This window comes from Carassius gibelio, chromosome A12, assembly GCF_023724105.1.
Source record: "Carassius gibelio isolate Cgi1373 ecotype wild population from Czech Republic chromosome A12, carGib1.2-hapl.c, whole genome shotgun sequence".
NCBI classification, from domain to species: domain Eukaryota; kingdom Metazoa; phylum Chordata; class Actinopteri; order Cypriniformes; family Cyprinidae; genus Carassius; species Carassius gibelio.
In genome coordinates, this window is record NC_068382.1 from 10,622,414 (window position 1) to 10,683,617 (window position 61,204).

Genomic DNA, 61,204 nt, shown 5'->3' on the forward strand with positions numbered 1-61,204 from the left:
ATGCTCTGGTCCCCTCCCTGCTTACCGTGGTGATGAGATGCATAGCAGATTGTCATCACTCAATGGCTGGATGTCTAAGTGGTTCCCACAGAATAACATGGGTTTCATAGACAATTGGACACACTTTTGGGGCAGACCTGACTTGTTTAAAAGAGATGGTCTTCATCCCTCCTGGGCCGCCGCGCCGCTCTTCTCTCTAGAAATATGGCAAATAGTCTTAGTGTTTATACTTGACTAACTGGGGCCCAGGTCAGGAAGCAGACAGACTGGCTAAACCGACCGTCTGCTAGCTGCCTCCCGTCACAGAGGTCAGCTAATTCTCAGCACATAGAGACTCTTTCACCTAGATATCACACTATAGAGACTGTGTCTGTTCCCCGAACTAGAAAATACAAAAAATGTCCAAACCAAGTTAAGGTTAACAATTTAATTGAGGTTCAACAAATAAAAAACAGATGCAATATGGATGAACAAATGATAACGCTTGGCTTATTGAATATCAGATCCATTTCTACGAAAACACTTTTTGTAAATAATATGATGACTGATCATAATATAGATGTGCTCTGTTTGACAGAAACCTGGCTAAAACCTGATGATTACATTATTTTAAATGAGTCCACCCCCCAAGATTACTGTTATAAACACGAGCCGCGTCTAAAAGGCAAAGGGGGAGGAGTTGCTTCAATTTATAACAACGTTTTCAGGATTTCTCAGAGGGCAGGCTTCAAGTATAACTCGATTGAAGTAATGGTGCTACATATAACTTTATCCAGAGAAACAAATGTTAACGATAAATTCCCTGTTATATTTGTACTGGCTATGTGATTTTACATCCGAGTTAGTTCTGGCTGCAGATAAAGTTTTAATAGTTGGTGATTTTAATATCCATGTTGATAATGAAAAAGATGCATTGGGATCAACATTTATAAACATTCTGAACTCTATTGGTGTTAGACAACATGTTTCAGGACCTACTCATTGTCGAAATCTTACTCTAGATTTAATACTGTCACATGGAATTGATGTTGATAGTGTTGAAATTATTCAGCCAGGTGATGATATCTCAGATCATTATTTAGTTTTGTGTAAACTTCATATAGCCAAAATTGTAAATTCTACTTCTTGTTACAAGTATCGAAGAACCATCACTTCTACCACAAAAGACTGCTTTTTAAGTTATCTTCCTGATGTATCCAAATTCCTTAGCATATCCAAAACCCCAGAACAAACTTGATGATGTATCAGAAACTATGGACTCGCTCTTTTCTAGCACTTTAAATACAGTTGCTCCTTTACGCTTAAGGAAGGTTAAGGAAAACAGTTTGACACCATGGTATAATGAGCATACTCACACCCTAAAGAGAGCAGCCCGAAAAATGGAGTGCAGCTGGAGGAAAACAAAACTAGAGGTATTTCATATTGCTTGGCGGAAAGTAACCTATCCTACAGAAAAGCATTAAAAACTGCTAGATCCGGGGGCGCTGCTGAGCTCTAATGGAGTAAGACGTGAGTTTGGAAGCTCCTGCGAAATTGATTAATATTGTAATTCTTTTGCACTTTTTCGACACATATTTAGCATAGTCTTGCTCCGCTGATTTTTTTTTTTGTTAGGAAGTCTAACTCTGGACTGCGTAAGATGGCTGGAAAGAACTCTAAAACTCGCAAAACTATTCAGACACAACTGCAGCCTAGTCCTCAAATCGCGACCACACTCTCGAGTGGGTCATCTGTTGCTTCAGAGGTCGAGATCACCTCGGTGCATGCTAACCTTGACATCGATGCACTTAAGCTCGAGTTGTTGGCTTCGGTGAGGAAAGAGATTGCTGATATTTTTAAAAAGGAACTCCAGGATACACTCGGGGATGCTCTGCCTACTATTAGGCTTGACCTGCAAGCGGTAAAGTCACAGCTGGCGAATGATAAAGCTGCTACCGAGGCTACCATGTCCAAGCTTAAAGGTACGGTTGGATAAATGGAGCACGCACTCACTGAGTGCTCCGATGACATCGCCGAGATGAAAACTACTATCGAGTGCCTCACAGCTAGCGTAGCCATGCTGGAAAATAAATTTTCAAATAAATTTGTTTCATCCAGCGCGACTTCACATCATGTACAACGGTGTTGAGAAGGATTTCGTTTCTGCGGAGGAAGCCAACAACTTTGTCAAAACTTTGGTTCCTGGGTGAGCTTCAATAGCTTTTCAGATCTGTTCTACTCCAGTCTTAAATCTCTATTTGTTCAGTATTAGATGGTTTTCTGGCTTGCTACACTTACTAAATTAGTGTAATTATGGTCTGTTTGTAGCAGGTACATTTTTATTTTATTTATATTATATTTATTTATTTTCCTCAACCTTACTGGATATTGTTAACAAGACTATACCATATTTTGTATTTTCTCATTTTATGGCTTCTGCATCTATTTACGTAAGACTGAGGACCTACTGTTATTTGTTTATTTCAGACATCCCAACCTGCAAAAAGTCATTTCAGGAAGGTATCCCGAAGAACCCCCCCACCCCACCCCCCCCAAAAAAGGAAGGAAATACAGAAATACATCTCAGCTGTAGTCACCTCCTCAGTGAGACTTTGCCTATCTGAATGGGAGAACTTCCCTGCGCTTAGCCTCCCTAACATGTTGTGGTCCCTAAAAGATATAGCATAAAATATTATTTATATAAGCTATAGGCCTATGTAATTATTCTTTACTTTACTTTACTTTACTTTATTGGTTTATAGTAATGTGGACAACCTCTTTTAATGAAAAGAGCAGCTTTAGCCTCTACGGCTAATTTCCAGCTGTAGTCCCCAGCCAGTTGTTAATTGGCATACATCAATAAATACATTACAGTTAATTAATTAAAATAATAATTCGTTAATTATGTTTAAATATGTAGATTACTTTTACTATTTATATAATCTGCTTATACAATTTATGTAAACTGCTTTTATTTATTTTCCATTGCAACTTTAAACAGGTCTAAAGAGTTTGTTGTTTTCATGTAGCCTTGGCAACTAGCCTGAATAATATGCAGATGAAATGAAACTTGTCAACTCACCTAAACATGCCTTTTGCAATCATTTAACCTGCCATGGGCAATGCTTGAGCAAGACTGTCATTATGTTTTACATCTATAAGACAGGGGTACACTTTCGTGTAGTCTGCCGTAAAATGTGTAATATACTTTTTTTTTTTTTTTTTTTTTGTGGCACTTTCCCTATGCTATGGTGCTCCTGTTTCTAGATAGACATAACTGATTAGTTTTGTTCGGGAGAAGAGATAAAAGCCCGCCCACACTGACTATTGATTGGTTGATTTGCAGAAACAGGCCAATCAGGATGCTCTCTGTCTGACATGCGCTTCGCACACACGCACATAAGCACACACACGCACGGTCTCTCGCTCCTTCTCCCTTTCTGCCGTGCGCGCGCTACACGGTTTGAAACATAGTATCTGTTTTGCATGCTCGCTTTTGCTCGCTCGGTCTAGATTCCGGTAGTTTTTAACTAATTTGCGGGTCTCAGGGAGCCGCTCTCAATATGCGGGAGACTCCCGGAACTTCCGGGAGACTTGGGATGTCTGTTATTTGTATCTTCACGTGCGTTACTGTATTCATGCACATTTGTTCAGTGTTGTGGGTAACGCGTTACAAAGTAACGCGTTAGAGTACTCTAATTACTTTTTTCCTGAAATTTGTAACTTAACGCGTTAGTTTCGTGCGTAAGTAATCAGTAACTTCGTTATTTTTTTTAAAAAAGTAATCCGTTATTTTAAGGAAAGGAAAATCCCGACTGCAGCCTGCTTTTTGTCAGACAGTAGTCCTAGGTCTACTGTGCCACCTGCGGATGTATCAGCGGAGCCGAAGCTCTGTGATCGTAAAGTCAATGGCTGTGATGCGTCTGTGCCCTGCGCCTGACCCTGTGTGTGTGTGGGGCTTTTTTTTTTTTTTCGAACTCCCGGCAAGATAGCAGAGAGGACAGCGTTTGGTTTATGGAAGTACGCACATTATTTTCAATTTGTCAACGAAAAAGAAAAGAAGATAACGGTAAAATGCACACTTTGCTTTGGTGAAAAGCTTCTGTCGACCGCCAAAAATTCTACCTCAAATTTAACGCTACGTTTTAATCACTACTTTGAAGAGTAAATGTAAGAGGACTGTGTTAAAGCGAATTTAGGCTTGTGACTGTGAGTGACACTTTAATAATAATTAGTTCGGCTATTAAGCGATTTGTCATTTGCCTGTGTGGCAGTGAAGGATTTAATTCGGTTTGTTATCATTTTTGTTTGACAGGCAGCTGTTAATTTCTGTTAGATCATTGGCTGGCTGATTGTTCATCATTTCTAAATGGATTTAAATCTGCAAGCCTGTTTAAGGTTGTGTTTACAAGTAAGCATACTTGTACTTTGATAACTGCATTATTTAAAGTTAAAGAAAAATCAGGAGTTATCTTGTGGTGCTCATAATATACAGTAGCCTAGGCTACCCGGGCTGGGTAACGTTAGGTGCGAATTTTGATTAATAATATGTTCTGTGATAATAAATAAATAAAACGCCATGTGTAATAGCCGATTGCTGACTGTCTTTCCTGTTATTGTTATCCTGCAGTGTTAATTTAGTCGGATGACTGACGTTATTCATTGTCGGGAGTCACGACTTCTAGGTGCATTTAAAGGGGCCGGGGGCTGTGTCTGTCATGTGTGAGCCGCTGCAAACTGCTTTTAATTTTTGGTAACGCATGAGTACTCTAACGCGTTACTTTTATGAATAGGTAACGCTGTATCATAACTAATTACTTTTAATTGATGGTAACGTTGTAACCTAACTAACTACTTTCCAAAGTAACTATACCCAACACTGCATTTGTTAATGTTGAGATCGGCGGGAGTTTTTTCTTTTCTCTCTCGCTTTTGTTTGTTCGGCATGGTCTCGGGGTTGTTCAACACTATTGTTTACAACTTGTGGTTATTGTGGGAAACACTGCTGTCTCCTTTGTTCTGTGGTTACATGGGGACTTTGGGTGTATTTGTGTTTTAGGGATTGTTGGGGTGGGGGGTTGGGGAGGGTGTTTCACCTCGGCTCTGTATGACCATTTTAATTTTTTTTATTCAGATGGTTAATGAAAATATATATCCCAGCATTGCTGGGTCAAGCACACCTCTCAGATTCATCAGTTGGAATATACGTGGTATAGGTAATCCTGTTAAGTGATCTAAGGTTTTTGCGAACTTGAAACGTTTAAACTCTGATTTAGTATTTTTGCAGGAGACTCATCACATTCGTGTTAAAGATCAGTGTAGGTTACATTGCCCCTGGGTAGGCCAAGTCTTCCACTCAAATTTTAATTCAAAAGCAAGGAGGGTCGCCATTTTAATTAACAAAAAAGTTCAGTTCTCATCCACTGATGTTATTGCTGATAAGAATGGCAGATATCTCGTAGTTGCTGGGACCCTGATGCAAAAAAAGGTTTTGTTGGTAAACGTATACGCCCCGAACTTCGATGATGTTGAATTCGCTAACAGATTTCTGAGTAACATCCCCTTCTTGAACACACACTTGCTGATCCTTGGTGGGGATCTAAATTGTGTTTTTGACCCAATCTTGGATCGGTCTAATCCTCGAAATATGACTCGATCTGCTATGTCTAAAGCATTCTCTGATTTTATGGAACAGAATAGTCTTATTGATCCATGGAGATCCCGTAACCCATCTATTAAAAAATTCTCTTTCTTTTCCCAGGTGCACCATTCGTACTCTAGAATTGATTACTTTTTTATTGATAGTACACTTAATTCATGTGTTAATTCTTCTGACTATTTAGGTATTGTAATATCTGACCATTCACCTTTATTATTAGATATTCAACTCTCTAATTATAAACCTAGCCCACCACTTTGGAGATTTAACTCTCTTCTTTTGGCAGACAAAGAATTCTGTGAACACATTTCAAACTCTATTGATGAGTTTTTGTCTTTTAATCACAATGACTCCTCTTCGTATTCATTGCTGTGGGAAACACTTAAATGTTACCTAAGAGGTCAAATTATTTCTTACTCTGCTCTTTCTAATAAAAAGATTAATGGTAAGCTTAATGCACTTACATCTGTGATTAGTAACCTTGATCAGAAATATGCATTGAAACCTTCTCCAGAACTACTTAAGCAGCGTCTTAATTTGCAAGCAGAATTTGATCTTATTTCAACTAAAGAGGCAGAGCGCTTGCTACTACGTAGCCGTGGCTCATACTATGAACATGGTGATAAGGCAAGTCGTTTACTGGCACATCAGATACGACGACAGGCCGCTTCCCGTTTGATACCTACTATTAAAAACACTTATGACACTATTACTGCAGACCCTTTAGAAATTAATGCTACTTTTAAATAATTTTACTCTTTATTATATAAATCTGAATTTCCTACTGATAACACTAAAATGAATACATTTCTACAGAATCTTTCGAACCCCGTCATTGATTCTATTACTGCCATGCAAATGGACTCTCGACTCACTCTTGAAGAAGTATTAAATGCAATTAATGGCATGCAATCTAATAAAGCTCCAGGCCCCGACGGGTTTCCGATTGAATTTTTTAAAAAATTTACTGGCAAATTGGCACCATTACTTTTATCCATATTCACTGAATCCCTGGAAAGTGGTTCTTTACCACCAACCATGATACAAGCCACTATTGCTCTTCTTCTCGAAAAGGACAAAGATTCAACCTCCTGTGGGTCTTACAGACCATTGTCTTTGCTTAATGCTGATGTCAAGGTATTGGCTAAGGTAATTGCATCCCGCTTAGAGAATGTGCTTCCTCATATTATATCCGAAGAGCAAAATGGTTTTATAAAGGGACGTCAATTGTTTTTTAATACCCGTACACTTTTCAATATAATTTACTCTAAACACTCTGCTGAACTTCCTGAGCTTGTGATTTCTTTGGATGAAAAGGGTGTCTCGCCAAGGGTGTCCCTTATCACCTTTGCTCTTTGCTATCGCTATCGAGCCTCTGTCAATTACATTAAGATCTTCCCCTTTATTCAAAGTAATCATCCGTAATAGAACTGAATATAAACTATCATTGTATGCGGATGATTTGCTATTGTATATATCTGATCCTTCACCCTCTATCCCTGCTGTTTTAGGTATTCTGGAGAACTTCAGCTCTTTTTCAGGTTCTAAATTAAATTTGGAGAAAAGTGAGTGTTTTCCCATTAATACTGCGATTTAGTCCATCAGGGTTCAAATACCTAGGTGTCAACGTGACCCGTTCTTTGTCTAGCCTTGCTTCTTGCTACTCCCCTTATCTCTAAGATTACAACCAATATTCAAAGATGGGGTAACCTCCCCCTTTTTTTAATCGGCAAGATCAATGTTGTTAAAATGAATATTTTACCAAAATGTATATTCTTATTCCAGTCAATTCCTCTTTTTCTGCCAAAGGTTTTAATTACTATTGGGCGGCTCACATTCATAAACTTTGCTACTGGTTAAAATCCCCCGGATCCTCTTGGTGTAAATTGGAACTATCATCCTGTAAGGGATCTTCTGTACCTGCTTTACTTTATACCTCTTTACCCACAACACCTTCTCTATATACCGATAATCAAGTGGTTCTTAACACGCTCAAAATCTGGTATCAATTTAGACGACACTTTAAATTTGTAAATGGTTCTTCCTTGGGTCCTATCAATTACAACCACTTATTTCCTCCATCGCTTTCGGATTCGACATTTTCACTGTGGTATGACAAGGGTATTACACAATTTAGAGATTTATATGTAGACGGTGTCTTCGACACTTTGCACAGCCGGAGACTCACTTTCCGCAGCCGGAGAGTCACTTTCCTCTCGCAGCGAACGATTCACTTTCCTCATCGAACGATTCACTTTCCTCACGAGTCACGCAGCGAACGACTCACTTTCCTCAGCGAACGATTCACTTTCCTCACGAGTCACGCAGCGAACGACTCACTTTCCTCAGCGAACGATTCACATTCCTCACGCAGCGAAGTTGAGCAAACGACTCACTTTCCTCACGCAGCCGGAAACCCACTTTTCGCAGCCGGAGAGTCACTTTCCTCTCTCAGCGGACCACTGACTCTCTCTTCATGTAGGGACCGAATATTATAATTAAAGTGACTTCTATATTGCATCCAAAAGAACATTTATATATATTTAAATATTCAAAAAGGTGTATTTTTTTTACTTTCATTAAAATATTTCAATAAAATGAAATAATTGCCTGTTGCAAATTTATGAATCCATGGTGAACTTTTTTTCTGCAGTCACTGGGCTATATGTATTGAGACATTTTTTTATTTATATTTTGTAAAAAATAATAAAAAATAAACTTGAATTGTAATCATTCTAAACATCTGTATTTTCATAAATAAGTAGGCTATAATATGCTGCACCACATGCATATCTTGCTGTGTGAACGCGTTCATGTGATTGGCTTATAAGTAAACAATCCCCCACGTGGAGTGCGTTCTTGTGATTGGCTAAAACAAGGGAGATATCTGATTGGTTGCTGATCATTCCCTGTTTAAAAAAAGGCATTTGTGTGTCTAGCCAAGTCAGAGGAGTCTCAAAATTCACACACAAATGCAGTGAAGTTCACAGACCGCAAGCAGTTTGTAAATCAAGATATATGTGTGTGTGCATCAGAAATACATTTCTGAATCTTGTCCTGTGCATTTGTGAATCATGAGTGCATTTGTAAATATTGTTTGCATTTCTGAATTGTGTGTGCATTTGTGAATTTTGTATGCATTTGTGAATCTTCTGTGCTTTTAAAATTTTGTGTGTGCATTTGTGAATTTTGTGCGCATTTGTGTATCCTGTGTGTGTATTTATGAATTATGTGTGTGCATCTATGAATCCTATGTGTGCATATGTGAATGTAGTGTGTGCATTTATCTTTATTGAGACTCTTTTGGCTCCATATAACCTTGTCCTCTGAAAAAGTGAAAGTGAAAGTGACGTGATATTCAGCCAAGTATGGTGACCCATACTCAGAATTTGTGCTCTGCATTTAACCCATCCGAAATGCACACACACAGAGCAGTGAACACAAACACACACACTGTGAGCACACACCCGGAGCAGTGGGCAGCCATTTATGCTGCGGCGCCCGGGGAGCAGTTGGGGGTTCGATGCCTTGCTCAAGGGCACCTAAGTCGTGGTATTGAAGGTGGAGAGAGAGCTGTTCATGCACTCCCCCCACCCACAATTCCTGCCGGCCCGAGACTAGAACCCACAACCCTTCGATTGGGAGTCCAACCCTCTAACCATTAGGCCACGACTTCCCGATAGCTATATTTGGAATTCCTGACCCCTCACTTGCACTTAACCCTACACAAAAGGACATCATAGCTTTTACATCTTTACTAGCAAGGCGCTCTTTATTGTTACACTGGAAGTCAGCGAAATATCCTCCTGTCTCCCGATGGCTCAGAGACGTCATGTATTTTTTAAAACTTGAGAAAATTAAATACACGTTGAGAGGATGTACAGTCAAATTTTTCCATAAATGGCAACCTTTTATTTCCTATTTCACTGATTTAGTGGTACTAACCAATTGAATGTGTGCCTTTTTTTTCTTTTTTTTTTAGTACTGTTTGCATTGCATAAATAACCAGTAATATGTGTGTTGGTCGTGGTGAGCCAAGGGGGTGGGGGGGGGGGGGTTGTTCATTGTTCATTATAGTACTCTGTGATCCATTGTAATTATTTTCTCTTAGAGGGAGAAAAAAAGGAAAAAAGGGGGAAAAAGGATAAATTGTATCTGTGAATGGAAATATTGTATTGTTTTGCTTTTCCCAATAAAAAGAAAGTAAAAAAAAAAAAAAAAAAAAAAAAACGCTAGATCCAATTACTTTTCTTCTCTTTTAGAAGAAAAGAAACAACCCCAGGTATTTATTCAATACAGTGGCTAAATTAACGAAAAATAAAGCCTCAACAAGTGTTGACATTTCCCAACACCACAACAGTAATGACTTTATGAACTACTTTACTTCTAAAATCGATACTATTAGAGATAAAATTGTAACCATTCAGCCGTCAGCTACAGTATCACATCAGACAGTGCACTATAGACCCCCTGAGGAACAGTTCCACTCATTCTCTACTATAGGAGAGGAAGAATTGTATAAACTTGTTAAATCATCTAAACCTACATTTATGATAGACCCTATTCATATGTTAGGGTTTTTTATGAATTCAAGGTTAGACTATTGTAATGCTTTATTGGGTGGTTGTTCTGCACGCTTAATAAACAAACTACAGCTAGTCCAAAATGCAGCAGCAAGAGTTCTTACTAGAACCAGGAAGTATGACCATATTAGCCCGGTCCTGTCCACACTGCACTGGCTCCCTATCAAACATCGTATAGATTTTAAAATCCTGCTAATTACTTATAAAGCCCTGAATGGTTTATCTCCTCAGTACTTGAGCGAGTTCTTATTGCACTGTAGTCCTCCACCTCCTCTGCATTCTCAAAACTCAGTTTGATAATACCTAGAATATCCTTTTACTATTTAGCGCCCAAACTCTGGAATAACCTACCTAACATTGTTCGGGCGGCAGACACAGTTTGTCAGTTTAAATCTAGATTAAAGACCCATCTCTTTAACCTGGTTCACACATAACACACTATCATATTTCTAATATTCAGATTAGGGCTGGGTTATAAAATGATTACATTACATTATAAATAATTATAATTTTCCTCAATAAATCGATAACAATAGTTTGGAATGAAAAAGCATAACAAAACCTAACCCTTTTGCTAAACATTATATTGAACATTTATCAAACACTTGTTAACATTTTATTGATGAAAATTATATTGCAATAATTGATGTTATCGTTTTATCACCCAGCCCTAATTTAGATGTTTATTATTTTATTATTTTTTATTATTAATTCTACATATTTAAATTTGAGTTTCATGCCAAATGTATGTACAGTATGCATACATGAATGTTTGTACCCAGAGCTGCTAAAAACCACAACAAATTCCATTTCTTTTATGTCCACAACCTGAATCTGAAGTAACTTTTAAGTGGATTTTTGAAACTAACCTGTAAACTTTCTTGGATTTAATCATTAATTAAAATTCATCTTTAACATCAGCAGTTTCTGATGCATTAAAAGCATTTACACTTCATTGAAGGTACAATCTGTTCAGTTTGTAGATTCCCTGAGATTCACTGCAAATAAAAGTCATCCTTTCAGTGCATCTCACCAGGAAACTGCAGTGATTTGTGCTCGCAGTACTGTTGTGCTGGTTTCACAAAACATGCACAGTAATTTTTATTCCCTTGCGAACAGATAGGATACAATTATTGATATTAGAGCCAGTAATGCTTCACAAAATGGAGCAGGAATGTCGTCCCTTCACATGATTATGCCAGTATCAATTTACTTGAGCTCCTAAAACGCTGCATGCTTTGTGAGCAAGGCCAAGTCCGCTGATCGGTCCCTCCATGGCTGTGGGAAGTAATACAAATTGTTCTCATCCTGCACTGAACCTGCCAAATCCCACAGTTAGAGGACAAATGTGATAGATGGGCCTTGTTCTGAGCTGTCAGTGCGTTTGTTTTACAATTAGACATCTCCAGGTGGCGTTGCTGAAAAAGGCAGCTTGTCTTCAGACCTGAATCCTCTTTACGTCAGATCTCAGCGAGTATATGACAGATAAATATTGCCTGAAATTTCATTATGTCAGACCTTCACCCCATCCTGGCTGGGGGCTGTGACACATGTCCTTGACACCCAGATATAGGTGCAGATATTTTTCATAAAGGTGTTGGGAAGATCGTAATTGCATCAGGTGATTTGTGCTTCAAAGTACATTGATGCTAATTCAAAACAGCTTAATCCTTGAGTAAACTAAAGCATACGTGGATATGAATACACATATATAACGAATGCCTTTTGTTACTATCATACTTATAAAGTGATTATTCATGCTCAGATTCCTTATTCGATATAAATGAAAAGAGCTTAGCTCCGCAGACTCATTAAACAGAGAACAGCTAAAACAACCCATAACAGATCAGTGAAGCACTAGTTCATCAGACTCATGTTTTCAAATGAAATCCACAGCAGTGAAGTGTCAAACTGCATCTACACTGCATTCAAGGCAAAATATAATGTTGTTCATAGTTTATTTTTTTTAAATGGGAAGAATCTCAAGAAATCCAGCCCTGTGAGAGTCCAAAAGAAAATCTATCTGATTAAAAATAGACTCAGATAATTAAGTGGAAGCACAGTAATAAACCCAAGTCAATGTGCCTGGCAGCCATCTTACAACAGCCTGCATCTATTTCCTATTTAGGTTGTGTGAGTAAACTATAGCTCTGTCTTTAGCAAATATCCAAAAGGGTCAAGACATTTGGTCAGGACTGCCTTCCAATAACACGTACCTTCAAATCAGCAATAAAATCTGACAAAAAACGCTTCACATTGACATATAAACTATTTCATAAGACTGCCCCTGAAGTGACAGAACTAAATCTGTTTTGTCCTTAAATTGTTATTATTATTGTTTTTCAGTTTAACATGGTGTTCAGATATCAGAGCCTCATATATGATCTTTAAGCAGAAACACAGCAAATAATCTTTTTATTTTTTTATTTAGAAGATTCTTTCTTTGGGAACATGCTGCACAACTCCTTGTTCAAGCTCTTGTTCTGTGGCTGGACTATTGCAATGCTCTCTTGGCAGGTCTTTCAGCCGGTTCTATCAAACCTTTACAATTAATCCAGAACACGGCAGCAAGATTAATTTTTAATGAGATGAAAATAATACACCTCTGTTTATTAGTCTGCACTGGCTTCCAACAGCTGCTCGCATAAAATTCAAGGCATTGATGTTTGCATACAACACCACCACTGTCTCTGCACCCATTTACCTAAATTCATTACTTCAGACTTATGTGCCTCTAGAAGCTTGCGTTCTGCAAGTGAACGTCGCTTGATTGTGCCATCCCTAAAGAGGCACAAAGTCACTTTTACGGACTTTTGAATTAAATGTTCCTCCTGGTGGAATGACTTTCTAATGTTTTTGTATTACTCTTTTCTTTTCATTTATTATACAATTCAAAAAACAAAAAGAGACCTCTAACACTAGCTTGCTCTATTATTTTTCTATTCTATCTGTTTTCTTTTTATTTATTATATTATTTAAAACCCCTTGCTATATGTACTGTGTTAACCTAACTGAGACTTGTTATAGCACTTATATATCATTGCTCTTTTGTTGTTTTTGATTGCTTCTACTGTCTTCATCTGTAAGTCGCTTTGGATAAAAGCATCTGATAAATGAATAAATGTAAATAAAAGATGATGCAAAAGAATGTGTGCAATACTCATGACACAAACATCAGACGAGAAATTTGCTTCTGAAAACTGGAATCCTTAAAAGAAGGCACTTGACTTGTTTTTTCTCTGAGGAAAGTTTTTTATATATATTATAAAGATCACAGGTGCTTCTCAATAAATTAGAATATAGAAGAAAAGTCTATTTATTTCAGTAATTCAACTCAAATTGTGAAACTCATGTATTAAATACAGTCAATGCACACAGACTGAATTAGTCTAACTCTTTGGTTCTTTTAATTGTGATGATTTTTGCTCACATTTAACAAAAACCCAACAATTCACAATCTCAATAAATTACAATATGATGACAAGCCAATCAGCTAATCAACTCAAAACACCTGCAAATATTTCCTGAGCCTTCAAAATTGTCTCTGACAATCACTGACACCCTTCACAAGGAGAGTAAGTCAAGTCAAGTCACCTTTATTTATATAGTGCTTAAAAAATACATTGCGTCAAAGCAACTGAACAACATTCATTAGGAAAACAGCTTGTCAATAATGCAAAAAAAAAAAAAAAAGTCACAAAAATTAATTGTGTTTTTTGAAAATCAAAGTCACTGCACCTGTTTACTAAGAAATGTTGGAGTACTTCATGCTTCCTTCTGCTGACCAGCTTTATGAAGATGCTGATTTCATTTTCCAGCAGGATTTGGCACCTGCCCACTCTGCCAAAAGCACCAAATGTTGGTTAAAAGACCATGGTGTTGGTCACCAGACCTGAACCCCAGAGAGAATCTGTGGGCTATTGTCAAGAGGAAGATGAGAAACAAGAGACCAAACATTGCAGCTGTGCTGAAGACCACTGTCAAAGAAACCTGGGCTTCCAGACCACCTCAGCAGAGCCACAAACTGATCACTTCCACGCCACGGCGAACTGAGGCAAAAAATAAAAAGAACAAGGAGCCCCTGCCAAGTATTGAGTACATTTACAGTAAATGAACATACTTTCCAGAAGGCCAACAATTTGTTGAGAATGTTGAGAGTGAATTGGTGGGTTTTTGTTAAATGTGAGCCAAAATCATCACAATTAAAACAACCAAAGACTTAATCTACTTCAGTCTATGTGCAATGAATTTATTTAATACGAGTTTCACAATTTGAGTTGAATTACTGAAATAAATGAACTTTTAGACATTATTATATTTTGAGAAGCAACTGTATGCAAAAAAATGTAATGCCATTTCAGTAGCAAATGTCTCATGAGAAACCATGTGGGGTCGAGTCCTGACAAAACACTAGCTGGAAGACAGGTTAAATATTCTTTCCTTCTGAAAAAACACTCCAATTCAACATGAAGAGGAAATGACTGAGCAGTTTAAAAAAACAAAACACAGCACAATATATGCTGTTTAAATCATTAGAGAAATCAGATTCGCAGAATTTTACAGCTTTTAGTCCTAGTTTTTTTCTATCTATATACTAGTGCAGAGGTTTCAGACTGAAAGAAGCAAGAATGTGTTTGGGGCTCCACGTACAGATACTATGACAAATAATAATAATAATAATAATAATAATAATAAATAATAATAATAATATTTGGGGGTCCTTGGCATCAAAAATCATACACCCTCTGTGCTAATGTACTCCAACTGAACAAAAATACATATTTATTTAGTTCCCGGGAATAGTCAGGAATTATGACAAAATCATAATCAGCACAGATGGATGAATCAAGTGTGCGTTTAGATAAACCTGTGGTGTGAGGATCTGCTGGGTGAGATAAGACTCATCTCTCTCTCTCTCTCTCTTTCTCTCTCGAGCTGCAGGCTTTCTGATTATCTTTGCTAAATCAAACGCGTGGGGTTCAACTTTTGTGTGTGGGTTGAACAGGACAGAGCTGCACTCAACACTGCAGCAGGGTGGGAAGATGCATTCTGCTATTAAACACGTATTCAGTCTGGATCCATCAGTCAAGCCGTGATGAAAACATGCACATGGATGTGCACATGTGTTGGGATGCATGATACATTGTCTTTCAGTTTAATTAAAACATGAGAAGAAGTGACATTTATCATGCTGTGCTCAAATGAGAAACATGGCTTTGTTGGCATGCATCCATATGTACACACACATACACTTTAGTTATTATTTGAAGGATTTCTTCAACAACCACTTGGACTGACGCAAAGATCTTTGAGCACTTTGACCCCGTGGAAGTCACAAAGAACTGCTCTCCCACACTTTGCCTGCAGCGTCAACAGCACGATCCAGAGATTACACCTTGCAGCTCGACTCTCTCTGATAATTAATGCAGTTGATCACAGACTGTAATTTCTTACATAATACATCCCCCGATTTTTTGAAAGTTTCAGCTTGGGTGCAGGTAAGAGGTGGAGAGAAAGCGAGACGGGGGGCAACAATGCCTTTGAAGGCAGAACAGGCTTCTCTGCTTAAATGCTTGGGGAAGCTCAAGTGTGTCAGGACTACAGATCCTCTGGGAAATCAAGACTTGGAGGAAGACAGACTCTCTGTAAAAAATCCCCAGCTTTAAGCACTGAGATCTGTCTTTGTGAAATCTGAAGTTTTGGGACAGTCCTGACTGGAAAGATCGGTGAAAGACCTCATGTGTCTGATTCTGAGGGTCTCTCCTGTAATGAGGTCGAGTTTCGAGCGTTCACTGTGTGATGTCTACGTCTTCATTCATCTTCTGAGCAGATCTGTGTTTTCACAAGAAGTTATAAAAATAAATAAATATTTGACATAATTTCCAGCAGGCTCCAGGACCCTTGGAGATCTTGTAAAAATGTTCAGTAGTGATTCGAGGGCTGATGGAGATCAGTGTGAGAGATGAGTGTGTGCAGGACGATTTTAGATCTTACAAGATGTTAATGTGTCTGAAAAATGCTATCTATTGATTCAGAGAAACAGGAATGTTACTGCTGCATGCTATTGAGAATGTTGTAAAAGCATAATAATTTAAACACATCTACAGGTTCAGATTCTGAAGCACACTGGCACAAGCTTATCCTCTACGAGTAAAGAATGATTTACTGTCCTTCACATGGATGAGTAGCTCAATTCAATCTGACCCTGCAATGCAGTCGAAGACAGCCAGAGCTTCTCTCAGTGTGACAGCTGCAGCATAAAACATCAAGTTGTGATTAAATTCAGGTAAAGAAATCCCAGAACACATCACCAGAGAGGAGGAGAGCCTTTCCAATGATTTCAAGGGGCAGTTTTATTGGTGTTTGTATTGTGTTTGTCTACATCTTCTCACATTAACATTTACTTAGATTTTTGCCATCTTAATATTACTGTCGGGAAAAGCTAAACATCATTGACCACGTGTCACTTTCTTTCACCCAAATGTTCTACTTAAATGTTAATTTATTTCTTCTTTAAACATTTCAGAAATATACATTTTTTCATAACTTCTGTCCTCTAGGACATAATTATTTCAACACCTAGTTTGCTTGTCCCTATTCACGAGACTGTGTCCAGGAACAATATCTCCACGGTGTGCTTTCTCTTCTCACACAGATCCGTTTATAAAGAAGGGCTGTTATCATGTTCACTCGTACACTGCAAACGGAGGAATGAATTAATTTGCTGTGCTTTTCTTTTTGTGTGATTTGATCCCAACAAAGAGCGTGTCTGTAGATCATTAGCGCCATCTGCTGACAGATTGTATTAGTTACTACTATATTTTCTAGAATAGGATATACATAACCTAGTACAGTTTCAGTATTCATTAATTTAATTTTTATATCAAATCAGATTTTCACAGTCTTTAAAAACAAATCTAAAGTGACACGTGTAATATATCTTCATTTTTCTTCTTACGTCGCTTGTTTTTTAATTCTACCCCGTTTTCATTGGTAAAGAGCTAAAGTGTTTGTTGTGAGGGAAACGAGTTTAATCAACTGAAGCACTGTCGCAATTTTGACGACAAAAGTGGATCAAAAGGATTTTGCACACACACACACACACAGTACAGACAGATAAACACACACACACACACACGTGTGTTTTTGTGTAAAGTGTGTTCATCCCATAGGTGTAATGGTTTTTATACTGTACAAACTGTATATTCTATGGCCCTACACCAACCCTACACCTAACCCTAACCCTCACAGGAAACTGTGCATTTTTACTTTCTCAAAAAAAAAAAAAAAAAAAACTCATTATGTATGATTTATAAGCGTTTTGAAAAATGGGGACATGGGTTATGTCCTCATAAGTCACCCTCTCCTTGTAATACCTGTGTCATACCCATGTCATTATACACACACACACACACATGGCACTTGTTTAAAATCAGTCACCCGTTGTTTCCTTGAAACACTGTCTGTGCGCACTTTAGCGCTTTGTTTAGCCCGGTTTCGTTTCTCACAACTCTGCGCAGGCACACTCTGAGGTTCGTCCCTTGTGTTATATTATATATAATATTAAAGTTCCCCTTCGAGGGAACATCGAACTGTGTCGAACGACACTTTGGGGGGAAGCCCCTCAGCATAGCGCCTCTGAAGTATGAATGAAATTGAGCCAATCTTGATTGGTGTTGCGTCATGACGTAATGTGTGATGGCATACGCGGAAGCTATAAAAGCTCCGAGGCTCTTTATGGGGCTCGCAGATGGATCTGACGGGGGATCTCGAGAATGCCGAGGCACGCTCTCGCAATTCATCCGCCAGTTCCGATGCTCTCTCACCTCGCGCGGAAACCCACCCCGCAGCTTCTTCCGCACGAGTGGAGAGCCCGATGCTTGAGCTGTCTGCTTCCGAGGAAGTAGACGTGCTCAGCATCGAAGGCGGGATTTTGGGGATGACTCGCTACTCTGTGTCCCCGCATATGAGGAGCTGGTAGAGGTTGTGCCGTGATATATCTGCGTTAGTGGGCAGGTCTTACATGGCGGTGGGTCGGGCTGGCGCTAGTCTGCATACAATGGCAGTACTGCAGGCGTAACAGGCCAACCTTCTTAAAGATATTGATGAGGGCGAGGGTCCAACTCCGGAAATTATTGCAGAGTTGAGGAAGGCTGCAGATTGGTCTCTCCGAGTCACCAAAGAAACAGCCCATGCTATCGGCTGTTCTATGGCGGCAATGGTGGTCTCCGAGAGACACTTATGGTTAAATCTGTCAGGCATAAAGGAGAAGGACAGGGCTTTCCTCCTTGATGCCCCGATTTCACCTTCTGGCCTGTTCGGCGACTCAGTTAATATCGTTGTCGACAGGTTTCAGGAGGCAAAGAAACAATCTGCAGCCTTCAAACAATACCTCCCTCGCCGCTCGAGATCTAAGAATCCTGCCCCAGGCGGCAGCCGCAGCCATCCGCCAGCTCCTCCGCCAGCTCCTCCGCCTATAGACGGGCGCAAAAGGAGAGCTTCGTTTCTAGAGCCCCCCCTCAGGCAGCCTGGGGGCACAGACGACGCTCTCAGCCCGAAGCCTCAGCCTAAGCCGGGCGACCTGAGGGCCGTCCTACAGGTGAAGAAGGCTTCAACAAAGAGGTCCTAGCTGGCCTAGGCCCTCTGCGGGCGGCCCCACCTGTGGGGGAGCGATTGAGGTCGCCTCCTCTGCGGAGCCCGCAGGAAATCGATGTTGACTTCCCGCCGTTAAGTGCGCTTCGGGACGCATCGGTCTCCAGCGGACACGCCCTGCACTGTCCGCCCCACAGGCTTGCGGCCAGGCAGCATTCGCGTCCGCACATCGAGAATCGTTTTTGGTCGAACCCTGCCGGAGATCCGCTTCGGGGGGCCAAGAACGAATCCCGATTAATACCCAAAGCCAGCCTCGAGATGCTGGTCCCCTTAATAGAGTATTTCGATGCATGGAAAAATCTCACAAATATTTCTCCTTGGGCTCTGCGCACCATTCAAAGGGGGTACAGACTACAGTTCGGTTCCCGCCCACCAAAGTTCAATGGGGTGGTCTGGACTGTAGTCAACCAAGAGCAGAGTTGGGTGTTGGAGCATGAAGTAAACTCTCTGCTGGTAAAGGAGGCTATAGAACGTATTCCTCCTCCAGACAGGGAGTCCGGGTTCTACAGCCGCTACTTCTTAGTTCCCGAGATGGATAATAATAATAATAATAATAAGTTTATTTTATATAGCGCCTTTCTCAGACCCAAGGTCGCTTTACATAGAAATAGAATAACAAACATAATAACAGAATAAACAGATTAACATTACATAGGAAACATAAGAATTAGTGATACAAACAGTAATACAACAAAACATACAGTAAATGGATTATAAATTGTATGAGGAGAAGTGATCATTAAACAGAAATGTCTTGAGATGCGTTTTGAAGAAAGGAAGAGATGAACAGTTACGAAGAGGTTGTGGGGATGGGGGGGTTGCGTCCAATAATAGATCTCAGGCACTTGAATCGGTCTCTGAGGAGATTCAGGTTCAAGATGCTCACTATTCCCATCATCGTGAACCAAATTCAATCCAAGGATTGGTCTGTCACGATAGAGCTGAAGGACGCATACTTCCACATTTCCATCCTTCCATCTCACAGGAAGTTCCTGAGGTTCGCCTTCGGGGGCGAGGCGTACCAATATCGGGTTCTTCCGTTTGGCCTAGCTCTCTCCCCTTTGCACATTTACAAAATGTATGGATGCAGCTCTAGCACCGCTGAGGCTTCAGGGTCTCAGGGTTCTCAATTATATCGATGACTGGCTGATTCTAGCCCAGTCACAAGAGCTGGCAGTCGGCATCGAGATGTTGTCCTTGCCCATATTCAGAGCCTGGGATTGAGACTCAACACGAAAAAGAGCATGTTGGCACCAGCCCAGAGAACCACGTTACTGGGAGTGATGTGGGATTCGGTCTTGATGCGGGCACAATTGTCTCCTGCATGGATCGAATCCATCCTGGCCACGGTGACCAGGATAAAGCTAGGCCAGGCCATCACTGTAAAACATTTCCAGAGAGTGTTAGGTCTCATGGCAGCAGCATCCAATATCATTCCATTCGGTCTTCTGCAGGCTCCCTCACAGGCTGGGGCGCGGTCATGGACGGACGCTTTTCGAGAGGTCCATGACAGGACCATCATTCCTCCTGGCATTAAACTTCCTGGACATGTTGGCAGTGTTCCGAGCTCTGAGGAGCTTCCTGCCGGATCTCAAGGGTCATCACATCCTTGTGAGGACGGACAATATGTCTGTGGTGGCCTACATAAACCATCAAGGGGGTCTGAGGTCTCGCCCTCTATTCAGACTGGCGCATCAGATCCTATTGTGGTCCCAGGGCCAATTGTTGTCTCTCAGAGCAACATATATCCCAGGGAATCAGAGAGCAGACATCCTGTCGAGGCAGGGGCTGAGGCCCGGGGAATGGAGACTCCATCCCGAGGTGGTGGAGTCCATATGTCAGAGGTTCGGCCCAGTGGAAGTGGATTTATTCGCGTCGAGAGAGACGACTCACTGTCCACTGTGGTTCTCCCTCACACATCCAGCCCCACTGGGGTTGGATGCCATGGTACAGACGTGGCCGAGGCTGCACTCTGCCCTGCTCCCGGGAGTTCTAGAGAGGGTTCGTCGCAACGGCATCAGTTTATTATTGGTAGCCCCATTGTGGCCGGCCCGATTATGGTTCTCAGACATAATATTACTCCTAAACGGCCCTCCATGGGAGCTTCCCATCAGGAGGGACCTGCTGACACAGGCAGAGGGCTCAATTCTTCACCCTCGGCCCGAACTATGGAAACTGTGGGTCTGGCCCCTGAGGGGGCACAGTACCGAGAGGTCGGCCTGTCAGCAGGAGTAGTGGAGACCATACTCAGCTCTAGAGCTCCCTACACGAGGAAATTGTACGGCCTAAAATGGAATGTTTTCACCGTTTGGTGCAGAGAGCGTGAGGTGGACCCAGTTACTTGCCCAGTGGCTTCAGTGCTGGAGTTCCTCCAAGATGCCGTCTAATGTGGCATGGCCTACGGTTCTGCAGGCTTTTCATCCTCCACCTCACATGATGGTGGATGAGGAGAGACTTCACTTGCCTGTCAGGGCTTTGAAAATATATATCCAGAGCTGTTTCGGGTCGCCCAGGAAGGGGCTTCCTGCTTCCAAACAGACCATTAGCAACTGGATTGTCCAAGCTATATCTATGGGCTTCCAGGTGCGCAATTTGCCTTCACCTCTGGCCGTGAGGGCTCATTCTACTAGAGGCATGGTGTCCTCTAGAGCCCTCCTCTCAGAGGCCCCCATCCAGGAGGTCTGCGATGCAGCAGGATGGGCCACCCCTCACACTTTTATTAGATTTTACAGCTTGGACATTCCATCGACACCTGGCACCCTTGTGCTCTCGTCCTAAGTGTGCCTGTGCGCAGCTTCACACCAGGACATGCAGGGCTCGTTGTGGCATAGTGGGTACTCGCTCCCCCAAAGTGTCGTTCGACGCAGTTCAATATTCCCTCAAAGGGGAACGTCTCGGGTTTCGACTGTAACCTTTGTTCCCCGAGAAGGGGAACGAGAACTGCGTCTCGTCGCCACTCCTCCCCCTGCCTGGGAGCGCTTGCTTTATCACAAAAGCTATCGCTGTTGTGTGCCGGCGTCCTTTTTATAGCTTCCGTGTATGCAGTCACACATTACGTCATGACGCAACACCAATCAAGATTGGCTCAGTTTCAGTCAGACTTCAGAGGCGCTACGCTGATAGGCTCCCCCTCAAAGTGTCGTTCGACGCAGTTCTCTTTCCCCTTCTCAGGGAACAAGGGTTACAATCGTAACCCGAGACGTTTTCTCTGAGGATCTGGAGAAGAGGACTTCTGAAAACATGCTTTTAATTATCCTTCATACCATTTAACAGTCCTTAATTATGAGGTGGAACTATCTTTGTAGAAATGCTGGCTTGTGCAGCTACAGAAATCACTCCTGGGAAAGAATTGTACTTTAAAAATGTAAAATTGAAAATTGGCCCAAATCTTACATGAAACCTCGTTTACTCTCTGAGCAACAATTAATGTTTCCACATAACATCATGTTGCTCCGTTCTACATAACAATGAAAAGTGACGCACTTTCTGTCAACAAACTAACTGAAGAATCTTTATTTGTAAATCATCATCCTTTGTCTCCTAACCTGAATCTAATGATGAATAATCAGCAGCAGCAGAAGAGAAGAGGTCATGACCTTTCCCAGCATCAGACTAGCGACTGCTGATGTTCCTCTGAGAAGACGGACACACTTCTATCATCCTGCACAGTCACACAAATACAGAACAGAAATGGAGTTTTTAATTTAATTTATAAAAAATGCATATACCCACTGAAGCTGGACAACATCTAGCACTTATTTCTCCTTGTGAAGCATACTATCCGTGAGACTCTTTCAGTCGCTTCAACAGAATAAAATAATATTAACAGGCAAGGAGACAACCTCAACACAAAGTTATCAAACACAACCAAAGACATCTGGAATATAAAATCAAAAACAACGGGGAGGACAGGAAATGTCACAAACAGAAGGTAAGTGCAGTAATGATCCCAACTGTATAAAATATCATTTAGCATTTTCTTCTTACATCTTCTGCAGTCAGATACAGCACATTTTCTCAACACGTTCATGCAAGCTGATATATTTTAACTAAGTACAAATGGAAATATATCTATCTGTTGGGTTATTGGTTAAAATATTTATAAAAAAGAGGATGTGAGTAAACATCATTTTGATTTGATGTAGTAGCAAATAATGCAAACCCTCAATAGTGTTTCTTTTCTGAAAAAAATAAATAAAAAATGAAGTACATTCATTTCCATGACCACGAGTCCACATCTTTAAAAATGAAAATAAATTGGAAAAAAGCCAAGTGACCTCACGTCAGCGTTGTCTGTTTAGTTGAGTATTTGTGCCTCGGGAAACACAAATAAAATCCTAAAGTACACATACGACAAAATACTGCATATCTACTGAAGACTGCATTCGGTAGCTGGATATGAAGCTAGCTGCCACGATCTACAGGAAAACCTCCCCACATCTCCTTCACCGAGAGAAGACACGAGTGAAGATGAAGCGGAAGAAGCGCGTTCACATTATAAGAGCGAATCAGTGTTCAGTGATGTTCAGCCAGTCTTCTGACAGGAACAGGACAACCACATAACACACACCCACACCCCCCAACCACACACACACACACACACACACACACATTCTCTCTCTCACACAGACACACACACCTCACACACCTCTCTCTCACACACACACACACACACACACACTCTCTCTCTCTCTCTCACACACACACACACCTCACTCACACACACACACACCCTCTCTCTCTCACACACACACACACACCTCACTCTCTCTCTCTCTCTCACACACACACGCTCTCACTCTCTCACACACACACTCTCACTTTCACACACACATACACACGCACACCCTCTCTCTCTCACACACCTCACTCTCTCTCTCTCACACACACTCTCTCTCTCTCTCTCTCACACACACACACTCTCTCTCTCTCTCTCACACACACACCTCACTCTCTCTCACACACACACTCACTCTCTCTCTCTCTCTCTCTCTCTCACACACACACACACACACACACTCACCCTCTCTCTCTCTCTCTCACACACACACACACTCTCTCTCTCTCTCTCACACACACACACTCTCTCTCTCTCTCTCTCACACACACACACTCTCTCTCTCTCTCTCTCTCTCTCTCTCTCTCTCACACACACACACACACCCTCTCTCTCTCTCTCTCTCTCACACACACACACACACACACACTCTCTCTCTCTCTCTCTCTCTCTCTCTCTCTCACACACACACACACTCTCTCTCTCTCACACACACACACACACACTGGCCGGTCGTCTGTCTCTGAGCTCACAGTGACCTCCTCCTCCGCTGTGTTACTCTCACTCATGACTCCAGTAGATTATATTCATGTAACAGTCCTTCTCTCTCTTTCTTCCTCCACCTCGTGTTTCTCTCACCATTGCCCTGATTCCAATCACTGTTTTGGACCTAGGTCTCGTGAACAGGTGACGGGGGGGAACAATAAATGGGTTGAGGTCAAAGGTCGTGACCCTAGTCAGTGGTGTTCTGCTGGTCTCTCTCCGCTGTGATGGGGACGTCTTCAGTCTTGGCTCTTTTGGTGTTGTGCTCCGCTGGGTCTCCGTTCTGTCGTTTGGTCGGGAGACACGCCGAGGCCAGGATGTGCAGAGGACTCGCTGAAAAACACCACAACATCACGTCAACGACATTCCCTCAGTCTGTAGTAACACTAGGGCTGGGTAATATATAGATATTAATCGATTCTTAAATCCCCGGAGGAGATTAGTGTAGGCTTGTTTTCAGTTAGTAAACGTTGAAGGGCACTTCACATCCAATAAATCAAAATAAACACTGTGCTTTCGCACTTTTAATATGAAAAAGTCTCAGGTTTCAATTTATGTCCATTGTATTGCAGTATTCAAACAGTAAATGTTGTTTTGGTGCAGTTTAATGTGGAGTGATCGCAGAGGCACACGTGAACTAATCATCTCCTGCACATTAATACCAGCTTCGGCACAAAATAAACATAAATACACATACAAAGAGAAGTTAAAAGAAAGAGTACTACTTTACAATCCCTGTCTAATATAATCGCTCTGACGTTAATATAAAGTCTTGTAAACAATTCATGGAACGTCATATTCTCAGAAACTAATTGTAGAGAGGGACATTTTGATAAATATATGCGCCATAAAACATATCTATTATACATTTTACTGTTCTTCGATGTTTAATTTATGTTTAATTAATAATAATAATAATTCTTTACATTTATATAGCGCTTTTCTAGACACTCAAAGCGCTTTACATAGACAGGGGGTATCTCCTCATCCACCACCAGTGTGCAGCATCCACCTGATGATGCGACGGCAGCCATAGTGCGCCAGAACGCCCACCACACTCCAGCTTACTGGTGGAGAGGAGACAGAGTGATGAAACCAATCAGTGGATCTGGGGATTGTTAGGAGGCCATGATGGTCAGAGGCCAATGGGTGAATCTGGCCAGGATGCCGAGGTCACACCTCTACTCTTTCCGAAAGACATCCTGGGATTTTTAATGACCACAGAGAGTCAGGACCTCGGTTTAACGTCTCATCCGAAGGACGGTGCTTGTTGACAGTATAGTGTCCCCATCACTACACTGGGGCGCTAGTACCCACACAGACCACAGGGTGAGCGCCCCCTGCTGGCCTCACTAGCACCTCTTCCAGCAGCAACCTCGTTTTCTCAGGAGGTCTCCCATCCAGGTACTGACCAGATCAGCCCTGCTTAGCTTCAGTGGGCAACCGGTCTTGGGCTCCAGGGTGATATGGCTGTTTGAATAAATCCATGTTGTTATGACAGCCACAATTATGTTTATATTTATAAAAGTTGAATTGAAGTGGATATATTATGTACTTGTAACTTTATAATTTTAAAAACTTAATTTGGTGTAATTTAAGGGTGCTTTCACACTAGCACTTTTGGTGCACACCCGGGTTCAATTGATGTCAGAGTTCGGTTCGTTTGGATGATGTGAACGCTGTCTTCTGTACTCGGATGCGCACCAGCGAACCTTACCAGAGTCTGCTTAAAAACGGTGGTCTGGGGTATGCTTCATGTGAACTCTGTTACGGTTCGCTGCTCATGTGAACGCAATCACCAACAAAACGAACAGTTCAAAAACGTAATACATACCAGTGCAGAGAGTAATGTTGTGCATTTGCCGCCTTCTCCTGTGCGGTCGTTACCAAGCAACGGAGTAAACAGCAGCTGGCTTGACGACGCGAGCGAACCGCGGCTCGGACTCAAATATTATAATGAACACAGTCCAGCGGGGGGAGGGGGGGGGCAACCGAACTCGGGTTCAGACCAGGCAAGTGAACCAAGTCTGAAAGCACCCTTAATGAATTTGAACCTTCAATATTAATGTAGTACCAACTAACTCAAGTATATTATACAGAATTAGTTTAGAGATTAACTTCCTGCAGAAAACTACTGTACCTGAGACAGGTCCAAAATTATCGAATATTGTAGTGAAAACCCAGCCTTAAAAACACAAAAATGTGCTGACAGTGGAAGTCTGTGCTGTTATAGCCCCATAACCATATGTGGACCAGAAGCAAACCTGACCTAACCCTAACTAACCCTAACACTAACTAAACTAAACCTGACCTAACCTAACCCTAACTAAACTAAGCTAAGCCTGACCTGACCCTAAACACCAGGGCCAGCATCTCATATGTGTAAAGCAGAGGCTCTTCATCCTGGTCCCGGAGACCTCTGCCCTGCACACGTGTCATGTCTCTTATTTAACACCTGACTGAGATCATCAGCTCGTTAGGAGACACTCATCAAAACCACAGGAAGAGGAGCCTGCAACCTTTAGCCCAAAAAGTGTCCCGCAGGGAAGGAGACCAGAGGAGCCTCTCATGACCCAAATAAGCGTTACTCTAATTCTAATGATAATCACTAACGACCCTCACATCTCCCGATAATGAGACAATCTCTGAACAGAGTCAGATCCGGCCGAACCAGGACACAAGATCACAGATGTCTCTAATGAAATATAATAGTGCTGCTCAATTGCAGTAAAAGTCATAATTACAATTAACACGGAGATCATGATTATATAACAGAATTACTCACTAATGTTGGAAACACCACAAAATTATTCAGCTTTAAAGAAGTGTTTGCATATCTTTTTAACAGTGATTTCCTGGAACGTTAGATACAACTGAAACAAAAAACATTTAAATCAACAAACTTGAATCCAAGCTCTGATAAACACGTTTGTTATTATAAAGTGAATACGGAGTGATAACTGGACAACCCTGAGGTTGGTTCCTGACCTGTGACCCCATGCGTCCCGTTCTGAGCGATGGGCTTCACGGGCAGCTGGTGCTGACCCACAGGAGACGTCTGAAGAACTGGAGAGCTGGTGCTGACCGCAGGAACCGGCTCCACTTTCACTGAAACAAGCAGAATCAACAGCATTAACCAGAGCAATGATCCCTCTGATGATATCCAGAGAGTCTCGTTATCACGAAATAAACCCCTTATGGCTGGATATACATCATAACACGGCTGCGTGCTACACAAGAGAAAAATCACTGATTACACACTCTTTGAATAAATAAACAGACACCTGGACAAGATATACTGATTTTACACAAAAAGGTTTCAAATCGTACCTTACAGACTCCAAAACAATCGTCCTGGCAACAAGACAAAGATACTGCAATATTACAGTACTATTCGTACTTTTATAATTTAACACAATCCCAAACAGAGATGGAGTCTGCACTGAGACACGACACACGCTGCAGATGCTCTCATGATCTGGACCCAGTCGTTATCAGCGGACCAATCAGAATCAATTATTCCAGAGTGCCTCGTTATCAGCGGACCAATCAGAATCAAGTATTCCAGAGAGCCTCGTTATCAGCGGACCAATCAGAATCAAGTATTCCAGAGAGCCTCGTTATCAGCGGACCAATCAGAATCAATTATTCCAGAGAGCCTCGTTATCAGCGGACCAATCAGGATCAATTATTCCAGAGAGCCTCGTTATCAGCGGACCAATCAGAATCAAGTATTCCAGAGAGCCTCGTTATCAGCGGACCAATCAGAATCAATTATTCCAGAGATCATCTAGTAGTGATAGTGTTCCTGTAGCTCAACTGGTAGAGCACTGCGCTAGCAAGCAAGTAAGCGCAAGGTTGGGGGTTCGATTCCCCGGGAACACATGATATGTAAACATTGATAGCCTGAATGCACTGTAAGTCGCTTTGGATAAAAGCGTCTGCTAAATGCATAAATTCAAATTTTTAATTTAAATCTCCTGATGTTCAGTCCTCACCTCGGAGCTCCTGGTGCTCTCCGTTCCCCTGCGGCTCTGCTCTAGTGAAGCTGGACGGAGCGAGCGCTGGCTCTGTCCCGTGTGCGGCTGCGGTCAGAGCGGTCACCGCAGGGATCACATGCAGCGTCTGAAGCACGGGCTGCTGGGACATGTGAGTGGACAGCGGAGAGGTCACGGCGTAGGTCACAGGTTTGATGGTCTGTGCGAGCTGCCGCTGAACTGTGATGAGAACCGGTTGGGTGTCGAGAGGTGAACCTGTGTGGGAACATATGTTTGGTGAAAATGACCATCAGTGGGCTAACAGCTGACCGGTGACCTGCTCCAGAACAGATTCGCTGAGAAACATCCTTCCCAGGAATATAAAGGATGATACAGGTTTATAAGCTCAGTTATACTTTGAGTGAACAACAGTAAACGTGGCCCAGGTGTTGTCTTCAAATTAAATAACTGGCAAAAAAGGGAAGAAAACACCATGCGTTAAACACTTTAAACACATCACAGCTTCCATAATTTATTAATGTATTTCTGTGACTTTTCCAGGCATTTGTGATAACTGCATAAGAATGCTTCACAATCGATTTGATTCAGCAGTGAATCAATCAGGCTGAAATTGTAACTTATACTCAATAACAAATGTCCAATAGCAGTCTTAATTTGAGCAGAGGTCCAGCTTTAACTCGTGACTGAAGGATGATCTTACCAGCGGTCTTCTGAATGACGGTCAGTTTGGGCTGAACGGCAGGAGCAGGCTCCGGATCCACAGGAACAGGTGATCCTTCTCTTGATAAACTGTCTGGAGTCTGAACGCCGCTGGAGTGAGCCGACAGTGCTCCGGTGTGGTTCGGAGAGGCTGGAGCGCTCCTGAGAAATCACATGAATCAACTCGAGTCACACGGTTCCACACTAACATCTATCAGAGCCCACGAATAGACCACGAACCTGTTTTAGTAATAGTCACGCCGGGGAAGATAAATAAAGGAACAGTGTACCTAATTAAGGGGCCGTTCACATATCGCACCTAAAAACGCGTGGAAAACGCTAGGCGCGCCGCTTTCTCCTTCTTTCCAAAGCGCTCGGGCAGAAGCGCTCCTGAGGCGTCTGCCGTTGCTAAGCAACCATGACGCGCTCTCTCCATGAAGACACGGAAATTTCAGCAAAGGATAAATGGATTTGCAGGACTAAAAATCGCTTGCAGTAGCTCTGCTACTAAATTTATTTCAAAATGGCAATCCATTACCAGCTATGAACAGCTGTTCCTTCATCTTGGCTGAGTTTTCAACATTGTTACGGGAAAGGATGAAGCTGATTGGTTAGTTCTTGTCACATGACCCGCGATGCGCTTGCGGCATTCTGAAAAGTTGAGATGTTTTTAACTCGATGCGGTGCGGACGCGGCTGGAAAAAACGGGCTTCCATTATGAGCGTGCATGCCGCGCGCCTACATTGAGAATAACGAACTTGCACACGCAAAAGACACGACATGTGAACGGCCCCTAAAGATATTTCAGAACATGAATGATCACCTGGATGAGAGCGGTCCGAGGGGGGTCCTGAAGCACGGCACGCCGCGAGGCCTGCGCTTACGAAACGCTTGTTCCATGAGCTTCGCTTCAGACGAGGGGTCTATCCTCCAGAAAGAGCCTTTGCCCGGCTCCTCTTGAGATCGAGCCACTTTGAGAAAATAGCGGTTTAAGGACAGATTGTGACGAATCGAGTTCTGGGAGAGAAAAAAGCAGCAAAAAGGTTAACAGTTCGGCAACTGCTTTAAGCTGCAAATTTAATTTAATTTGACAATGTTAACGATGAAGCAGATTATAAACGAGACGATGTGCACATCTACGTCACACAGCGGGTTCAGGTTTATTGAGATACACCAGAGTTTGCTTCGTCTGTCCTGTCTTTCAATAACAACACGGAGGCAGCATGTAATGTGTAACCCCTGTTTCACACCGCAAGCGTGAGCATCCATGTTAATCAATGAGTGCACTCACACCGGGACCAGGAGCGTCACGTGAACAGCAGTGAAGCGGGGGTTTCGGCGTCAGGTCTATTTTTGCTGTGCTGCTCACGCTCAATTAAAGTGAAAGTACACTTTTGATGGAAAAATAAATATGACTTTACACAAAACTTGTTCAAAATGCACAGAATAAGCATGCCAAGAGTTTTAACAACAACGACAATGTCTAGTGTATTAACAATTATGCCAGAAAAGAAAATTAAGTATAAAAAATATCTATTTACCTATTTAAACTTTTTAATTAATCGTTTTGGGTGAAAGTATGGTGTATTGTTATAAAAACAAATGTTGAAAGAATCATACCCATTGTTTGAAATGGTTATATTTTCTGCTGAACACACTTTGCAGCCGCTGCTGATGCTGTACTTATACGCTTCCAGTGTGAATACTCACAAGAGTCTGCTGCTGCAGTGACGGTGTAGTTGCGCGGACGCTTGCAGTGTGAAACAGGGGTAATACACACTGAAATGTGCCACACAAACTGTAAAAGTCAGACTGAAACAAGCAACAGCCTTGTTTTGTAAAGTTGAGATCGTTCAGGAGGATCTGCGGAGCGGCAGGTGATCAGAGTTTCATTTCAAAAACACAAAGAAAACCCTCAGATTACCTCTGTAGATATTCTCCATAATTTGCAAAGCTACTAACAAAAGCATGGTACAAAAAAAAGGTAAGGTAATAATAATAAAGTCTGGGTCTGCTGGATTCAGTGAGTACAAATACAACAGCTCCACAACGAAGACGAAATGCATTACGTGACTCTAAACTGTAGACGCTGCACTAAGAGAAGAGCTGATGGACACTCACTTGCCAGCCCTTGTCTGCGCTCCTGTAATACGGATAGTTCTTCGTGATGTGGGTATATATTCCATTCAGTGTTAGCTGCTTGTCGGGTGCCATTGTGATGGCCTGAACAATAAGCTGAGCATACGAGTACGGAGGCTTGGAGTCATCCTGCGAAAAACAAGAAAAGAGCATCGTGCAGATTACTGCATCAAATCAGTTTCAGAACAGAGACAAACGAGACATCACTGCTCTATACATCAGTGCTAACGTTTAAAATCCTGTACTTTTGGACTGTCTCCTCCAGACGCTTCCTTGTCATTTTCAGATTGGGAGTTTTCATTGAGATCAGCTGGGAGTCCACGGCCGATCCTATAGCTGGACAGTCCTGCTCCTCGGGGACTCGACGGACAGGAGTTAGCAGCGCTGAACAAAATCACAAATAGAAAAAAAAAAAAGCATGATAGAGGCGTTCGTATCCTCGGACAGACGTCAGTGAGCTGAAGCGGTGCGCTCACCTGATGGTACCTGTGGGGGACGGCAGCGGGCTCATCAGGTGCGAGATGTTGTCTGGGATGCTGATGGTCAGCGGAGAGATCTGGGCTTTCACCGGAGACTCCGGCGCGCTCCTGCGCTCGCTCTTCTCACTATACAAGGCTGTGAACGTGATTTTGATAGTGGTGCTGGGAAAGCGTAAAGTGCACCTACAAAACAGAGAGAAGAGTTTGGATTTCAACCACTTATGCACTGATGTTTATGGACCAGCATACTGAAAATATATACACAGATAAAACAACACAACACTGAAGGAAAGCGGATTACACCACAAACTCATTTAATGAGCACAAACCGAGCCGAACATCTGCCCTCTTTATCACATCACACTTCAGACATGAAGAAGTGCTTAGCTGTGAACTAGGTGCCATTAATCATAATCTTTATTTTTTGAGGTGAATAAAAGAAAAGTATAAAAACAATAAAACACTTGTTTAGCAAATAGTTAAGAATAACAACGCTGCGCTCACTCGAGCTGAAATAACCTTCAGTGTCGCTAATGACGCGAGCGTTAGACGCGACGCTAATGTCGCGGTTGTCATAATCAACACGTGCTGCTCGCCGAACAAAACAAACCCCGCGAGCGCGCGGCGCAGACTCTTACGCGCGCGGCAGCTGCAGAGGAGGAGCCCCGCGTCTCTGAAACACGCCGTCCACGAACACCCCGTTTTTGCCGAGGCATCGAAGGTAGAAATCTCCGCTTCCCGTTCCGTCCTCGCCGGCGGAGAAAATCTCCAGGTGTCTCCGTGAAATGAAGCTTGAATGGCCCATGCTCACGTCCACGGAGCCTTGTGAGGAATTCCGTCCGACGGTGACCGAGCGCTTCTTCATCAGATACTCGAACTCTCGGCCCTCGAGCCGCGCGACGACCGACCCTGACATCCCGCTCACCGCCATCTTTATCACTGCTCTTGACGGGGACTGGAGACTGTGAGATTGAATGAGCAGACGGCAGATCGTCGGTCGGGTGGCCTGCTTGTACAATTTAGTGGGGGATCGAATCAAAGGATGAGAAATAAACACGAAGTGACCTGCCAGTCCGAGGACAGCGGCTCCAGCCCACAGCCGCGACACAGAGAACGAGCACACGATCAACTCTACCAAACAAACGCTGGGGGCGGGGCCGAGCTGATTGACAGCGCCAGCATCCAATGGCTCTGCGACTCGGGAAAAGAAAAACGGACTCCGCCAATCAGCAGTCAGGTGAACAAGCATGGAGTGCTGGGGGTTGGTTGCACCGTGTGTGGTCTGACACGCATGTAATTGATGTGTTACAAGAGAAGGACCGGCGAAGCTACAGCGTTTACACAGAGATGCTGTCGTTTGATCGCACCATGGGCACAAAATAGCACACTACGGCTGTGCTTTTACAGAGGAGCAGAATTCACGGCGATATGAGGATCCACTCTTCTTCCACCGGACTTCGGTTGCCTTGGCAGTAATCGTGTGTGTAATCACGCTTTTGGGAACCAAAGCTGTTCGTAACGCATTATTTTAGTCAAGTCAAGTCACCTTTATTTATATAGCGCTTTAAACAAAATACATTGAGTCAAAGCAACTGAACAACATTCATTAGGAAAACAGTGTGTCAATAATGCAAAATGATAGTTAAAGGCAGTTCATCATTGAATTCAGTGATGTCATCTCTGTTCAGTTAAAGGGGGGGGGGGTGAAATGCTCGTTTTCACTCAATATCCTGTTAATCTTGAGTATCTATATATATATATATATATATATATATATATATATATATATATATATATATATATATATATATATAAAATATATTAGTCTGAATGAATGAATATAATATACAAGTTTCACTTTTTGAATGGAATTAGTGAAATCAGCTTTTTGATGATATTCTAATTATTTGACCTGCACCTGTCATTTAAAAGTCTGTAAAAGTGATTTTGTGCTTCTTTGGGATGGCAAAATAAAGTGATATTCACTTGCAGAACCCAAGCTTCTAGAGGCACGTAAGTCTGAAGTAATGAATTTAGGTAAAGGGATGCAGAGCCAGTGGTGGTGTTGTATGCGAACATCAGTGCCTTGTATTTTATGCGAGAAGCTATTGGTAGCCAAACTGATAAACAGAGGTGTGACGTGTATTATTTTTCGGCTCATTAAAAATTTATATTGCTGCCGTGTTCTGGATTAATTGTAAAGGTTTGATAGAAATGGCTGGAAGACCTGCCAAGAGAGCATTGCAATAGTCCAGCCTGGACAGAACAAGAGCTTGTTGAATAAAGCAAATCTGCAGGATTGAACAGTTTTAGCAATGTGGTCTGAGAAACTCATCTGATCATCAACTTCATGGACTTCAGTGTAGCACAAGTTTAAGCTCTCAAAAACAACAAAACCTCCAGTTATAATCAGTACTGTCCCCTGTAATAATAATAATATATAATCAGTTGTTCACTGTTTGATGAGTGAATCTCTTCAGTCATGTGTACATCTGAATGAAACTCCGGTGTTTCAGCGATGACTCATCTTGGCGCATCTTGTTGGCCACTGCATTAATAAAAACAACGGAATCGTGTGTGATTGGTTGTAATGCGCAGCACTGTAAAAACACAGAAAAGGAAATATGATGCAACATGAGCAGAAGTCCTATAACATGGAAGAAATCAGTTAATCATTTTGAAGATGTTCTTCACCATACACTGTGAACAACAGCTCAACATGCAAGCTAAATCTGCATGGTTACCTTTGCCATGTTCATCTCATTACAAAACTGGTCGTTGTGATTTTGCCAAGTAAGATATGTTCCTGGATCAACATTATTGTCCAAAATATAGATTTAACCCAATCCATACCCCTACCCATAATTTGTTTCTAAAATCAGTGGGAAATGATAGCTGATTAACAGGGGTATAGAAGCACCTAACCCTGACTATAAGCCTTAAACAGATATTTCCTTAAAAGACTCTCTCTCTATTCTTATTGGTTGATAGGAATGTTGTTCCAGGATCAACAGGACATTGCACTTGGTGAAATCACTCTCACTTTACACAACCATACACACACAAAACAAAATCCCCTAAAAGAGTCCTAAAACCACTCTCACACACATCTTTCCACCAAGAGAAGAATCGTCTCTAACAAACATCTGATGTCAGTCACAATCAGAACTGCATGAAAGAACAGCCATTCTTGATTTTACAATCATCTTTAATTTGTCATGATACTGAACTGTGTGGGGATGTGGGGATCAGCTTACATCATCATCTTCATGAAGTTATATGTATCACTTGCATGTTATCAATGACAAAAGCATCAAATAGTAACAAAATAGCTTATAGATACATTTCAAAGAACGGTTATAAGAATTTAGACAAACATATAAGCACCGGGTTCTTCAGGTGCGAGATGGACACTTTGCCAGAATTTGAGCGCATTCGTCTGTAAAAGAGAAAGATCAGTCAGTGGCTACGCAATACTACAGAAAGTGATCATTTTGCAGCTAATAAACAAAAAGATGTGGTTTGATGCATTCATCTGCGACCAGGTTTAAATAGTGTACAACTTACATTACAATTAACCTCTTGTAAAGTTATTCTCAATTACTTTGAGAAGAAAACAGGACTTGAGAGTTGGTCATTTTATTTTAATCCATTAAGAATGTAAAGAGACTAAATATGACGACACGGTTCCTCATTCCTCTCCTAATATGTTGTGTATGTGCATCACGGCCCTTGTGTGATAGTACAGCGACCGAAACAAACCTTTAGAAAGCACTGATTATATTAATTAGATTTTGTTATAGCCAACAAAAAGATTTTGTGTTACATGAAATGAAGAGCACACCTTTACACCATAAAATGTGTGTTATACTAGCCTAAATACCATGTAGTTACATCATTTTCATCCGGTATCCTGTGTTCATACAGCAAAAAAAACAACGCAAAGGTTTTTCAAATACATAGTGTGAATGAAGTACATGTTTACAGCCAGCGCTGCTCTCAATCACATTAGATTCGTTAGGGTTAGCAGACAAGAATCACTCTCGCTAACTAGCCAACAACATCCAAAGCTTTAAAAATCCAATGGAAGACAATTAAAAAAATGTTGTCCTTTCAAAAAAAGAAAAAAAAAAGGGGGGGGGGGGGTTCCCTCTCGTCACTCCACAGAATGTGTTTTCTGGGGTCACAGGTTTTAAGTCAGCCCTCGACTTGTTGAAAGAAAGGCCTCTCTGGTTTACATCTAGAGAGCTTTTAGAGTTTCTTTTGGTCTCCTCCACACCTGTGTCACGCTCATCTCCAAAACAGCTGTCACGAACGCCACTCAAGTCCTCTGGAGATGTCAGGAAAGGAGATGAAGTAGTGTCTACGCTCAGATCTTCTCGTCCGTCATTTCCAGGAACTGAGCGCAAACATCCCTCGAACACTCCCCTTTTTGGTTGAACACAAACTTGTAGTAGCTGCCATCAGCACAAATAGCTGCAGGAGGATCGGTGAGAGTTAGTCACTAAACAGTTCTGCTAGTCATATCAGTACATGAACGTCTGATGATTCACAGCACATGTCTATGAGTGCAATATATTCATAACTGTTTTTAAAAATACGACCCAATTGTATTTCACCTATGACAGCGTTGGGTTCTGTTCCAAAGGCACAGACGCAGGGAGAACCGGACGGGACCTGGAACTTGGAGAAACTCCATTTGGAGCTGAAATACTTGGGGAGAAAACTGGCCGATGCCAAGCTGTGTTAGGACACACGGGAAACAGGCGCACAGTAAACACTTACAGTGAAACACAGAATATAAATGTCAGACAATAACAAAGTTGAGGATTTGTGCTAAAACCTTTAGGGTGCTTTAACACGAACCTGGACTGCTTGTTCCTTTTGGGATCCTCTGCAGCAAATATGTGGACCGTGCCGTGGTCACTTGATACGCAGATAAGAGAGGCATCCTGGTTGAAATTGATGCTGAAACACAAATACGCTCCGTTATAAATGCACACATTAGATTATCTTTATAGTAACAGAACAGGATAGCATGCATGCAGTGATTACCAGTATATATTGGCAGTCTGTGATCCTCTTCTCAGCTCCTGAATGAGATGACCAGCTGAAGTGTCAAATATTCTGATCAGGGTCCCCTACACAGAAGACATGTTCTCCGTTAGCCAACCGCTGGCTCATTCCTTGGCCATTTAGGGTGTGTTCACACTTGCCATGTGTGGTTCATAGGGCTGGTCCGAGTACCATCTTTTGAGCTTCGAAGCGTCGGTAGTAATCAACATCGAATATTTGAAGCTTCGGAGGGAGGCGGCTGAACATATTTTTCTCTCTAATAAAGGCAGGAATCTCTGTCTGCCTGTCTGTTAGCATTTATATTATGTTGTGAACCATTCATCCAATCCAAGGGAGTGAAGCGTCACATTTCGGTGCAATACAGACTCCTTCAGAATGAATAATCTTTTAATAAACTACAGAACAGCGTGAGCAGGACTTATATGCTCCAAAGAACAGACACTGCACTAGTGATACAGAACACACAGGTCTTTTAAGAGCAATATTTTTAATATAAAGAATGTTTTATTAGGCTGGGCTACTGTACTTTTTTTTTTATGGCTGCCGTTTCTTTCTATTTTTTCCAAGCAAATTAAGTGCACGTTTTTATCGTGTAAAATTACTCAAGGTAGTGGATAAAAGAAGGTCGTATTTTACACAAACATAATAATCCTACTTACAGAAGTCAGCTGTTGTAGGATGGTTTTAAATCACATATCTGGCACACTGTCTTTGTCTTGTCCTCCCTCGATCTAAAGTGCTCTCACACAGCGGAGGTCTTCTTCTCTTCCGGATGAACTGATTCATGACGTTCACTCATGGGCTTCTCCAGTATCGAACCGAACCCGGATCAGTCAGCACGGATACGGTTTAATCTTCCACTGTGGGGCTGATAACGGAGCTCTTTGGAATGCAATACAAATGCGTCAGTCGCTGTCTTGGTAATGCAGGTGTAATAGAAACAGCGATATGGACGATGATCAGATATTTCTGTTTTGGGGACTCCTTTTTTATCTGATAGGCTATTTTAAATTCTATGTGAAAAATAAAAAATAAAATAAACAGAAGGCGTCGACAGGTATAATATCAAAATGCGCAAATGTTTCCTCCACAGAACCAAATAGTCTCAGACAGTTTTTTTTTTTTTTTTTTTATTGAACGAGGCGTAGCTTTTTGATTAAATACGCGCTACCGTTTAGCTAGCTGTGGAGAAACTGGTAGCCAGGCAACAGAGAAGCGACGTCACGCACGCGCACACACACACACACGCGCACACACACACACGCACACACTGTACCAGACTAATACACCTGTACCTGACAGTGCTTGGAACCGCTCGCCCAACAGTAAAAATGCGGCTATATTCATATTCACAAACTAAAATTTGATATCACACACCTTCAGCGCTGCTTTAAGTCTAACGCATCTTTTGTTAAGTGAGTTCCGTCACGATAAATACACGTCATTCAAGTCGACCAATCAGGTTGGGAACGTATCACTATGCCTTTAGGTTCACTGTCAAAAATGCCAATGTGAACGCTAAGTGGATCAGGAACAAATGTATCATTTTCCTTTTTGGTCCGTACCAAACAAACCGAACTTGAAGTGTGAACACACCCTTTGATTAACAAGCAGTGCTGCAATAATCAAACAGCTGTGTGTCACACACACAAGATTAATAAAGAGTGAAGTGAACTGACTTTCTCAGATGCCGTGGCGATCCGTGTGCCCTGCAGATTGAGAGCGATGCAGCACAAAGCTCCTTCGTGTGCAGGAATATCCACGGGCGGCTTCTCTGTGTTGGCCAGGTCTACGATCTGAACGTGTCCGGAGTGAGTGGCTGGGAACGCTAGCAAGGAATTGTTGCTGTTTGGGCACAAGACACACAAACCTGCAGAGATGGCCAGAGTGAGCGTCAAGAAAACGGCTTTGTCCTGTGAAGTTCAGATCAACAGCACACGCTTGTGGTTCAGTATCTAAGAGCACGGATCAATCGCTGCTTCACGACTTACCTTTAGGGTTATAGCATGTTTCAAAGACATGCAGCTGATGAGGATTGTGAGTAAACGTGAAAACTTTAATCATAGAATCCAGGACCACCACAATCCTGAAACACAGAACAAACCGCATGTAGCTGTTGGTTCTTTATAAGGAACTTGAGTGAATCTTCAGTGTTTTCCTAACAAGTCCACAGACCCTGAGTGACTCCGTGTGTGTTTGTGTGCACTCTCAAGAGCTTCAAAGGTTTCTGTTTCTAATGTGTTTTTGATGTGCTGCTCAATGTTTACATCACGAGGTGTCCAGGTTAGTCAGAATCCTCTCGATCGTTTGCTGTCAGCGTGAGCTCATAATCAACTCTCACTAGAACCAGTGAAGAGTAGATGTGATGTCTTCATTGATTATAATGTGAGAGTGCAGAACTCACAGCGTAAAGTGATTGACATCTTCAGGGTTTATGAAGAAAGCTTACTTTTGGTCTATAATCCATTCACAAATTGAATAAAAGTGTTGTTCTTCATGCTGCAAAGATTACCAATGACCACAAACAGAGGAGAGATAAATATATTTAAATGCAGGAGTGAACCTGTCCCTCACGAAACTGACAGTAGCACAAGGTTACTGAAGTAGCTTTAATACACATCTACTGTTAGATAACTCTTGGTCCTATTCATTTTAAAAAGCAACATTTACTAATTAAAAATATATATATTTCGAAGACACTTGATGTTTTGATGTGTTTTAACTTATATATAAATATGTTTCAAGAGTTTCTGTTATGGTTTGAACTCGTGCAGTATCATGAAGTTTACTTCATTACTGTTTGAGTCGATGTTAAAGCTTAACCCAAGCAGAAGTTACAGCTACACTGTGCCAGTATTTAATATGAGACTCATTACTGTATACTGCATTTGTGATACTGGATCTTTGCACGTTCTCTTGAAACTTTCATTATCAATGCAATGAAATCATCTGCTATTTTTTTTTTTTTTTTTTTAAATCAGTTGTCAGATATGTTCATGGTCAGACAAATATTATTAAATGAAGAATACAACTAAATGAACAAAATAGTTCAATACCTGTCACGGCGAAGTTTAACGGCTTTGACCTCCGTGGAAAACTCAATCTCGATCACTGTCTTTTTCTTGAGGTCATCCCAAATCATCACTAACACAAAGACAGAAAAGAAGCAAAAATGTGTTTTTACAGATTTACTTGCTGAAATAATTTAGCAGAGTTTTAATATATCAACCGGAAGCAAAATCCAGGAGAACCTGCATTAAACACGGTTTAACATGTTTAAAACCTCAGCAAATTATTCCATAAATCCATCAAACAGCCATCTCAAAGAGAAATATACCTTTATTGGGAGGGTATTTTGGTTTTTTCCCACCTCCAACAATCGCAAGATAATTGCATCGAAAGAGCATCTCCACGTGACCAACTCCTCCCTCAAGAAACTCTGAGAGAAGAATTAATGAGATTAATGAGTCTCCCAGAAACACTGATGGGTGAAAGAATAACTCGGGCTACATGCTAGTCCTTATGTTTCTAAAAGACATGTTGACATTGACCGTCGTGGACTAGGTGTGTGTGTGTGTGTGTGTGTGTGTGTGTGTGTGTGTGTGTGTGTCTGTAACTGCTCTGGAAAAATCATTTCTGACTCAACATGCATCCACAGAAATAACTTCTGCCAGAAAAAAGACAAAAGGAAATGGAGGGGGGGGGGGGCGGTTGAGTCGTGGCCTAGTGGTTAAAGAGTTTGCCTCCTAACTCTTGGGTTGTGGATTCGAATCTTGGGCCGGCAATACCACGACTGAGGTGCCCTTGAGCAAGACACCGAACCCCTAACTGCTCCCCGAGCACCACAGCATAAATGATGCCCACTGCTCCAGGTGTGTGTGTGTGTGTGTGTGTGTGTGTGTGTGTGTGCATACTTCGGATGGGTTAAATGCAGAGCACGAATTCTGATTGTGAGGTAAGTTTTAGCATGTGGAAAAATCTAAAGTTAACTTCCAGATATTGTTTTAATATATGATGTTACCAGTAGTGGTGGAAATTATGATTCTTTCAAGAGATTCGTTCATTTTCAGTTCGTTCAACAAAATGATTCGTTCAGATTCATCAGTGACTATTTCTTCGTATTACATCAAATATGCCAGCAGGTGGCGAAAAAGAGTGTCTTAAGTCAACGAACGTATTCACTTGTTACAAAAACTGATTTGGCTTTATTAAATTGTGTGCATAATCGCATTCAATATATAAAGTCTATTTAAGTTGTTCAGATGAACAAAACACAAGGTTTTCTTACATAATTATCATTTTAATTGTTTGGTCAGACAGTTCATATATTAGCCTATACATTCACATTCATAAATCGGGGATTGAAAGTGAAATTATGTTCTGTATGCTAAATATGAAAACAAGCGTATGTGCACAGTACCTATAACTCCGCTTTGCATTTTGCGAGATTGACACGCTAAATGGCCAACTGACCCGGTTTACTCTCATTCATTTCATTCACGAACGAGATAAGCTATGTACCAATTAATATCATTCTCGAACAACATGTATCCATTCAATCAACTTGTTCGCGAACGACATGTGTACCAGTTCAGTCATTTCGTTCATGAACGATAAGATCTCTAGATCTCGTTCAGACTCATATGAAACTCGTTCAGTGAAGGGCGTATTCGTTCACTGCATTCAACAAATCACATGCTCCGTCACATCTCATACTCGAAGGCTATTGGCTCGAGGTCGAGTGACCCTTTGACAGGATGAAATATTTCACCGAGCTGCTGCTAATAGCGCCGCGCTACTGTGGAAGGAGGAACTTCAGTGAACGAGAAATATGAGTCAGTGGATTACGTGAACCAGAATGATTCGTTCAACTAAAAGATTCGTTCAAAAATAACGATTCGTTCACGAACGACACATTAGTGATGGGAAGTTCGGATCATTTTACCGACTCGGACTTTTGAGTCTCGTTCAGCAAAATGAACGAATCTTTTTTCGAGTCATTTCGTCCATTTTAGCAAAATGTTATTAAAATATTAAGTGCTACCTCCCCAACACATCTAGTACTTATGCAAACGTTGATCACACAACAAACAATACAAAAATAAAATGCTATAAGATACAGAAAAAAATATTCATTCTTTACCTGGGTTTTCAGTCTGTGATTAGCTCATCTCACCTCTTATCTGACAAGAAGTCTTCGGGTTTAAGTCATTCCTTAATCACGTACAGCCCCATACGCGAAACCAATGCGGTCTCGAGCCGGAAAGAGAATTAATTAGTTCATCTCATGAGTCTTTCGGGTCGAGTTTGACTCGTTCCTTAATCACGTGACAGACCCATGCGCTATTTCTGACATTTCTGTCACTGTGTTTTTGTTACTGTTTGTTGAGGATCTATGGTTTGTTATTATTTTATAAATAAATAAAACCCTGTTACAAATAACATATTGATTAATTTGTCTTCTTGACTGTCTATCGGTAAATAAACACTAGGCTATATAATAATATAATAATCCAAGTTTACAATAAAAAGTATTTATAGACTAGTTTGTTCATTTTTACTCCAATTTTGAGTTTGCTGGTATAATAATTGCTTTTCCTAGGCAGACTTGACATATTGGTGTAATATATGTATAAGAAGATTTCTCAAAAAAGGACATAATGACATACATTAAAAGCAAATAACATTTTGAATTTGAATTATTAATTTTAGTTTAAGACATTAAGGTTATGATAACTTCAGCTTTAACAGTTTTAACCCAGCTCAGAGTGAGGCGTTTCAGATCCTGGTTCACTGCCAGTGCAGGGGCCATGTTTTGGGAAGACTTTGACGAAAGGGTAGCAAGCTTGAGGCCTTCTGCTACCTCTTCTAAGACCTCAGATGCTATGATGGAGATGCGGGCCAACCTTGCAGAGCCAGTCTGCCTGGTGGAGGAGATGTTCACCAGTATACAAAAGCCTTTCTGAAGTCACAAAGACAAGACTTTGCATTGAGGCCACATCCGTGCCATCTGATTTTTTTTTTTTTCTAAAACTGGGCAGATTATCTCAGATAGAAGAACTCACAGACTCAGCCCATCCAAGGTCAGGGAGTTTGTTTTTTTATTAAAATGCAAACATGAATAAAAAGCAAGTCCTAAAAATATAACCACAGTGTGTTTTTTTTATTTTAAAGCTTATTTATTTTTATTTATTTAGAAAAAGACTATCTTATTGTGCAATATTTTTGTTTTTGTGATTTTAAAGGTAATTTGTTATTGTTATAAGGCTCCGTAGCTTTAGTATCTCTTAATTTTCATTTATTTTTTATTCAAATGGTTTAAAATTATTTTGGGAATAGTTATCCTCTTTGATATAAAGTTTTTATTTTGGCACATAAGTGTTATTTATTTTAAAACGCATTCATTTAAAATTATTATGTAAAAAAAGCAAAGCTTGTTGTGCAATATTTAGTTTTTCTTTTTTTTATATTGTACTTTTAAAGTTCATTTGTTAAGGTTATTAGACCCTGTGGCTTTATTATCTTTTAATTTTTATTTCATTTTTAATTATTTACATTTTTATTATTTTAATTTATTTTGGAATAGTTGTCCTCTTTGTTACAAAGCTTTTCTGACACAAAAATAAACAATAAACAACAATTCAAAAGTATGTACACAGTGTTTTTTAATGTTTATAAAGTGTCATATGTCACAAAAGTATGGTTTACATAGACAATCTGATTTAATAACTGCACAACTAAACAAAAACAAACAAACAAACAGACAGAAAAAGATCAACATTTTAAGCATAACCAACTCTTTCTTTCCACATTCAGTGTTATGGAAAAGTACCACCATGACAGAAATTAAAAGCAACAATTTGAAACCAGAAATGCATCACGTTACCGTAAGAGTAAATAATACTAATAATAAATAAGTACTACGCACCCATTTTGTAAGGAAAGTTGTAAATTAACTAATTACTCTAGCCAATGTTGTCACATCACAGGACAAAAGAACGAAAAACCCGAAGAACCGAAAGATGAACTATTCAATTCTCTGCATTCTTTTACTGTCTATGGTTTAAGCGTATGGGTCTGTCACGTGATTAAGGAATGACTCGACCCGAAGACTCATGAGATGAACTAATCAATTCTCTTTCCGGCTCATATTGCATCTTTTACTGTCTATGGGATTAGCGTATGGGGCTGTCAGGTGATTGAGGAACGAGTCAAAAACCCGATAGACCCGAACTATGAACTAATCAATTCTCTTTCCGGCTCAAGACTGCATTGACTGACAGGTGAATTACTAAGACTAGAACAGAACCTATGGAATAATGCGCATGCGCGACTGAACGACTCACTCCCCGAGACGACTCGTTCTTCCCGAGTCACATTAAAGATTCGTTCAAAATGAAGAACGACACATCACTACGACACATCACTATTTTCCAGTCAGTCTGTGTTTAACACGTGTCAGAGAAAACAGCTGTCTCACCTTGCTTTTCCTTTTCTTTAAGAGGGTCTGTGTTATAAACCCTGAATCCATTCTCCATCCCACACGCAAAACATCCTGGTGAAGGGAAAATCACATTTCAAGGGAAATACTGGGATTTTCTGTTGCTGTACTGTTTCACCTTCAACTTCAAGAGATTAACTAAAACTAAACCTCCAGATGAAGACATCAATATCACATGAGCAGTCACTGTTTCATGAATTCCGGTTCTGATTTGGTGCAGAGTGTCACTTAACCTGCATAAATCCTCAGTTTGAACCACTGATCTATAATAGAGATATAATAACCTCGATAAAAAAGAATAGTCATTATATAGATCAGGCGATGCCTCAGTTAACGTTAGTTGAACCACATTACAGTTATTATTGCAGCACGCAGTCGGATTTAAACAAACGTCACATTGTATTTAAGTGTTAATCAAGTTCACTGAAATCCAAATGTAGAGATTTATCTCCTGAAAGTCATTCCAGCAGTTGAGCTAGCGCTAGCATTAGACGCTCATGTGAATGATCTTTATGGCTAACCAGCTGATCGAGTTCGTTAGCTTGCTAGGCAAAACAGCAATCGTGTTTATGAAGTTTAATATCAAATAATCAAAACACATCACATCTATTTCAATTTTTCAAATGTATTTGTTTAAGAACAATAAGAGTTCACTGGTCTCTGTGATTCATAAGGGAAACGTTAATATCAGAGTGATGTTAGCTTTAGTTAACAATAAACATCTTACCGTGATCCTGGTTAAATCCAGCATAAAGTAATCCATTACCGTGCGGATTTGATGGCAATAAATTCATAGTGCTGGGCGTTATTTGGCTAATCTGAATGAAAAGATTGTTAGCCTAACTAAAGGCTACCATTCCTGACAGAAGGCTCGAGCTGGCAGGCTAACGCTAACGCTAGCGCTGTTAACATCGCATCGGGACTCGCTCCAGTCAGAAAATAAAGTCTGCAGCGCGCCTGAAGCTCCCGCTCTCTCCTGTTATCAGCGATAATAGAGTTATACCCACTGATCTATAATATAGAAAACAGTCGTATATATATCAGTGGTTATACCTCACTGCGGCGCTCGCTCGAGGTCAGATATTACGGAAACAGAACTTACTGTGGTCTACACATGACTAAGATTGACTTTTGCAAACAGCTCGATATTTTAAAGTATGCAGTATTCTGTACTTTAAGAACAACGTGACTTTGTTAAATATTAATTTAAATGGCCGTAAAAGGTTTTGCACACGATATTAAAATACTTTCTAAAAGAATACAATGAGTCTGCCGCGAAACATCGAATAAGTATCAAACTGTTTCATCTACAGTTAGATACTGCCCCAGTGGCCTAATGGATAAGGCACTGGCCTCCTAAGCCAGGGATTGTGGGTTCGAGTCCCATCTGGGGTGACTGCTTTTTGTTTCTTTTTCTTTTTTTTCTGTCTCATTCTGGAGTTAGGTTTAGTACATTACAAAGCTGGATACATTTTAGATCATCTAATGTCACAGAGTCACTGCGGGAGATGATACTCATGTTTTAACATCTTTTTAGCTGAAGGGCCCCGGTGATTAACATGCAACAAGAGTAAAGTGCATTACAGACCGGCTGTAATGATCGAGTGATTACTTACTATTGTCGGAAAACAAAACAAAAGCATTATACATATTAAATATATATGTATTTATATACTTTTGTTTGTTTGTTTCTTTCTTTCTTTCTTTTTTAAATGCATATATTGATATAATTACTCTCTAAATAAGAAAGTAAAACTGCCAGTAGGTGGCAGTAAGTGCCTTTATGACAGGAATGGGCAGCTTTGGTGCTGGAGGGTCGCTGTCCTGCAGAGTTTAGCTCCAACCCTAATTAAACACTCCTGACAGTAGCTCTCTAATGATCTTGAAGACCTTGATTAGCTGTTTCAGGTTAGTTTGGATCTAAATTCTGCAGGACGGTGGCCCTCCAGAACTGAACTTGTCCTGCTTTATAAGTCATTGGCTGCGTCCGAAACCACATACTCACTTAAGGAGCGCTTAAAGAGTACCTACTCTATAGCCCGAATACAGTAAGAATGAATGTGATCTGGACGTCATCTGGCATGTTGATGTTTTCGTGTGACCTACAACATAATAACAAGAACAACAAATTAAAAGCAAAATAGATGAGCGACAGGTTCAATTCATCTATCTGTAACGACTGATAAAACTTGCCAAATTTTGTGGTCTCGTTGATGAAACAGCTGCCCATTTATTTTGTAAATTGTAGTAGAACCAATACATTATGGGCTGATTTAAGTTCTTAACCCTACTAATGTAACCCACGGTTTTGTCCTTAAATACATTATTTATAACCCAAATAAATCCATAATCATCATCTCTTGAATATGTACCGGTTTTCCTCACTGTTTTACAACATCTGCAGAGAGGATACGTCAGGCAGCTGCTCGAAGATTTCACCTTTGAAGAAAACTGTAGGTTTTATACTAAAAAAAAAATTAATAAAAGTAACCATCACAATAAATAAATAAATTACAAGTGAACAACAAAATAAAAAACAAAGTGTAATCTAAGTGTATCAATTCAAGAAAACATCACTGTGGCGAGTGGGGCGGGGCCGAGAGGCATGGGAACGAGGAGTGAGGCCAGGTGTAGTGATTGGAGATGAGCTGCACCTGCGCCCCACCGCCAGTATCGAGTCCCACGTAGGAGATGGAAGGATATAAAACTGGAGCGACGACCGTGAAGGACGAGAGAGGACCAGGCCTGGGACATTATTTTATGTTTTGGCATTTATTTGTGCGCGTCAGTCGTCCGTGAGGGGCCTCCTTCTTCCCGATGAGTATGGAGATTATATCGTTACAGTGGTGCCGAAGCCCGGGAGAAGGAGGGATGCGCTGCTGAAGATCCCTCGCTGCTGTGGTGAATCCGCGGTGCCCTCAAGCAGGCGAAGTATGTGCCGCCATGGACGCTCGAGGCGGTGGGCTGGAGCGAGTTGCCGAGGACGGGCGAGCTCGCTGCCGGCCGCCCACGATATGGAGGGGCGGCTGCCGTCCGTGAGGGAGCGGAGGAGTTGACGCCGTTCGCCAGGGGGCCGGAGCCTACCGCCTCCGTGATGGAATCCGGAGGGGCAGGGAACGGAGGACTCCTGCCGCTGCCCAAAATCGGAGGAGCCGTCGCCGTCCACCGGGCGGCGGAGGAGTGTCGTGCCGTCCGCCGAGGGCCGTCCAGTGCCACCGCCGGGCACTGTGGAGGAGATCACCCAGCTGGTGGAGGGCCGATCAGCAGTACATCTGGGAACCGGAATTTTTTTTTTTTTCCTCTCTCCCCTCTCTCGTCCCTGTCGCTCCTCCTTCCATCTCCTTTTCTCTCGCCTCGTCTGTCCTACCCCCAGGTTCCCGCAGGTCCCCGTGAGCGGTCCCCCCCGGAGGGAAGGGGGGGGGGAGTAGAGCGCAGTCTCGAGGGTACCCCCCGGCCTGCAAGGGGCGATGGGGGTATGTGGCGAGTGGGGCGGGGCCGAGAGGCGTGGGAACGAGGAGTGAGGCCAGGTGTAGTGATTGGAGATGAGCTGCACCTGCGCCCCACCGCCAGTATCGAGTCCCACGTAGGAGATGGAAGGATATAAAACTGGAGCGACTATAGTGAAGGACGAGAGAGGACCAGGCCTGGGACATTATTTTATGTTTGCTTTTTATTTGCGCGCACCAGTCGTCCGCGAGGGGCTGGTCCGCTGTTTTGTATTTATTTTGTGTCATTAAAGTTCATTTTGATTGTGCGCCGGTTCCTGCCTCCTCCTTCCCGATGATTACAAAGGTCGTATCGTTACAATCACATATTTACAAACAGTGGACCCACATCCTACTGCATCTCAACACAGCTGTGCCAGTTCTGACCGCAGTGTCCACCTTCACAGGTCTCTACCGTCCATCATACCGTCTCATACCGTCCATGATTCACTGCTGCAGTCAGACTGGAATCTGATCATGGATAGAAAAGAGCCTATATAGAATATAAGAAAGTTTGCTTTTTTAAGTAAATTACAAAAAAATAAAGACCTCCTGGGATAGAAAAGTGTCACTTTTCACTTCAGAATCTGGGCTGAAGCAGTAGGACATCAATGGATTTATTGCCTACTCTTTTACTACTTTCTTCAAGTACTATTTTCTCCTACTATATAGTAGGTAAGTAATTTTTCAAGAAAATATTTGTGTACTGTTCAGACAGAAAGGGAGACAACGGAAGTATTGTCTAAGGCAGCAGTTCTCAATTCCAGTCCTCGCGCCCCACTGCTCTGCATACTCTGCTCTGTATGTTTCTCTTATTGCTTCAGACATTTGTTCTATTTGAACATAAGTGCCCTGCAAAGTGGACATCACAGGATATTCTGCCATGATTCCAGTTCGAAGCAAACAAATATGTTCCATTCAAAGTCCATTGAACTGTGCGAGATGTGAATTTAAATTGTGTTGATTAACAGAGGTATATGATGTCACACTTGTCCGTGTGTGCAGATGGACGTTGCGCAACGCAAATCCGTGAATGAATGTTCCGAAGTGAAGACCATGTCAATCGGAACACAGTTCATGCACGGAGCTCACTTCTTACGAGCTGAATTATACATACAGTCAGCATCTAGTCATAGCTGGGGGCGTGGCGAGGGCGGAGTCGGTGTGGGAGAAAACACTGCGAACATTGTGTGTATTTGAATGACAAAATGCACATATTGAGCTCTCATTCCCAGAGACACGTAGAACAATTGTAATCTCTTTTAACTTTTATATTCATATACACTAGTCCAGATCGATATTTGATTCATTTTACAGCCGTACTGTAGAATTCATTCAAAAATAGCCTAATTCTGTGATGTTCTGCTTTATACAAGAAGTTCTATTTTTGACTGGATTCCGCAATTCAATCGTTTCGCAAACACAGATGGGGTGAATTTATGAATGAAAGTGTAAAAGTTCTGACACAAAACTAAGTTGTTTCGTGTCCACGCTTTTTTAAGTGGGTAAACGGGTTTATGTTCGACACTAGGCTAACGTTACATATTTTGCTTCAGGTAGAATGATAAGGCTAATTATATATGCATGCCACTTTCTGAAACAACCTTACACAGTTTTGATAACGTTAATAATGAACACGATGTTAATATAGCCTGCCTGTGTGATGAAATGCCGACTGCACACACACACATGCTTAGTCTTGGGATTCCACAACTTCCCTTGATCATCCTCACAACTTATTGCTTGTAGCCATTTTGTCATCCTTTCTGGCTCTGTATGTTTATTAGGAAGGATGTAGAACTTAAATTCATAATTTGTTAGTTTATTGGAGGTACAGAAGACGACACAGCAACTCTTCTGCATGATTGTCCCGTGTATTTCAATTGGCGCCAATGCAATGTTTTCCCCCACGGGCTAAATTCAAATCACGTGACGTTCCCAGACCAACCGTCTGTATCTATCTGAATCAGGTGTGTTAACAAAGAGAGACATACATTGGCTGCGTCCGAAATCGCATACTTAATGAGTAGGTACTTAATTTCAATAAGTACTTAACGAGTACTAAAAGAGTACAGCCAAATCTCGTTGAGTATGAATGAATTCCGCCATGTTTACGTTATCATGTGACCTATGACGTTAAAACAAGCGCAACAACTTCAAATATATGACTGACTGCTACAGGTTTAATATTTAATATCTAAATATTTTGATGTTGATGCAATTTGCTTCTTTTGTGGTCTTGTTGAATACACAAAAGCCCTTTTATTGTTTTTGTAGTTTAACCAATATATTTGTATTGTTTTTATGTTTTAACTCTATTGACATGACCCAGTTTAATCCTTGAAGATTAAACCCTTCATAGCATCAGTAACTCCACAACCCTACCTCGTACGGGTTTCCTCAGCTTTTGCAGTATTTGTAATATCTGCACATTTAAGACGTTGATCAGCTGCTTGAAGATCTCGGCTTTGGATAAGAATGTTGATTTTACACTTGAAAAATGTAAGTATTACTACTTAGAAATTAAGATTACCTCAGAAAGCATTTCTAGCTTAACTTATCAACAATAATAATGATAAATGGTGACTAATAATTATACATATATACATATATTGTAAAACAATTTTTTTTTCATATCTATGCATGACTTCACACTAGACAAATGCAGCCAAGATGAATACATCTAAATATTCAGTCAAGTAATTAATGAATGCATGTGTTAATGAAACAAATTAGACTATATTTTATTTACTGACAACAACAGGAGACATGAATAAACAAGTAAAATAATAAATAAGAAGTAACCATCACAATAAATAAAATAATAAGTCAACAACACATGAAACAGAACTTTATTCAGACAGTGTTCTGTTTTTTAATGTTTACAGACGGTGAATCCACATCGGTCCATCAGGTCCCTCACTGCTGCAGTCAGACTGAATCTGATCATGATGAGAGAGAGAGACTTCGAGTCCTTGTCTGAGTGCACAGAGAGGATGAGGAAGACCATGATGAAGACCCTGAACCACACAACCCTGAACAAGAGCAGGAGAACGTGTGCGGGACGATCTGACTGCTGCTGTGTCTGCTCCAAACATCTGTGTCTGCTCACCATGAGCACCACGACCTGTAAAACATTTATAAAGAGTAAAACACTTTATATCATGTTGTCAGCATTCTATTTATTGCTGAATTTAATTTGATATTTTTTACAATTGCATGTTAATTTGCTATAGCTTCATTATTTCTGTGGTGTAGTGAACTGGATTGGTGAGCAGAAGGTTTCTGGATCAATCTCCACCGGTGTGTCTTTACTCCAGGTGACTCCAGAGGGATTGAGATCCTGTAATAACAGCACTGTAAGTCACTTCAGATAAAAGTGTCTGGCCAATTAATACATGTAAATGTGAATTTTGTGAATGCTTTTTTTGTGTCTTGGGCAGAAAAATGCTCAATAAAGCTGCTTATTTCTTAAAGCTTTTTTTTTCGATGTTCTACTATAATATTAATGCATGCATACATTCAATACAGTTTCTATTTGGGGTTTTAAAGGGTCAGGTCACCTAAACATATAAATTCAGTCATTAATGACTTGCCTCCATTCTGTTCAATCCTTTGCCTGAACATAAAAGCTGATTTTGGTCAAGTTTCTCCTGCTGGTTTGTGTTCATACAGTATCAGTCGATGGAGCCTGACTTTCAGATTCTTTGTGACATTATTTGATGATACTTTAGAAACTTCTGAAACTCAGGCTTTATTGACTGATGTTGTATGAACAGTAACCAGCAGAACAAACTTGAACAATCTCACATTCTTAGTGTCTTTTGGTCTTTCTCTAGATGCTCTCGCTGGCTCTGGGGTCACTGAAGATGAAGCGACCACAGCAACATCTGGTCCTGATGAGAAAACAAGAGGAGATGCAGTGATGGAGCATTTCATCCATGACACTACATCTTCTCCATCCTCAGTGCACACAGCAGTCTGCAGCCATTTCAGATCCTGCAAAGATGCACAAACACAAAACAAAAGCAGTCATTTTAACAGCACAGTGTCACTTCATTTCTGTATTATTTCCTAACCCTAGAATTTCGGACGCAGCCAACATGTGCAGAGCAGTGAGGTGTGAGGACTGGAATTAAGAACTGCTGGTCTAAGGCAAGATATTAGAATTCAAAGGTACAGCATGCACATTCAAAACCTTAAAACTGGGTGCTGGGCAGACAAGTAGTTGCAAAGGTAAACAATGAGTCCGCACACCAGAAAATGCTCCTTAGCAATTTTAATGATAGCTCACCACGTGTAACGTTTCGGGCCCAAGCCCTTCATCAGACGTTGTTGTAGACAATTGTTTGTTGCTGCCGTGTGTATTGCATTTGAGCTCCGTCACATAATTTTTTATAGACAATTTTTATCCTAAAAATCAATTTTATACACCATAATTTTCGTTTCTATAACATATGAATATATCCTCTATCATATTATACAACAAAACAATCTCAGCGCCTTGTTATAACTAGTTTTATTTGGATTTCCCATTAGCATCGCCAGCGTAGTTGCCACAAATCCCGCTTGCATTGCTAATATTTTATTTACACACATTACCACTGCTTTACTCACTGTTACTTGCTTTAATGACGGATGTATGTCTAACTTTGAGTGAAGGTGGGGACACCGTGTGCAGCTCGAGCTGTAGGCTGTGGAGAAGGAGAAGGAGAAGCAGAAGAAGAAGAAAAAGGCCTAAATATTTATGAAGAAGAAAGTAAATTAGCAGAGGATGGTTTCGATCCATCGACCTCTGGGTTATGGGCCCAGCACGCTTCCGCTGCGCCACTCTGCTGTCGCTGTAATATATGAGACAGATATAGAACCTCTAGTCAGTGCTTCACAAGATCGCTGACACGCTCAACATTTTGAAATTTATGTGTTACTGCATCACTAAACTTAAATGTCGTTTTGATAAACAAATTCGAGGTTTTCACATTTAAATCATATTGGTCTGTTTTTTTTTTAAGAGCAAAATAAAAAGCGACCACGAAGGGACTCGAACCCTCAATCTTCTGATCCGAAGTCAGACGCCTTATCCATTAGGCCACGCGGTCTATACCAAAAAGCATCTTCTGGCAAAATAAGAAAAGTGTATGTTCTTTCTGTAAAAAAACAACAACAACAACAACAAAAAAAAAACTATTACGCCTATGAAATGAACCCTTAACAGGAATACCTGTCTCTGTGTGTGTGTGTTTGTTTATCTGAGCAGTGGCTCCTTCCTTTGAATTGAATCCGATTGAAAAATTAATCAATGTCTTAATTCAAGTTAGCTATAAGCAGATTTTTATCGATGTGAAAAATTTTGCAAACACACTTATGATTACAGCCATCTGGACAAATGAAATGACCTAAAAAACAACAACAACAACAAAATCAATAAATAAATACACCCAAAGTGAATATCCTAATAATATTTATCATAAAAAGGGCCATTTTGACACATACAATGCATTGTTGGCTATTGCTACAAATATACCTGTGATACTGTGACGGTCCCTAAAAAAGATCTAGGACTCGAAAGGGAGGCAAAGCATAATAGATGGACACGGCTGGAGTATTTCAAATTAATCCTTTATTTTAACACTAATACACTTACAAAAGTAACCAAAATTATGAGATGGGGAGCCCAGCAAAAAAAGAAAGAAATAACTACATACAAGCTGGGGCTCCCCACTCCAAACTAACATTACAAGTACATGTAATGTTAGTTAAAAATATATACAATATTTTTTTTTAATGAAAAATATAACAAACTCGAATACTGTTCATTGGAATTAGATTCAATTTAAAAAAGTAATAATTTTATAATTAAATATGGCAATAGTGACAGTATCACATTACTGATGACAGAATATTAGAAAAAGTAAAATTCTTGGGCTGCAGGTGCTTTTGAGCTGTATATGATTGTGAGAATGTGCTTTGTGGTGGTTTTTATTATAATTATTTTATTAATACTGTAAAACGCACAAACCTGTTTCCATGTTTTCTCAGACTGAGTGTAATATTACTACACACCACTAGACTGTAGTGTATGGTATAAATTCAGGTGTGTAGAAGATCAAGACAGATTTGTGGGAAACTTTGAGTTTTAAGTTCAAAGTAAGGAGTATCTCATTTTCTTCTCTTCATTTTACTATGTATTTTTGATGTGGTTTTTGTATGGTTTTGTAATTAATGCACATGCTTTTTCTATGTTTTTTTCTGTGTGGTAGGAGATTGTTTGCTAAGTGGCATCACTGCTAATGTGAAGTTTGTTTTATATTGTTGAAGGACTCTTTATTGCTACTAGCAGTTGTATTGATACCATTCATTGCTTGGAGTTCAAAAGATGATGTTCATCCTTGAGCATTTCTTTACTTCACCTCGTGGATCTCTTGGATCTCAAGCACATGGATTGTAAAGTTTAACTTTTCTTTTTGGAGTTGCTTACATGTGGGATTTAGTCTTCTTGGATTGGAGTTGCGTTTTGTTCAATACTATTATCACCGTCTTTACTGGACTGTCTTGCATCAGTAGACTATCCTGTTCCTTTGAGACATCCTGTTTGTTTCTCTATTTTACAAAAACTTTTATTGGTAATGTGAGTGCACAAAAATAAGGGTAGACAATTTAGAGTTCCGAATGAAGTATAAGTCTTATCTATATAAGCAAAAAGGACAGTTTGGCCTACTTGTTTCCACTGAGAAGTTGAACTCGGGCCGAAAATTGCTGTCGACAAAAGGCTGCTATAGGGTCTACATTTTACATTTTACAGATTCCCCCAATGTCTCGCACACCCAAACTCTGTATGCAAAATTATATTATCATCAGTATTTATAAGTGTTTATTTAAACATGTTTTAACTAATACAAAGGAATGATAAAAAGCGATAAATTTGTTAACTCAGGTACATAATTTTTGGCATGTCATGGGCTCTGTATACAGGAATAAAAAATACATCAGCAAATTATTAAATGTAAGTTTCAAGCCTTTCTTAATTTTTGCCATTAATGTGAATGCCAAAATATGTTAGAACAATACCTAGCCTGTAACACTCATCAATAAGCCACACTTTCAATAATTTTATTTCTTATGGCATAAGTTTCTCTTATTTCTCTCTTCCTTTTAAATGGTGTGAATCAGAGTAAATTGCGAATGTCAATAGATTGTCATGATGTATAGCCTTGTACAGAGGAGACCTATCAAGGTCAGGATTATTTTGTTCAAAAACTTTGATGCAATTAATGTCTTGGCAGTGCAGCGGGGGTGGTAATAGGCTTTTTAGTTGGCAACCAAGTGTATTAATTTGTAATTATTTTCAATAAAGTATCCTTCATTTAAAAAAAAAAAATCATTTAGTCAATTAAAACAAAATAGGGTAATAATTCAAGAACAACACAGATGGTTTCTGTGGGTGATTTACTAACAAATGGCAAATAAAGAACACAAACGCAACATCTCCTTTACATATTGACCATTTATATTATATTTTTATTTAATTATAAATATATTTAATATATAAATATAACATGTTTCTTAAATATACACATACATGTGTGTATTTATAGATACATATACACAGTACACGCTCATATTATGTAAACAAACACTTTTATTTCATATGAGATTATTCATTTGACAGCACTGGTTAAGATTTATTTTAAGATAAATGAACAGTCTGGTTCCAAATTGTTAGTGTAATAAAGAAATTTAAATATAAGAAATTTCTAACAAAATTTGAAAGCTGACACATACTGCTAACAGTCTAACTAACAATCACTAATTGGTGCCCTTGACTAACTAGTGCACTTGACTATCTAGATAGTCTACTCAAGTCAAGTCACATTTATATAGCGCTTTAAACAAAAAAACATTGTGTCACAGCAACTGAACAACATTAATTAGGAAAACAGTGTGTCAATAATGAAAAATTACAGTTAAAGGCAGTTCAATTCAGTGATGTCATCATCTCAGTTCGGTTTAAATAGTATCCGTGCAATCATTCGTATCAACGATATGAGTGTAAATGAAGTGACCCCAACTAAGCAAGCCAGAGGCAACAGTGGCAAGGAACCAAAACTCCATCGATGACAGAATAGAGAAAAAAACCTTGGTAGAAACCAGGCTCAGTTGGGGGGGTCAGTTCTCCTCTGACCAGATGAAACCAGTAGTTCAATTCCAGGCTGCAGCAAAGTCAGATTATGCAGAAGAATCATCTGTTTCCTGTGGTCTTGTCCTGGTGCTCCTCTGAGACAAGGTCTTTACAGGGGATCTGTATCTGGGCTCTAGTTGTCTTGGTCTCCGCTGTCTTTCAGGGCAGTAGAGGTCCTTTCTAGGTGCTGATCCACCATCTGGTCTGGATACGTACTGGATCCGGGTGACTGCAGTGACCCTCTGATCTGGACACAGACTGGATCTGGTGGCTACGGTGACCTCGGAATAATAGAGAAACAGACTAATATTAGCGTAGATGCCATTCTTCTAATGATGTAGCAAGTACATAGGGTGTAATGGGAAGTGTTCCCGGTTCCAGTTTACCTAATTAATGCAGCCTAAAAATCCTTTAACGTAAGCAGGTAAATTCCTATCAATAGAATTTAATCAACCTCTTTACTAATGACTGGTGCAAGTTGAAAACTTACTAATATTAAAACTCAATGCAGAGCCCAACTATGCAATTGTGGATTTGGTTAAGCTCGATTAGCAATTGTTTTTCAAGACATGCGCTTGGGGTTAATCATCCAAGCGAGCTGGCCTCAGCGTGAGAGTGTATAGTGTTTTTTTTTAAAGCTCGAAACACTCTATGATCCTTAAGTACAATACTGAAGAGGTTGTCTTGAACATTTCCCTCAATCTAGCTGATTTGAGGTAGCAGGAAAGAATAATGTGGGGTATCGCACTTCTACCAGACCTCACTCCTAGAAGTTTCACATGAAAGTTATTTAAATTATATTAAAGATTATACTCATCTTGTGCTACTCAAAATATATCTGAAAAAACTATTTATTGTTTTCTCATGATTTTTCTCATGATTTTATTTCATGATTGAAAATAAGCTTTCTTCAGCTAATAAAAATGTGAATTCATGGTCCAATGACGTTTCTGGGGATTTAAGTGTAATTTTCATAGTTTAAACCCAGTTTTCTGATCCCTATTGCCTAAATGATCTGTTGGTAATATTAGATTGCTAATGTTAGCGTGCTAATGTTAATATTACTCAACTCATCTTTAATACATAACTATAGAAGAGTATACGGTAACACTTAAAGCTTACACCTAACCCTAACCCTAACCCTAACCCTAACCCAAACAGCAACCCTAACCCTAACCCTAACCTACTCTACATATAACCCTAACCCTAACCCTAAGGTCAGGGTTAGGGGAATGAAACGTCCAAGGCCCAGACCTGAGGTCTGAACCTGGTTGTGCACGGTCCATCCGTCCTTTCTGACCACTAAAGACCGATCCAAGCCAGACCGAGTCTTTCTGACCACTAAAGACCGATCCAAGCCAGACCGAGTCTTTTCTGACCACTAAAGACCGATCCAAGCCAGACCGAGTTAGGGTTAGGGTTAGGGTTAGGTTAGGGGAATGAAACGTCCAAGGTCCAGACCTGAGGTCTGAACCTGGTTGTGCACGGTCCATCCGTCCACTGACCACTAAAGACCGATCCAAGCCAGACCGAGTCCATGAGTCAATGCAAAAAAATCCAAAATGGGGCTAAAATATTTGTGGTTATTTCCACTAGGTTTGCACAACAAAATGGGTGTTAAGGTTAGGTGTTGTGTGGTGCAGTACATCTTTGAAAAAACTCGACATCTGTATGGATGGAGGAAATCGTTCTAAACCCCCAAGAGAGTAATCAGTAATTTAATTATACACAACTCAACATCGTTTTGGATGGAGGAATACGTTTCTGTGACTTCAAGAGATCTCAACATCGTCTGGATGGAGAAAACAATTTTTGGAACCTTCTAGAAAATTTCTGTGGCTCTCTACATCATACACCACACTGATGGAGGCCTTAAAGTGGACTGTTCAAGCCTTATCGCGACGTTTCGGAATTTATTTTCCTTCTTCAGGCTAGCTCGAACACAAAATGAAAGGTTCCAGTCACTCAGTCTTATTTATACTGTTTCTGAGGGGGCGTGTCTGCACACACACACGTTCTAACACTAAATATCGGCACTTTTTGGTGCGTCATGATCCATTTTGGTGTGGTTTACCATTTTGTTGTACTGATATTTCACATCAACTCACTAAAACAAGGCCCGACAAGGACCAGCCCAAAGCTCAGAGACGAAGGCACTGGCTGGTTAGGGGAATGAAACGTCCAAGGTCCAGACCTGAGGTCTGAACCTGGTTGTGCACGGTCCATCCGTCCACTGACCACTAAAGACCGATCCAAGCCAGACCGAGTCCATGAGTCAATGCAAAAAAATCCAAAATGGGGCTAAAATATTTGTGGTTATTTCCACTAGGTTTGCACAACAAAATGGGTGTTAAGGTTAGGTGTTGTGTGGTGCAGTACATCTTTGAAAAAACTCGACATCTGTATGGATGGAGGAAATCGTTCTAAACCCCCAAGAGAGTAATCAGTAATTTAATTATACACAACTCAACATCGTTTTGGATGGAGGAATACGTTTCTGTGACTTCAAGAGATCTCAACATCGTCTGGATGGAGAAAACAATTTTTGGAACCTTCTAGAAAATTTCTGTGGCTCTCTACATCATACACCACACTGATGGAGGCCTTAAAGTGGACTGTTCAAGCCTTATCGCGACGTTTCGGAATTTATTTTCCTTCTTCAGGCTAGCTCGAACACAAAATGAAAGGTTCCAGTCACTCAGTCTTATTTATACTGTTTCTGAGGGGGCGTGTCTGCACACACACACGTTCTAACACTAAATATCGGCACTTTTTGGTGCGTCATGATCCATTTTGGTGTGGTTTACCATTTTGTTGTACTGATATAGAGTTAGGTTAGGGTTAGGGTTAGGGTTAGGTTAGGTTTGGAAAAGTACAACAGCTCCCCCCAACCTAGCCCTCGTCTAGGCCGGTTTGGGATAGGGAGACTGAGGGAAAGGTGCACGGGCCCACGCTTGTCAGACTATACCATATCGCATGAGATCATCTCCGGTCTAGGAGCTGTGCTTGTCTAAGCATTGGGCCTAAAAAAGTGAAAGTTATGTTTTTGGTTAAATTTAGGCTCTGAATTTTTTCACCCTTAAGTTTCACAGTGCTCGAGTTGAACCGGCTGGGTTCATAATTGCTGAGGTTATGGCGGTTAGCTTGAGAGTGCAGTTTGTTCCAGCACTCAATCTAGATCTAAGTAGATATGAGAACACAAAGTTCTTGACTGAACTTGTTCCAGATCGGCGAACCAGACCACAACTCGAAGGTCGCAGACCGGTAATCCCGACCCAGCATCGTGCTCTGCCAAAAAGTATTGTTTCAGCCAGACTGCCATGTTATCAAAGACGGTTAATGTCATAGTTAAATTATAATCATTGGGTCTGTGATTGTTAAGTTTAGGGTGTGTTTTAGTTCAGCCTTAAATTTAGCTGTGTTAGAATTACACCGACTAGGTTTGCAAACCGCTGGGTCTGTGACGGTTAAGTTTAGGGTGTGGTTTGGTTCAGCCTTAAATTTAGCTGTGTTAGAATTAAACGGGCTAGGTTTTTAAACCGCTGGGTCTGTGACGGTTAAGTTTAGGGTGTGGTTTGGTTCAGCCTTAAATTTAGCAGTACTCACCAGACCACAGCTCGAAATTCAGAGTCCGACGATCCCGACCCAGCATCGAGTTCCGCCATGAAGTCCTGTTTCAGCCAGACTGCCTTGTCCCAAAGACGGTAAGTGTCATCGTTAGACTATAAACACTGGGTCTATGATGGTTAAGTTTAGGGTGTGTTTTAGTTCAGCCTTAAATTTAGCTGTGTTAGAATTAAACCGGCTAGGTTTTTAAACCGCTGGGTCTGTGACGGTTAAGTTTAGGGTGTGGTTTGGTTCAGCCTTAAATTTAGCAGTACTCACCAGACCACAGCTCGAAATTCAGAGTCCGACGATCCCGACCCAGCATCGCGTTCCGTCATGAAGTCCAGTTTCAGCCAGACTGCCATGTTATCAAAGACGGTTAATGTCATAGTTAAATTATAATCGTTGGGTCTGTGATGGTTAAGTTTAGGGGTTAGGGTTAGGTTTGGAAAAATACAACAGCTCCCCCCAACCTAGCCCTCGTCTAGGCCGGTTTGGGATAGGGAGACTGAGGGAAAGGTGCACGGGCCCACGCTTGTCAGACTATACCATATCGCATGAGATCATCTCCGGTCTAGGAGCTGCGCTTGTCTAAGCATTGGGCCTAAAAAAATGAAAGTTATGTTTTTGGTTAAATTTAGGCTCTGAATTTTTTCACCCTTAAGTTTCAGGGTAGAGTTAGGGTTAGGGTTAGGGTTAGGGTTAGGGTTAGAGTTAGGTTAGAGTTAGGGTTAGGGGTAGGGTTGGAGGTGGGTTGGGTTAGGAGTTGAGAGGGTGGTGAGGTGTGGGGTGGGTAGGAGTTAGGGGTAGAGTTAGGGTGGGGTAGAGGTAGGGTTAGGGGGTGGGTAGAGTGGTGAGGGTGGTGTGTGAGGGTGGTGGTTGGGGTGAGGTGAGAGTTAGGGTGAGGGGTGAGGTGAGGGAGTGAGGGGTGTAGGGTGAGGGTTGGGGTGGGGGTGGAGGGTGGGTGGGTAGGGTAGGGGGTGGGGTGAGGTGAGGGTTAGGGTTAGGGTGGGGTGGGGTGGGTGGGGGTGGGGGTGGTGGGTGGGGTAGGGGTTGGGAGGTGAGGTGAGGTTAGGGAGGTTGAGGGGTAGGGTAGGGGTGGGGTGAGGGTGAGGGTGAGGGGTGGGGTAGGGGTGAGGGTGAGGGTGAGGTGAGGGGTGAGGGTGAGGGTGTGGGTGAGGGTGAGGGTGAGGGTAGGGGTGAGGGGTAGGGGTGGAGGTGGAGGGTGGGAGGTGAGGGGTAGGGGTAGGGGTTAGGGTGGGTAGGGGTGAGGGTAGGGGTGAGGGTGAGGGTAGGTTGAGGGTGAGGGTAGGGGTGAGGGAGTTAGGGTGTGGGGTAGGGTGGAGGGTGAGGGGTTAGGGTGAGGTAGGGGTGAGGGGTGGGGGAGGGTAGGGTGAGGGTGGGGTGAGGGTGGGTGGGAGGGTTGGGTAGGGTGAGGGGGAGGGTTGGGGGTGGGGAGGGGTTGGGGGGTGGGGTGGGGTGGGGTGGGGGTGGGGGGTGGGGTGGGGGTGGGTGTGGGTGGGGTAGGGGGTGGGTGGGGGTGGGGGTGGGGGTGGGGGGTGGGGGTGGGGGGGTGGGTGGGGGTGTGGGTGTGTGGGTGGGGGTGTGGGTGGGGTTGGGGGTGGGGGTGGGGGTGGGGGGTGGGGGTGGGGTGGGGTGGGGGTGGGGTGGGGTGGGGGTGGGGTGGGGGTGGGGGTGGGGGTGGGGTGGGGTGGGGGGTGGGGTGGGGTGGGGGTGGGGGTGGGGGTGGGGGGTGGGGGTGGGGGTGGGGTGGGGGTGGGGGTGGGGGTGGGGGTGGGGGTGGGGGTGGGGTGGAGGGTGTGGGTGGGGGTGGGGGTGGGGTGGGGGT

At 41.5% G+C, this 61,204-nt stretch overlaps 2 protein-coding genes and 2 non-coding genes across 9 annotated transcripts; 1 reads left to right on the top strand and 3 right to left on the bottom strand.

The window, feature by feature from the left end:
* Nucleotides 1-22,356: 22,356 nt before the first annotated feature.
* On the bottom strand, nucleotides 22,357-33,040 carry LOC128025713 (forkhead box protein K2). 3 transcript variants are annotated; one of them, XR_008186208.1, is made up of 10 exons: nucleotides 32,147-33,040; nucleotides 31,506-31,691; nucleotides 31,275-31,413; nucleotides 31,012-31,158; nucleotides 29,714-29,907; nucleotides 28,892-29,052; nucleotides 28,192-28,446; nucleotides 27,182-27,301; nucleotides 24,290-24,526; nucleotides 22,357-22,534 (listed from the first exon to the last, which is right to left on the bottom strand). XR_008186208.1 is itself a non-coding variant. In XM_052612228.1 (9 exons), the coding sequence occupies exons 1-9, from the start codon at nucleotides 32,755-32,757 to the stop codon at nucleotides 24,384-24,386; spliced, it is 1,956 nt and encodes a 651-aa protein (XP_052468188.1). In that variant the 5' UTR covers nucleotides 32,758-33,040; the 3' UTR covers nucleotides 22,556-24,383. The 3 variants fall into 3 exon arrangements, 1 of the variants encoding a protein (XP_052468188.1); XR_008186207.1 differs by lacking the exon at nucleotides 22,357-22,534 and adding an exon at nucleotides 22,556-23,584 and having other exon boundaries at nucleotides 24,157-24,526; XM_052612228.1 differs by lacking the exon at nucleotides 22,357-22,534 and having other exon boundaries at nucleotides 22,556-24,526.
* Nucleotides 33,041-34,695: 1,655 nt separating this feature from the next.
* On the bottom strand, nucleotides 34,696-45,264 carry LOC128025727 (WD repeat domain phosphoinositide-interacting protein 3-like). 4 transcript variants are annotated; one of them, XR_008186210.1, is made up of 11 exons: nucleotides 44,813-45,262; nucleotides 44,065-44,139; nucleotides 39,922-40,023; nucleotides 39,641-39,728; nucleotides 38,576-38,670; nucleotides 38,264-38,454; nucleotides 36,564-36,649; nucleotides 36,375-36,476; nucleotides 36,128-36,249; nucleotides 35,788-35,984; nucleotides 34,696-34,947 (listed from the first exon to the last, which is right to left on the bottom strand). XR_008186210.1 is itself a non-coding variant. In XM_052612260.1 (10 exons), the coding sequence occupies exons 1-10, from the start codon at nucleotides 44,877-44,879 to the stop codon at nucleotides 35,878-35,880; spliced, it is 1,035 nt and encodes a 344-aa protein (XP_052468220.1). In that variant the 5' UTR covers nucleotides 44,880-45,262; the 3' UTR covers nucleotides 34,696-35,877. The 4 variants fall into 4 exon arrangements, 3 of the variants coding, with proteins under 3 accessions (XP_052468220.1, XP_052468221.1, XP_052468222.1); XM_052612260.1 differs by having other exon boundaries at nucleotides 34,696-35,984; XM_052612261.1 differs by lacking the exon at nucleotides 44,065-44,139 and having other exon boundaries at nucleotides 34,696-35,984; nucleotides 44,813-45,264.
* Nucleotides 45,265-45,407: 143 nt separating this feature from the next.
* Nucleotides 45,408-45,480, top strand: trnar-ccu (transfer RNA arginine (anticodon CCU)). Its single transcript has one exon. It is a non-coding gene; the product is annotated as a tRNA-Arg (tRNA).
* A 7,116-nt stretch (nucleotides 45,481-52,596) lies between these two features.
* Nucleotides 52,597-52,669, bottom strand: trnar-ucg (transfer RNA arginine (anticodon UCG)). The gene has a single exon. It is a non-coding gene; the product is annotated as a tRNA-Arg (tRNA).
* Nucleotides 52,670-61,204: the final 8,535 nt, after the last annotated feature.

Excerpts from the sequence above, each read along its gene's own strand:
- LOC128025727 (XM_052612260.1), bottom strand. The coding sequence starts at position 44,879 with ATGAATTTATTGCCATCAAATCCGCACGGTAATGGATTACTTTATGCT. Across the intron at positions 38,671-39,640 it reads GTTAAACTTCGCCGTGACAG|GATTGTGGTGGTCCTGGATT; the intron begins GTATTGAACTAT and ends TCTGTGTTTCAG. Across the intron at positions 38,455-38,575 it reads AACATGCTATAACCCTAAAG|GTTTGTGTGTCTTGTGCCCA; the intron begins GTAAGTCGTGAA and ends CCATCTCTGCAG.
- LOC128025713 (XM_052612228.1), bottom strand. The coding sequence starts at position 32,757 with ATGCTTGTTCACCTGACTGCTGATTGGCGGAGTCCGTTTTTCTTTTCC. Across the intron at positions 31,692-32,146 it reads CCTCTGCAGCTGCCGCGCGC|GTGCACTTTACGCTTTCCCA; the intron begins GTAAGAGTCTGC and ends TCTGTTTTGTAG. Across the intron at positions 27,302-28,191 it reads AGAGCACCAGGAGCTCCGAG|TGAAAGTGGAGCCGGTTCCT; the intron begins GTGAGGACTGAA and ends TGCTTGTTTCAG.